General features: G+C 36.3%; 1 pseudogene; it reads left to right on the top strand.

The window, feature by feature from the left end:
• The first annotated feature begins 22,733 nt into the window (after positions 1-22,733).
• Positions 22,734-41,357, top strand: LOC149254317 (UDP-glycosyltransferase 85A3 pseudogene; annotated as a pseudogene).
• Positions 41,358-72,089: the final 30,732 nt, after the last annotated feature.

Below are 72,089 nucleotides of genomic sequence, written 5' to 3' on the forward strand. Positions count from 1 at the left end.
ATTAATATAAGAGCAAGCGCTAGACTTCGCTTCGAGTTACATAGTGCATCCATAATGGCCAGCCTTCATGGCATATCCCCTTAACAAGAGTTCTTCCCATGTCTTTGAGGGGATCATGCATTCATCCGTCAAATCTATGCAACTGTATCAATTTTCATTACACACATAGTTCCCGACATACACTATCTTACATTTTCGGGACATACACGATGTTACATCCCTCGAGCAAAGCTTCATCTAATGTGTTGCTCCATCTAATGTGTGGTTATTTGCATGGAGGAGGCCAATTGAAACGGTAAGTGATGGCTATATGAAATTGAAACTGTTAGTGATTGCCATGCTAAATCAATGTCTTACATCCCTCTGGCCACGTTTCGTATAGGAGAATTGAAATGGTGAGTGATGTCTAGGCGGAATTGAAACTGTTGGTGTTCCTAAGGTAATTGAAACGGATGGTGATGGCGATTAGTACGTTTCACAACTATTTTTAATCTTTCCACTTCATCTTAATCATAATAGGTGGCAATTAACAAATGGTATGGTAAAATTTTAATCATTCTTCGTAGAAAATTAATTTAAGTATGCTTTAAACATGTGATTTAGACATGCAAGTAAGTTAGTGGTGTGAATTCTATCCATTGATATAATGGCAACCACGAGAGTATACTGGCATCTTTCAATTTAGGCCATCCGATCAAAAAGATTAATTAAAAAAATGATTAAAGTGCCCAACTGCAATTAAAGAGACGCCTATCCACGTAATTAATGTTTACAACTTTCAGATTTATCATAACAAGATTATCTATAAGTGTCATTCGATGTAAAATTACATCGTTTAACGAGAGATCTACAAACCAGTAACGAAATATATTTAATTACTTGCGAGATAAAAACCTTTCCCGAAGTTCTCTAAGGCCCTGACTCACCTGGTAAATACGGAATGGAGCTTCCAAGTGAACGACAGATTGTTCATTCACATCGGAAGGAGTTGGTGAACAATGGGTTACATCTTTAATTTTTTAATTAATTTAATAATAATTTTTTAATTAATTAAATTTAATAGAAATTTTAATAGTTGATACCATTATAATTTAAATGGTATAAAATCATAAATAATAATAAAATTAAATATTTTTATTAACGGAATGAGATATTAATATTTTTAAATATTAAAAATATATTTTTTAATTAATATATAATTGTAAATTATAATTATGAGAACATATATTATATTTTTGACAATCTGATTAATATAATATTTTACTTATGTTGTATGAATTTCTTGAACCGGGAGATTGAGTACAGGAATGGTCAAAAGTTTCCCAAAATTTAGAAGAAACAATTAATCATGAGCGATAATATTATATAATAAATAAATAAATAAAAAATATATATTTCTTAATTATATAATTTATATAATAATAAAAATTAATATTGAATCTAAATATTTAAATATTAAAATCAATTTAAATATATAAATAATAAATATATTATTTTTTTTATATTTAAATAAAGAATATAAATATATTTTTTGGGTGTTTCTTTCCGTGAGTGTTTCTTTTTTACATATAAAATGTTTTATATATAAATATAAATATATTTTCTAGGTGTCATCCTCTTTGTGTTTTTTGATTTTATATATATATAATGTCAAGTTCATTAGGAGTTCTTTGATGCATGACTAGTTTTTGAAACAATCTGACTTAAAAATAAAATGGACCAATTTTACATATGTTTCTCTAGTTATTCTTAACAGAGAAAAAAACTCTAATGTTTAAGCATCCACTGCGACATACAATATGCACACACAATCTTCTGCGATATATATACATAAAAAACAAAAATAGACTCATGAGCATGACATCCCAAATATCACTCTTACGTCCATGTGCCACAAGACGCTTCCTTAACCCATCAAAGGATTGATCCAGTTTCTCAATCAAGAATATTGGTGTTAAGGATGTCTTTGACCTTTCTTCCTGCGAAGATTTCAACATAGGCTCATGTTTTGTGCACAGTTCAACATATTTCTCTACCCGATTTTTCTTTGCGAAAGTTTCAATATAGGCTCATGTTTTGTGCACAGTTCAACATATTTCTCTACAGGTTTTGTATTCCTCAACCTCAAGAACATCAGAGAATGTCAAAACTCCAAAAAAAAATTATTTTAAAAGCTCCAAAACTTTCCCTAACATAAATAACATTTCCATACAATTCCAAAGCTCCCAAAACACGAAAACGTACTTTTCATATTACTCTATTTTTCTAAACTAATTCAACTTCCGCTTTTCTAATAACTATTCAACATCGCATACTTTATTTTAAACGTTATTCGACATGGCATTAATCATATTGTAGATTCCCCAATGTGAATTGATTTTTTTTATTGACCTCGCCATGTCCACTGATTTGCAATGCAGAAGAACGAATTGACCTTCATCCACCTGTATATATAACAATTTACACCAAATTACACCAATAACCTAATCCAAGGGCAATTTACAGCCACTGGTCTAGTTCTAGAAACTAAAATCCCCCAAAAACAAATAGCACATTGCAACAATTTTCACCAAGACTATCTTGATCAAGGGGATTAATTGTTTGTCATTTCGACAAAAATAAAATAGGTGAATTATCATCAATTGTCATTGCAATTTGAACTAGAAATTATGGAATGCCCAACAATGGTGGAATATATTCTGCAAGAGTCCCATCTCTGCAAGCGCTTTCGCTTAAGACAATGTTCATAGCGAGAGAAAATGATTTTTGGCCCAATTTTGATGAAATCTGGTGAAAATAGCTATTAAGTTTCAGAATTTTATAATCTCAATTTCAGATTAAAAAAAAAAAAAAAGTCAGGATTCCCAAAAAATAAAGTTCCAAAAAAAATCACTATTTGAAACGTAATCATAACCTGCTGAGACAAATCCATCTCAATTTCAGATTTAAATTACAAAAATTTATTGACGAGGAAAAATTGTCACTTGCTTTGAGTCAGTCTTTCCATAAGTCCCAAAGGATAGCTCATTTGTTTAGGTTCCTGTGGTTAACTACCTTCCCTATCAGGGAGGTCACGGGTCAAATCTCCTCGATGCCTTTGGCCTTGCTAGTTTGGTCGACGGGATCCTTCAGGGTGATTTACCTAGATTTTCTAGTAGATATAGTGGCCACTAAGTGTCAGTGATGTTGATCTCCCTGGGTTTTCCCATGGATGTAGCCAGTGAGGTTGATCAACTTGGATTTTCCTGTGGATGTAGCGGCCAATGTTCCCTCCAAGTTAATCTACCTGGATTTTCCAGTGGATGTAGCGGTCACTCACTGTAAGTGAGGTTGATCTACCTAGATTTTCCCATGGATGTAGCATCCACTTAGTAGTTGCTCTACCTCGGCCACTAGGTTTTAGTGAGGTTGATCTGGCCACTCAATTTTAGTGAGGTTGATCTACCCATTCATTGTCAGTTGGGTTGATCTACCTTGATTTCCCTTAAGGTTGACCTACCTGGATTTTCCCGTGGATATAGCAGCCACTCAATGTAAGTGACGTTGATCTACCTGGATCTTCCCATGGAAGTAGCGGTCATTTAGTGTCAGTGAGGTTGATCTACCTAGATTTTCCCTTGGATGTAGCCGCCACTCAGCATCAGTGAGCTTGATCTACCCACTCAGTTTCAGTGAGGTTGTTCTACCTAGATTTCCCAGATTTTGATCAACCTAGATTTTCCCATAAGTGTCAATGAAGTTGATCTACTTGGATTTTCCCATAGATATAGTCGCCACTCAGAGTGTTAATGAGATTGAACTACCCACTCAGTGTCACCAAGACTGATCTCCCTGGATTTTCAAGCTCAGTAAGATTGAACTACTTAGATTTGTGTCAAGTGAACCACCCTAAAAAAAAAGAAGTAAGTCCCTCCATATTAAAATAGTCTCTTCTGCTGTAGGTTACCACTGCCATTGTAATCTATAAATCCTGTAGAAAATGCAATAAATTCCGCGAAAAACGTTGTGCTCAGAGGATCCCATGCAGGCCATACTCATCCTCTTTGCACCCATAGGGTCCTCCATATTTGTTTTTCTTTTGCCTTTCAACAACGCTACAGTGCCAACCTCACCTGTAATTCCAGTATATAAGCCTCATAGAGTAAATTGCATGCAATAATCACTAAGGGTGTCAGTGTGGCTTTTTCTATATTTGTTTTCTCCCTGCAATTAAGACCACCCCAGTGCCAGCCTACGCGTAATTCTAGTACGGTGTCAGTGCACTTTTTCTATATTTATTTTTGTTGCGGTTAACGCCGCCACAGTGCCCCATAGCACTCTCAATGTCACACCCCTACACCTGGGGTAGTCTTCCAACCGCTTGTAGCAAGGTGCGGCACCACCGCATGCTTTCTTTTCACCAATACTAACATTTGTGGACTACGCCTACTTTCACATTAACATACTTAGTTTGTGTTTTGCAACCAAGTAAAATGCATTTATCCTTTATACTTAATGAAGCCCATACTCATTCATTATCATCATGCAATTATACCAAGAACAACAACAATTGCAACAAGTATAAAGGGGAGGGGCAACTCCCCGTAACGTGAGTCTGCCCGACAACTTTATTAAGAATATCAGTTTACAATACAAGTGTGTCTTGGTCGAACCAAGTCTCACACTTAACCGAATAATACAAAGAGAGGCAAACCTGCCTTTACAACATCTTGTGCATCTCTTGCACGAAGGACGGTGCTCACCCGAGCCACCAAGAATCCTTGCCAAGTCTTACACCAAGAACCGCACCTTAGAAATCCATGCGGGCACACCTTGCCCAATCCACAACCGATTCCAAGAGAGTCTTCGAGTGCACCTTCTAAGATCTGCGCATGAGGTATGCACACTACCTCTTATTTCTGTGCACTTTTACCCTCTACCTTATGCGTACTTCTCCAAGTGCGAAGTTGTGTTCTCCAAATGACTTTAACGCATGTCACTTATATGCTCTTTAACTTGGTTTCATGTGTGGTCCCTTATGTGGGTGGTAGCCCCTTGGCCGACCCCCAAACTGCACTCACACATTCTTAAAATGCTCCTTGTACAGTCGGCTTTGCTCTCACGCAGCCTCCTTCAAGTCGCGATATAAATGTCGTTCAACACTTAGCCATTTATAAGTGTTTCACCTTTCGTCGCATTAATTGTCACATTTTCTCCGCAGCATCGTCGCACGCTCATGTCGCCGTGCCCACTCGTCTTGCAACCCTCGCTCGCCCATCGTGCAGCGCGCGCCCACTTCGTGCACCCGCGCCCGCCTGTGCACCCGCCCGCACGCTCGTCAACCGCCCGTGCACCCGCGCGCCCGTCGACTCGCCCGGCGCCCAACCGCGCCCGCGCTCGGGTAGAACTCGAGTACCTTACATCCTCCTCCACCTGAAATCGTTGTCGTCCTCGAAAACATACCATCCCGGTAGCCATCCACCAAGATCATCATCATCCAGGATGTGGATTCCTCTACACAAAGCAAACATCCTTGCAACATATGTAGAGCCTCGTCTCCATCATGCTTCGACTTAGTGACCAACTACCACCAAGCTCACCATACCAAGGTATGCAACTCAACGGTATGCTCTCCATCAGATGTCATATCGATCCATGATTACTAACCTCCTGTCTTCATCATGTGTCCCCATGTGAACTGCTGCCATGATACTCCAACATAATGCTAACACATCTCTGTACACTACTAGTCCCCATGTTTGAACTAGTCGGATGGCCAGTCCAACTGTCACGCTCAAACCATGAGAGTAAACATCCTCATGCCACCATCAGTCGTTTCTCAAAACATCCTGCCACATTCTTGACTCATCAAGAATCTATCTCCATAATCCATGCTCAGGTCCATGGAAACTCCATCCATCTCATTTGCAACATGCTGTCCATGATGTTTGGTGTCAATGTGCTACATGAAATCAGCCACATCTATCCCGACATCATCATGTGTGTGTGTCCTCCATATGAGGAGACCATCTCATCAAACCGACTCTCGATGTGCCACATCTAGGTCCATGAAGCAATCCTTCATTATATCTACAGTGTGCCATCCCTTAAGCCTGCCATCGAAACAAGTATGCACTTGCCTCACCTGTCCATGTGCTGCTCAATCAGCTCCCATGTGCCAAAAGTAGTTGAGTCTCGGCTCAACCCATGCCCAAGTCAAGGCATCATCATCATTGTAACTTCATCACTCCAAAGTGTCTCATATCGATCCTCTACATCAAGTCACTCTTCCAAGCCATGCCCATACATGTACTTTGAAAGTAAGCATCCCATACTGCATCAAAGTCTCCTGACCTCAACTCCTTAATGCATTAGATCCTCCAAGTCCACCATATATGATGTCCCTAAAAGTCACAACCTCATGTCATCATGAGCTCCATAATCAGCTCACAAATCCAACCAAGTCCATGGCCTTGTTGTACAAGAGTGCACAAACTCTCCATCAACTCATAAGTAATAAGTCTCCATGTCACACTAGCAAATCTATCCGCACAACATCCCTGCCTTGGAACTCTTCCTTGGATGTCCATGACACCTCTACAAGTGCTTCCACAAAATGTCCCTGCATAAGACTGCCATGCTCCATGCCTCCACCCTGATGTCCATGACTATGTTGCCCATGTAGTCCAACCAAGTAGACCCATCACAGCAATCGGTCATCCTCATCCAAGTCTACAATCTTCGGTTTAGTGAACTCGGTCACCCAACCATATCATCATCACATCATGAGTCGCTTCCATCATAGCTCCTCCACCAAAGTGTCCACCAAGACTATCTCTTGGTCTCGGTCATGAGAAGTCCACCCAAGAGTGTGCCCTCCAATCTATCCATGAGTCACATTGGGCACTTAGCCAAAGTGGCTAAAGCATGACCCAATCATCCACAATGATCATCATGTTACTCCCTTGTCAAGGGCCTTTGTACCTTCTACCATAAGGTCACAAGCAACCCCAACAAGTCCTGCAACAATCGACAATCCTTGCTCCTCCATACAGGGTCTCATCCTAGTCAACCATGGCAAGATCCTCCATAGCATTGGCAAACTGGCTTTGCCTCTCCCTGCATACGGTCCATCTACCAAATGCCCAAATGAAACACAAGTATCAATACTTACTTCATCTTCATGAGGCTCTTCCTCATTCATCCATGTCCACAAACTGCATGATCCTGGTCCAACTTGATCATCCTCAAGTTCATCCTCCATCATGGTCGTGTCTGCAACATCTTCAAACATCACGACTTCTCCTTCCTTGATAGCACAATCTGCAACTTCACCTTGCTTCATTGTCCATCTAAGTTGAAGAAGCTCGTCTTCAACATTCTTTTCCAAGACTGCATGCTTCTCTCGAATCCGGGGATTCTCTTCTTTCAACCGCTTCAACCTGTATAAGGTAAGCAAGAGCTTCCCTTTACCTTCTCCCAAACTTGCCATGCCTTGTCGTTCAACTTGGCCCAAGCACCAAGCTTCACCTCTGCTAAACCTGCTTCCACTGTCACGAGAAACCCTACTCAAACCGAGTCTTGAAACTACCTTCAAATGCTTCAACACCTGAACCTTGTTCAAGTCTCAATACCTATCATCAATTGTCATACACTTGCTTCACCCAGCTTCCTGCAAGACTTCTCCAAGCCTTCACACCTGCTCACCAGCTCTAGACCGAGCTCTGATACCACCTGCACGCCCCTACACCTGCGGTAGTCTTCCAACCGCTTGTAGCAAGGTGCGGCACCACCGAATGCTTTCTTTTCACCAATACTAACATTCGTGGACTACGCCTACTTTCACATTAACATACTTAGTTTGTGTTTCGAAACCAAGTAAAATGCATTTATCCTTTATACTTAATGAAGTCCATACTCATTCATTATCATCATGCAATTATACCAAGAACAGCAACAATTGCCACAAGTATAAAGGAGAGGGGCAACTCCCCGTAATGTGAGTCTGCCCGACAATTTTATTAAGAATATCAGTTTACAATATATGTGTGTCTTGGCCGAACCAAGTCTCACACTTAACCGAATAATACAAAGAGAGTCAAACCTACCTTTACAACATCTTGTGCATCTCTTGCACAAAGGACGGTGCTCACCCAAGCCACCAAGAATCCTTGCCAAGTCTTACACCAAGAACCGCACCTTAGAAATCCACCTAGGCACACCTTGCCCAATCCACAACCAGTTCCAAGAGAGACTTCGAGTGCACCTTCTAAGATCTGCGCATGAGGTATGCGCACTACCTCTTATTTCTGCGCACTTTTACCCTCTACCTTATGCGTACTTCTCCAAGTGCGAAGTTGTGTTCTCCAAATGACTTTAACGCATGTCACTTATATGCTCTTTAACTTGGTTTCATGTGTGGTCCCTTATGTGGGTGGTAGCCCTTAGTTGACCCCCAAACTACTCTCACACATTCTTAAAATGCTCCTTGTACAGTCAGCTTTGCTCTCACGCAGCCTCCTTCAAGTCGCCATATAAATGTCGTTCAACACTTGGCCATTTCTAAGTGTTTCACCTTTCGTCGCATTAATCGTCACATTTTCTCCACAGCATCGTCGCACGCCTGTGTCGCCGCGCCCACCGGTCGTGCAGCCTGCGCCCACTTCGTGCGCCCGTGCCCGCCCGTGCGCCCGCGTGCCCGTCGACCGCCCGTGCACCCGCGCGCCCGTCGACTCGCCAGGCGCCCAACCGCGCCCGTGCTCAGGTAGAACTCGAGGACCTTACACTCAGGGTCGTAGAAGATGCTACGTTGAAAAGGTAAATTACATGGAATAGTTGATGTCTGTGTGGCTTTTTCGTTATTAGCATCATCTTGTCTTGGAAGAAACTGTTTCAGAAATATTATGTCTAAATAATATAATTAACCAGAAGCTAAATATAAAAAATAATATATATATATAATATTTAATATTTTACTATTCAACATGTATTATTTTATTTTTCATATACCTTGATTTATATTTAATTTGTTTTTATCTCCGAGAAAAAGCTACTTGTTTTACTCAATATATAATATAAATTATAAGTTATTGTTTTTTTTTCAAATTCAACTTTACATTTTATTTTTATAGATATAATTTACAATGTGATTTATAATTGCTATTTTTATTTTTTAATTAATTTTATCTGATATAATATATTTATAAATTAATAAAAAATATAAATTTTAATAAAAAAATTATTTATTTAATAATTTAAAGTTAAAAATACAATAATATCATATAAATAAATAATCAAACTCTATCTTCATGTCTGTTGTTGTTAATGTATGCGGAGTATCCATAAAGGTAATCAATTAAATAATTACATCAATTTATTTATTTAAGTTATAATTGAAATTAGCTTACTGGACTAATTACTACCATTACACTGAAGCTGACTCTTGTTAAAAAAATGGAAAATTCTTTCTGATTATCTCTCATAATAAAGTTCCACTATGCCAATGAAACATTATTTTTTCCGCTGACCTAAAAAATATTGATTAAGGACTGTTCGAAATAATAATCCCAACCACGGCAATAAATAGCGCGAGAGCAGCCATTCATGTCAGACATTTTTGCAGGTTGCGTCTCTACTTGAAAACATTTTTGTAGGTTGCATCTCAGCGTGAAGATAGAAGGTCTGAAGTTAAACGCTAACCATTCAGAAACCCAATAAAGGCATTTAAAGAATTTATGTACTTAGGTAAACGTCTCAGCGTGAAGATAGAAGGTCTGAAGTTAAACTCTAACCATTCAGAAACCCAACAAAGGCATTTAAATAATTTATGTACTTAGGTAAACAGATATGGGCAAGCATTAATTCAACAACCTTGCCCACACTCCAGAAACACCTGCGCGACTCTATCACAGTCAACAACAACATCAAAATTAATTTCTCTCTGTCATGAATTAAATGTAAAATTGTATGTTGAGTTTTATATGAATGTTAAAAGTCATTTTGTATGAGTTACAGTGTGTAGAGAGGTTAGAGAGTAAGAAGTAAGAAAAGAGCGCAAGTATTTATGGAGAAAATAGTGGAGCAATTTTTGGTGGGCGCGTGAAAATATCAGTTACTCTGTTTTACTATGTGTTACTCTGCGTAAGTTTAAATCTCTGTAAAATTTTATTTTATTTTGTAAATGAGCTACAGTCTCATGTAGATGTATTTTCATGTTTAAGAAATGAATAGTAAATTTTAGTGTGTTTTTCCAAACCTATCTTGTTATTTTCGCTGTGAATATTCATTAAGTCTCTGAAATAGTTTCGAGGTGTGCAAATTAGCCTCACGATGTGCGGAGGTAGCTCCGCGAAATTTGCTTGGCAGTCTGCGAACCTAGTTTCGCCAAGTAGCTTTGCGAAAGTTATAACTCTCTACCTCTCCCCTCCCCAAAAACGAAAATTAAATTGGCCAAATATTCCTAACATGGTATCAGAGTAGGTTAAACTCTGTTAGTGTAAAAACAAGTTCTTTTACTAACAGTAAAAATTGTTTTTGAGCACACATTGTTTTTTAGCATATTTACGAGCAAGTAGAAAGTTTGTTTTTACGTTCAGAAATGGCAACATCAAGCACAAGCTTGACTAATCCTCAAATACCTCAGTTTAATGGAAAAAATTATGATTAATGGGCTATTACAATGAAGGCCCTATTTTCTTCTCAAGGCATTTGGGATTTGGTGGAGAATGGTTTTCAAGAATCAGCAGATGCAACAATATACAATGCCTTGTCTCAACCAGAAAGAGATGTGTTAAGGGACAACATGAAGAAGGATTCAAAAGACCTGTTTTATATCTTTCAAGCAGTTCATGAAAGTATTTTCCCAAGGGTTGCAACAACAATGAAGTCCAAGCAAGCATGGGATATCCTCGAGACAGCCTACCAAGGCATGGCAAAAGTCACGACAACAAAGCTAGAAATGTTGAGGAGAGATTTTGAAACACTTTGTATGAAAGAGTCTGATAATATAGACTCATTTTTTACACATGTAAGTGGGCTGGTTACTCAAATTAGATCTCATGGTGAGACACTTGAGGAAAGAAGAATAGTTGAGAAAGTTTTGAGAAATCTGCTAGCAGGGTTTGAGGCCATTGTTGTCGCCATAGAAGAGACAAAGGATCTCTCACAGTTCACATTGGATGAGCTTAATGCATCAATAATTTCTGATGAACATAGAATGAATAGAGCAGCTAGCTCCTCATTGGAGCATGCCTTCAAGACACAAGTATCATTTAGTCAAGGTCAAGGTAGAGGAACATCATATGTTAGAGGAAGAGGAAGAAGCCCACACAGAGGTGGAAGAAGCAGCCCTTCAAGCTCAAATGGAAGAGGCAGAAATCAAAATCCAAGTCAAGGCCCAAGCCAAAATCAAGCACAAGGTCAGAGGTATGATAAATCTCAAGTTCAATGTCATTACTGTAAAAAGTATGGTCATTATGAAAATGAATGTAGAAAGAAGCAATATGACATTAGTAGCAAACCAAGTGTAAATTTCACAAGAGAAAATTAGAACCATGATAGCATGTTTTTAGCTTGTAATGTACCACAAGAAAAACAGAGTGATATATGGTATCTAGACTCAGGGTGTAGCAATCGCATGTTAGGAAACATAGAAAAGTTTTCTGATCTAGATGAAGGTGTGAAATCTGAAGTGACATTAGGGACTGATAGCAAAGTCTTTGTCATGGGTAAAGGAAGAGTTAATATCCTAACAAAGAAGGGGGAGAAGAAATACATCTCTGATGTTTACTTTGTCCACGGTCTGAAACATAATCTCATGAGATTTGAACAGCTCATGTAGATAGGCTACAATGTCTTCTTCAAAAATGATGTGTGCACAATTTTGGATAGGACTCCAAGCAGAAAGTTGATTGCAAAGGTTCAGATGACAGACAATAGAATGTTTCCCCTGAAAATAATATCAGATTTGCAGAAAGAAGGTGCACAAGCACAACTATCTACAAACTCATAAGAAAATGAAAGAAAAGTGGCAGCTGTCACACAAGTAGACTTTCAAGCAGAGGTACAAGATGAAAACTGGTTATGGCACTTGAGATTTGGACATCTCAACTTTGGAGATTTGAATTCGCTGCATAGGAAAGGCATGGTGAAGGGTTTACCACTCATAGAAAAAGCAGACAACATATGTGAAGGATGTATCTTGGGAAAGCAACATAGAGAGACATTTTCAGTAGGAAAGTCAGTGAGGGCAAAGCCACGTTTGGAGATTGTCCACTCGGACTTATGTGGACCAATGCTGACACCATCAATTGGTGGCAGTCACTATGTACTGACCTTCATAGATGACTACACAAGGAAGACATGGGTCTTTCTCCTAAAACAGAAAGGTGAAGTGTTTGAGCGCTTTCGCCAATACAAGGCTCTTGTTGAAAATCAAAGCGGACATTTCATCAAAGTCCTTAGGACAGACAGAGGTGGAGAATACATCTGAAATGACTTCCTTGGCTTTTGCGAGGAACATGGAATTCATAAGAAATTTACAACAAGATATACAGTGCAGCAAAATGGTGTGGCAGAAAGGAAGAATAGGACCATTATGGAGATGGCAAGGAGTATGTTGAAGGTAAAACATTTGCCAAATGACTATGGGGCTGAAGCTGTCGCTTGTGCACCATATATCTTGAATAGATGTCCAGCCAAAAGTATCCAAAACATCGTTCTAGAAGAGGCATGGAGTGGAAGAAATCGAAATGTCACTCACATGAAAGTTTTTGGATGTGTGGCTTATGCACATGTCCTAGATGAGTTGAGAAAGAAGTTGGATAGCAAGGGGGAGAAATGCATATTTGTTGGATACAGTGATGAATCCAAGGCATAAAAACTTTATAATCCATTAACCAAGAAGGTCATAATCAGCAGAGATGTGCAGTTCATAGAAGAGGAAGCATGGGATGGAATTTTAGAAAAGACAATCAATGTCAAAGAATGCATACCAAATAAGGACAGAGAGGAATTAACAGTAGCAAGTAATTCCTCAACAGTGACTCCCTCTACTCCTATTCAAGCGCAGCAATGTAGGCAGCAAGCAACGCCATCAACAAATAATAGGACAGTTTCACGCAGCCAAGAATGTGCTTCTCCAAGCACACTGCGAAGCGTGACACCAAGTGACATATCAAGTCCATCTTCAGCAAGCACAAGAAGGCCAAAATTCAGAAGTTTAAATGAAATTTATGAGCAAGATTAAGTTGATGGTGGCGCATTTCTGAATTCCTTATTTGCATTATTTTGCCATGTAGATGACCCAATCCACTTTGAAGATGTAGTCAAAGAAGAAAAATGGGTTGCGACAATGGAGGATGAAATAGAAGCAATAGAAAGGAATGACACATGGGAGTTAGTGAGCCTTCCGAAAGGAAAACATGTCATTGGAGTGAAGTGGGTCTATAACACCAAAAGAAACATTGAGGGAAAGATTGAATGTCACAAAGCAAGGCTAGTTGTCAAAGGATACAAGTAGCAACATGGAAGAGATTACGTGGAGACTTTCACGCCAGTCGAACGGATGGAGACAGTGCACGCAGTTGTGGCGATTGTCACAGAACATAAATGGACAATATATTAGATGGACGTAAAGTTAGCGTTCTTGAATGAAGTGTTGAAAGAGGAAGTGTATGTCATGCAATTGCCTGGTTATGAGATTGAAGGACAAGAAGACAAAGTATATCGGTTGAAGAAAGCTCTTTATGGACTGAAGCAAGCACCGTGCGCATGGTACAGCAAGATAGATGCTTACTTGTGAGACAATGGTTTCAAAAAATGTGATGGTGAGCCTACTTTCTACATCAAAGAGAGCGAATGTAAGATTCTCATTGTCATCTTATATGTAGATGATTTGATCTTTACATGCAGTGATGATTTCCTCATCACTGATTTTAAACAGGTCATGAAGAGTGAGTTTGAAATGACTTACTTGGGATTGCTAAGATATTTTTTGGGCATAAAAGTGAAGCAAATAGAAAATGGCATTTTTATCTTTCAAGCAAAGTATGTGGCAAAAATTTTGCAAAGGTTTAAAATGCAAAATAGCAAGTCTACACCAACTCTAACTGTCATAGGGTTGAAGTTGAGCAAAGAAGATTGCAGCAGCAATGTCAATCCGACATTATACAAAAGCATGATAGGAAGCCTAATGTATTTGACCGCCACTAGGCCAGATATAATGTATGCAGTAAGTTTGGTGTCAAGGTTCATGGAGACACCCAAGGAGACACATTGGCAAGCAGCGAAAAGGATTCTGAGGTATGTCAATGGGACAAAATAGTATGGCGTTTTGTACACAACAACCAGTGATTTCAGGTTGGTTGGTTACACTAACAGTGATTGGGCAGGCAGTGTCGATGACAGAAAGAGCACGTCAAGATATGTTTTTCATTTGGGTTTTGGAGCCATTTCATGGGCCTCCAAGAAGCAGGCAATAGTGTCACTGTCAACAGAAGAAGCTAAATATGTTGTAGCAGCAGCAGTAGCGTGTCAGGTAGTTTGGATGAGAAGGATGTTGAGGGATCTTTGTCATGACCAAGAGGGCGCGAAAATTATTTTATGCGACAACACCTCAGCGATTGCATTGTCAAAGAATTTTGTCTTCCACAAAAGGACCAAGCATATTGATGCTAAATATCATTTTATTAGAGAGTTGATTAACAATGATGAAATTGTGTTGCAACACTGCAGGTCGCAAGAATAGCTTGCTGATATTTTCACAAAGCCATTCATAGGAGAAAATTTTGTTCATCTCAGGAACTGTTTGGGAATTGTCAATGGCGGCAGTTGTGATTAAGAGGGCGTGTTGGAAATAATAATCCCAACCACCGTAATAAATAGCCCGACAGCAGCCATACATGTCAGACACTTTTGCAGGTTGCGTCTCTGCTTGAAGACATTTTTGCAAGTTGCATCTCAACGTGAAGATAGAAAGTCTTAAGTCAAACACGAACCATTCAAAAACCCAGGAAAGGCATTTAAATAATTTATGTGCTTAAGTAAACAGATATGGGCAAGCATTAATTCAACAACCTTGCCCACAATCCAGAAACACCTTGCGACTCTGATTACACTCAACAACAACATCAAAATTAATTTGGCTCTGTCATAAATTAAATGTAAAATTGTATGTTGAGTTTTATATGAATGTAAAAAGTCACTTTGTAAGAGTTAGATTATGTAGAGAGGTTAGAGAGTAAGAATTAAGAAAAGAGCGCAAGTCTCTTTGGAGAAAATGGTGGAGCAATTTTTGGTGAGTGCGTGAAAACAACAATTACTCTGTTTTACTGTGTGTTACTCCGCATAAGTTTAATCTCTGTAAAATTTTATTTTATTTTGTAAATGAGCCACACGTAGATGTATTTTCATGTCTAAGAAATGAATACTAAGTTTTAGTGTGTTCCTCCAAACCTATCTTGTTATTTTTGCTGTGAGTATTCATTAAGTCTCTGAAATAGTTTCCAGATGTGCGAAATCCAAGTCTGGGAAATTAGCCTGCCGGTGCGCAAAGGTAGCTTCACCAAATTTGCTTGGTGGTGGGCGAACCTAGTTTCGCGAAAGTTATAACTCTCTGCCTCTCCCCTCAGTGAAAATGAAAATTAAATTTGCCAAATATTCTTAACAAAGACAAGAGTATTATCGTTTCGTTTTGCTTCCACTCTAAATTGGAAATGGTTTTAATTTAAAATGAAACTGTTTGATGGGATAAAAATTTCTGTAGTAACGGCAACAACAACAACAACAGAAACAGAAAAAATCTGATCATGCCAAAATAATTTTCTTCCATTTTCGATGAAGAGATACACCAACTCTGAAATATATACTTATGCTTTAGGCCTAATCCACGGGATTAAAATATTTCGACCTTTTAGTTCCTTCCATTTCCAAACAAAGAACTCACTTATTTTTTATCAGCGTCCCACCAAATTCCAAACATCGACTATAATCGAAGATACTTAGATATTACATTAAAAGTAACTCTTCCGTGTCATTCCATTAACCAAAAAAATATGAGGAGAGAACAAAATTAATTTGTACAATGACCCCATTACTCTTATGTTTCTATTTACAGGCCTGCAACTATAATGGGGAAGTAATTAATGTTGTGAAAAATCTCTATAAACAGTTCTACATCACCATGCGTCTTCCACAATTCAGATCCCTCCTTTTTTTTCTTTTGGTGACAAATGAATGCACACATGGAACCCACACAATCAGTCGATCAACGGTCCCTTCATGCCGTATTATTTCCGTTTCCGCTGCAGGGCCACATAAAACCATTCATGAATTTGGCCCAAGTTTTGTCCACCCGCGAGTTCTATATCACTTTCGTGGTTACAGAATTTGTCCAAAGGCATATGGCTGAATGTGGGGTGATTTTTTTTGAAATATAATTTCAACTGCAGCAAATCGTTTTTCTTTACCTTTGCGATGCGATGAGATCGCAGATCGCAAATCGCATCCTCAGCCTGATTTCCTTTGGTTACAACCCTTGATTTCCCCGATTGCGATAGTGCGATGCGATCCGATCGCATATCGCAGATCGCACTAATGTGTGTATGCTCCACTTTTGTGTTCCACCAAATGCGATTTCTGCGATGCGATCTAAATGAAGTCAACGGTTGAGTACAAGCCTGCACCAAATGAATTTAATGTTAAGTAAAATTTTCTTTACCGCCAGTAAATGTCAGTAAAACAGTAAATGCTATTTACTGTGGGTTGGTAAGTTTTGGTAAGGATTTTAATTTCATTTCAGCAGGAGTATGGACACAAGTAAAAGTTGGTAAAACCATTTAATTTTCATTATTTCTTTTACGGAAGCATGGAAAGTGAAAACGTGAAGTAAGTTCTCTTTGTTGTTATATATATTTGTAATATTTATTTTGTATTTGTGTGAGAAAAAAAAGAGGCACAACAGTGCGTATGAAAATATACATAGCAGTGTAAATTGTAATTGTAATGCACAACAGTGCGAAGTAAAAAAAATAGAACGCAACAGGGTGAGGAAGATTGATGTGTAATTTCCACACAACAGTGTGTTGATCTCTTTTGCAGAGACAAAAGTTTTTTTTGTAATGCAGTGTAAATCCTTTTAAAAAGAGAGTCAGTGAGTGTTTATTGAAAACTGGAACTAAAGTGTTCCTGGTGAATCCCTCTGAGAGAGAGGAAGAAGTTTGTAAACAACAGTTGCCTTTATTAATGAATAGAAATTTGTTGGTGTGTGAGAACTCTGTCAGCTGCAAATAATTTTTTTTTAAGTTTCCGCTGTGTTAAAGATCCTGTGTTTCAAACAGAGCATCCTTGTTCTCTGTTCTGTAATTTTGTTTTTGGAATTTTACCAGAAAAATTCCCAACAGTGGTATTAGAGCCAGTACAGGTTCTTTGAAGGGTTCAAAGAAGCTGAAGGAAGGATTCTTACTGCAGCAACTTCTCCAGCAGTGTGAAGACTCAGGCAAAAGAATCCAAGGTATTTCTCAAGATTTTTTTGTGTTGTTGTTGAAGACAGTTTGTTATTTTAAATACACAGTGAAGTATTTGAAGCATAGTCAAGTAGTGCAAGAATGGATGGCACCAGCACTAACAATAGCATGGGTATGCTGCTCTTATTATTTGATGGCAAAAACTATGACTATTGGGCAATAACAATGAAAGCCTTGTTTGCTTGCCAAGACTTATGGGAAATAGTTGAGGATGGTTTTGAACAAATAGCAGATGAAAATGAGTTTAATGCATTAACTCAGGGAGAGAAGGATCTATTAAAGAGCTACAAGAAGAAGGACTCAAAATCCCTCTTCTTCTTGTATCAAACAGTGCATGGAAGCATGTTTCCAAGGTTAGAAACAGCTAAGACATCCAAAGAAGCATGGCAAACTCTTAAAACAACCTATCAAGGCATGGAGAAAGTGAAGACAGCTAAACTGCAGTTGCTGAGGAAAGATTTTGAGAACCTGTGCATGAAGGAGTCAGACAATATTGACTCATTCTTCACTCAAGTAATTGGCCTAGTCACACAAATAAGATCTCATGGAGAGATACTTGAAGAAAGGAGGATTGTGGAGAAACTATTGAGGTGCCTACCCTCAAGGTTCCATGTGATTGTCACCACCATAGAAGAGACAAAGGATTTCACAAACTTTTCAGTTGATGAATTTCATGCATCACTGATTACACATGAGCAAAGGTTGAGTAGAAATGAAAACTCATCTCTAGAGCAAGTCTTCAAGACCCAGATGTCCTTTGGAAGAGGAAGAGGTCAAGGTAGAGGAAACAAGAGAGGAAGAGGCAGAAGCCAAAACAGAGGAGGAAGGAAGAGTCTTGCAAATGCTCAAGGAAGAAGCAGCAATCCAAATCATAAGCAAGGCTAAGGCAGCAACGAACAAAGTGGACAAAATCATGCTCAAGGACAAAGGTATGAAAAATCCAATGTCCAATTTTATTATTGTAAAAAATATGGGCATTATGCCAATGAATGTAGGAAGAAGCAGCATGATATGAATAATAGATCTAATGCAAATATTACTAGTGAAAATGTCAGCAAAGATAATGTGCTGTTAGCTTGTAATATGGCTGAAACAAACAGTGAAGACATATGGTTTTTAGACTCCGGTTGCTGCAACCATATGACAGGAAACATAGCTTTGTTTTCTGCTCTAGATCAAAGTGTGAAGTCATAAGTCACACTTGGGACTGATAGAAAAATTTCTGTTTTGGGAAAATGAGAAGTTAAGATATTTACAAAGCAAGGTGAAAGGAAAACCATAGCAGATGTCTATTATGTTCCTGGAATGAGATGTAACCTCTTAAGTATTGGACAACTTGTTCAAAAGGGTTACAATGTTTTATTTGAGAATGATGTATGCACCATCATGGATAGAGCACCCAGCAAAAGATGCATTGCTGAAGTGAGGATGACGAGGAACAGGATGTTCCCTCTCAGAATAAGAGCAGAATTGAAAAACAAAGAAGTAATTGCAGCAGTTTCCCAAGAGGCTTTCCAAAGCCAACCAAAAGATGAAAATTGGTTGTGGCACTTGAGATTTGGACATCTCAACTTTGGAGGTCTTAATCTGTTGAGTAGAAAAGGGATGGTAAGAGGATTACCATTGATAGAGAAACCGGACAGCTTTGTGAAGGTTGCATCTTTGGGAAACAACATAGAGAAATTTTTCCATCAGGGAAAAGCATCAGGGCAAAAGTAACCTTAGAAATTGTCCACTCAGATTTATGTGGACCAATGCAAACCCCATCGTTGGCTGGCAGCCAATATTTTCTAACCTTCATTGATAATTTTACAAGAAAGACTTGGGTTTATTTATTGAAGAACAAATCGGAGGTGTTTGAAAAATTCCGAAATTTCAAAGCACTTGTGGAAAATCAAAGTGGGTTGCGTATTAAAGTCTTGAGAACAGACAGAGGAGGTGAGTATATCTCCAAAGAATTTTTATGTTTTTGCAGAGAAAATGGAATTCACAAGCAATTTACAGCAAGGTACACTCCGCAGCAAAATGGAGTTGCTGAAAGGAAGAACAGGACCATTATGGATATGGCGAGAAGCATGTTGAAGGCAAAGCATTTTCCAAATGATTATTGGGCTGAAGCCATAAACTGTGCAGTATATATCTTGAATAGGTGTCCTACAAAAGTTGTGATGAACAAAGTGCCAAAAGAGGCATGGAGTGGGAGAAAGCAAGGAGTCACCCACATGAAAGTTTTTGGATGTGTGGCCTATGCACACATTCCTGGTCAGCTAAGGAGGAAGTTGGACAGCAAAGGGGAGAAATGTATCTTCATTGGATACAACGAGGAATCCAAAGATTACAGGTTGTATATCCCATCTACGAAGAAGTTTTTTGTGAGCAGAGATGTTCAATTTATTGAGGAAGAGGCTTGGGATGGAAGCATAGAGAAAACAGTTAATGTTAAAAGTTGTTTGTCTCATGATGAAGATGATGAGGAGATGGTAGAAATACATCCCCAAACAGCAGCGCCAACACAAGAACAGCAAGGAACACCTTTGAGGAGAAATGAGAGTGCTTCTCCAAGCACACCACAAGGAGGAAATTCAAGTGCATCTTCAAGCACTTGCACACCAAGTGAAAGAGGTAAGTAGTTCAGAAACTTGAGTGACATTTATAATGAAGGAATGAACTCTTTGTTTGCATTATATTGTCATGTTGATGGCCCTATTCATTTCGAAGATGCTATTAAAGATAAGAAATGGATAGAAGCTATGGATGAGGAGATGAAAGCCATAGAAAGAAACAAGACATGGGATTTGGTTCAGCTACCAAAAGGTAAAGAAGTCATAGGAGTCAAATGAGTCTATAAGACCAAGTGCAATGCTGAAGGCAAAATTGAAAGACACAAGGCAAGGCTGGTTGTCAAGGGATACAAGCAGCAATATGGGAGAGCCTATGAGGAAACTTTCGCACCGGTTGCAAGAATGGAAACCGTGAGAGCAGTGTTGTCCATAGCAGCACAAAACAAATGGAAAGTTTACCAAATGGATGTGAAGTCGACATTCCTAAATGGAGTGTTAAAGGAAGAGGTTTATATTGAACAGCCTCTAGGCTATGAGAAGAAATACCAAGAATACAAAGTTTGTAGATTGAAGAAAGCTCTTTATGGGCTGAAACAAGCGCCAAGAGCGTGGTACAATAGGATAGATTCCTATCTACTGGAAAATGAATTTGACAAATGTGAGGGAGAACCCACCGTCTACATCAAAGAAAATGATGGTAAGATTCTGATTGTTGTCTTGTATGTTGATGATGTAATTTTTACAGGTAATGATGACTACCTCATTGAAAACTTCAAATCAGTCATGAAAGAGGAATTTGAGATGACTGACATGGGTTTGCTGAGATACTTCTTAGGAATAGAAGTAGATCAAAATGAAAATGGAATTTTTATCTCTCAAGCAAGATATGTAAATGAAGTGTTGAGCAGATTTAATATGCAAGAATGCAAAGCAGCAAACACTCCCACAGTAATGGGATTAAAACTCAGCAAAGAGGACAACAGCAAGGATTTTGATCCTAGCTTATATAAGAGCATAGTTGGCAGCCTTATGTATTTAACTGCAACTAGGCCTGACATAATGTTTGCTATTAGTTTGATTTCCAGGTTCATTGAGAGGCCAAAGGAGGCACCTTGGTAGGCAGCAAAAGGAATTCTGAGGTGTGTCAAAGGTACAAAAAGATTTGGCATTTTGTATACTTTTTCAGAAAGTTCAGATTTAGTTGGATATACCGATAGCGATTGGGCTGGAAGTGTGGATGATCGGAAAAGCACATCCGGTTACGTTTTTCATATGGGTTCAGGAGCAATTTCATGGGCTTCTAAGAAACAACCCATTGTAGCGTTGTCTACAGCAGAAGCAGAGTACATGGCAGCTACAGCAGCAGCGTGTTAAGCGGTTTGGATGAGAAGGATGCTAAGGAGCCTATGCCAAGAGCAGGCAACAACAACGGTGATTTTTTGTGACAATAGCTCAGCTATTGCGTTGTCCAAGAATTCTGTGTTTCACAAACGAACGAAACACATTGATACAAAGTTCCATTACATCAGAGAATTGGTGAACAATGGAGAAATTGTTTTACAACATTGCAGCACTCAGGAACAGGTTGCAGACATTCTGACAAATCCATTGGACCAGAAAAGTTTTGAGTTTTTAAGGAAGCATCTGGGTATGATTGATAACCCAGCAGTTGAAATTAAAGGGAAGTGTTGAAATATAATTTCAACTGCAGCAAATTGTTTTTCCTTACCTTTGCGATGCGATGAGATCGCAGATCGCAAATCGCATCCTCAGCCTGATTGCCTTTGGTTACAACCCTTGATTTCCCCGATTGCGATGGTGCGATGCGATGCGATCGCATATCGCAGATCGCACTAATGTGTGTATGCTCCACTTTTGTGTTCCGCCAAATTTGATTTCTGCGATGCGATCTAAATGAAGTCAACGGTTGAGTACAAGCCTGCACCAAATGAATTTAACGTGAAGTAAAAGTTTCTTTACCGCCAGTAAATGTTAGTAAAACAGTAAATGCTATTTACTGTGGGTTGGTAAGTTTTGGTAAGGATTTTAATTTCATTTCAGGAGTATGGGCACAAGTAAAAGTTGGTAAAACCATTTAATTTTTATTATTTTTTTTACGGAAGCATGGCAAGTGAAAATTGAAGTAAGTTCTCTTTGTTGTTTTATATATTTGTAATATTTCTTTTGTGTTTGTGTGAGAAAAAAAAGAGGCACAACAGTGCGTATGAAAATATACACAGCAGTGTAAATTGTAATTGCAATGCACAACAGTGCGAAGTAAAAAAAATAGGACAGGGTGAGGAAGATTGATGTGTAATTTCCACACAGCAGTTTGTTGATCTCTTTTGCAGAGACAAAAGTTTTTTTTGTAATGCAGTGTAAATCCTTTTAAAAGGAGAGTCAGTAAGTGTTTATTGAAAACTGAAACTGAAGTGTTCCTGGTGAATCCCTCTGAGAGAGAGGAAGAAGTTTGTAAATAGTAGATGCCTTTATTAATGAATAGAAATTTGTTGGTGTGTGAGAACTTTGTCAGGTGCAAATAATTATTTTTTTAAGTTTCCGCTGTCCTGTGTTTCAAACAGAGCATCCTTGTTCTCTGTTCTATAATTTTGTTTTTGGAATTTTACCAGAAAAATTCCCAACAATTTTGACCCATGATGATGATTCCATTATGGGTAATAGGAATCATATGAATATACGATTCGAAACTCTGCACGGCCTGCCTCCCCGAAATGGGTCTACTCTCAATCAAAATGTTCCTGTCCTCTTCCAATCTATGACGGATAACGCTCGCTTTCACTTCTGTAAGCTGATGGAGAGGCTTCGACATCTTCCCAACGTTCCTCCAGTCACCTTTATAGCGTCGGATGGGCTTTTATCGAAGACGCAGGATGTTGTGAACGGTTATGGTATTCCGAGAGTTGCCTTCTGGCCGACCAATGCCTTCGGTTTCGCCGCTTACTTTTCCATTCCTCTGCTCATCGAGAAAGGATATCTTCCTCTCAAAGGTACGCAACAAATGTCAACATCATAGTTATTTGTTCTGGGAATTGTAAATAAGCTATGTCCTTTTTCCTTTTATTTAAATCCACGCATAAGCAATCACGCTGCATCCTGCAACCAAAGGGATGGTGATATATGGAACTTTTAAGTCTTGCGTAGGTTAAGAATCTAGTATTGATTGGCCGAACTGTTTTTCTTTATCCTCAAAATTTGGACCATTTGTAGATTTCTGCATGTCATTTTTGTGTGCAGGACATGTTAGTTTTCTGTGTATCAAAATCAATCACAATTTAAAATGTATCACCCAAAGATTTATATGTTGGTTTTACTTTGTGGGTTTTCCTAATTACTTCAAACCCTAACCAAGATCTACTCCTTTGTAAGAAATTAAAATTAATGCACAGCGGAACTTACTTTCCATCTTCAAAGGCTCCTGGTCTTGACTTGAGTTATTGGCTCTTGAATCCTTCCAAGAACTTGCAATCCTTTTCTCTGGCTATCCTAAATGACAGAGTATCTAGTCTTCAATGGAGCAAACAATTTTTCTGAGTTGATTGCAAGCCTTGGAGACTCAGCCCCTTTATAGCAGTGCAAAACCCCTATCCTAGGGCAGCCGAAATTTAGCTGAAACAAGTCTGTCAAGAAATCTGAAATTTCGGATCAGATTTTGAAATCGGGAACTTTCCAGAAAAAACTGAAATCAATCAGAATAGATTCTGATTTCCTTATTCAGCTCAAATTTATTACTGCAATTATTTTAATCAACTATAATCGGTCCATTAACAATTATAATTGTTTAACATTATTCTATATGTATTTGCATCCAAATCCTTATTTAAATACGTATAATGCCATGACTTAATTAATCACATTATTTTGGCATATTTTAATCATTACATAAATGTAATCTTGCTGACAGTATTTGATATCATAATCATAATGCACGTATGTCCAACTTAATTATTGTAATTAGACGTCTCTAAATCCAACAATCTCCCACATGGACAAGTGCAACCTTTTGATTATATATCCTTAACTTTATTGCATGCAACTTTTCTATCTTTACTTATCGTATTTCTTAAACAATTATGTCCATCAATTATGCTAACAAAGGACTTAAGCGGCATTTGTCACATTTATTCGCAACTAAACTGACATAAATCACGCTGCCAACATAACTGAATGACATGAATCTGATTTGGACATATAGTTTAGAAATTACACGCAAGTGTGATTAGACGTGCCTATTTCTAATTGAGTCACCTTTACTTTACTGTATGAGGCCAAAAATTTAAACTTTAAAGAAAGAAATAATGAAACTGAAACTGAATGCAACTTGTATATATCATCAAAATTGTTTACAATTGCATTACATAGAACATAAAAAAAAAAAAGAACTTAAAACATATTCAGACTCCCACATTTTCTAATTATCCTAAACAGATATTACACCCATACAAGCAACATGTTGGTGAAACTTCTTGGGTGGTAATCCTTTAGTAAGAGGATCCGCAATCATGGAGTCTGTACCTATGTGTTTTATACATAATTCATTATTCTGCACTCTCTCTTTTACAACCAAAAACTTAATGTCAATGTACTTCGACTTTGACGAACTTCGGTTGTTCGTTGCGTATAACACTGCTGAATTGTTGTCACATAATAATTTGAGTGGTTTCTGAATAGAATCCACAATTTTCAGACTTGTGACGAAGTTCTTCAGCCATACGCCATGATTAGATGCTTCAAAACATGCAACAAATTCAGCTGCCATAGTGGAGGAGGCTACCAATGACTGTTTAGCGCTCTTCCATGACACAGCACCACCTGCCATCATAAAGATGTATCCTGATGTTGACTTCATGCTGTCGACACATCCTCCAAAATCAGAATCGGTATATCCAATGACCTCGAGCTGTTCCGATATCCAATACGTGAGCATATAGTCCCTTGTTCTCTTTAGGTATCTCAACACTCGCTTGGCTGCCTTCCAGTGTTCCATACCTGGGTTACTCAAATATCTCCCTAGCATTCCGGTAATGAACGCAATATCCGGACGCGTGCATACTTGTGCATACATGATGCTACCCACGGCTGAGGCATAGGGAATATCTTTCATGAGGTTTTTATCTAAGTCAGTTTGGGGACATTGTTTTAGACTAAACTTATCTCCTTTTGATATAGGGGTATCTCCTGGTTTGCTGTTTTGCATGCCAAATATTGTTAGAATCTTATCGATATAGTTCCTCTAGGATAACCTCAGAATACCTTGAGATCTATCTCTAAGTATTTCAATCCCTAGAACAAATGATGCATCACCAAGATCTTTCATTTCAAAGTTCTTAAATAAAAAATTCTTAGTTTGATGCAACATGTCCTTATCGTTACTGGCAAGCAATATGTCATCTACATATAAAACCAAGAAAATAAATTTACTCCCACAGAACTTAAGGTATATACATTCATCTACTATGTTAGACTCAAAACCAAATGAGCTAATAACTTGGTGAAACTTATAATACCATTGTCGAGATGCTTGTTTTAGCCCATAGATAGATTTCTTAAGTCTGCAAACCATAGACCCTGCATCACCTGATACAAAGTTTTCTGGCTGCTTCATATAGATCGTTTCATCAATGTCACCATTGAGAAACGTCGTCTTTACATCCATCTGATGAAGTTCTAAATCATAATGTGCTACAAGCGCCAATATAATCCTTAAAGAGTCTTTCGATGAAACTGGAGAGAAAGTCTCTTTATAATCAATGCCTTCTTTCTGTGTGAAACCTTTCGCAACAAGACGTGCCTTGTATTTTTCAACATTGCCTTTAGAATCCCGCTTAGTCTTAAATATCCATTTGCAACCAACGGGTTTCTTGTCTTTAGGCAACGGAACGATATCCCAAACGTCATTGTCATACATAGATTTCATCTCTTCTTTCATGGCATTAATCCACATTTGAGAGTTAGAGCTTTCCGCAGCTTGTTTGATATTAACAGGATCATTTTCAAAAATGCCAATGTCAAACTCATGTTCTTGAAGATATGCATAATCCTTTGATTGTGTAGATCTTTTCTCTCTAGTAGATCTCCTAATTGGCACGGGCTCTAGATTTTCTTGAGGTTCATTTACAACTTGATCTTCAACGGGAGGAAGAACATCATTACCAACTTCTGAATCTCCCACAGGCCCTAGGCCATCAACATTTGTCATGTCAATGTGAGGGTTTGGGTTGGGTTCAGGTCCATTTGTGTTCTCTATTCCATGTTGAGTTTCTAACTGAGTTGTTTGGGATGATGAAGTTTGCACATTGTCAAAAGATGTATTTCTAAACGCAATCCGAATTTGAACAAAACTAGAACTTTGGTCCATAGTCTCATTCGCATTCGTCTCTTCTTCTTCAAAAATACTATCTTTTGTCATATCTCCCCCCACAAACTCATTATCCTCAAAAAAAATTTCACTTCCTGACTCGAAAACTGTATGTTCTGTTGGATTATAGAATTTGAACCCCCTAGATCGTTCAGAATAGCCTATAAAGTAACAACTAACGGTTCTTTCGTCCAGTTTCGTTTTGCTTGGCTTATAAGGCCTAGCTTCACATGGACATCCCCAAACTCTCAAATGATTCAAGCTAGGCTTGCGCGCAACCCATAACTCGTAAGGGGTCTTGTTAGCTGCTTTAGTAGGCACTCTATTAAGTATGTATGCTGCAGTCTTTAAGGCTTCTCCCCACAAATTCTCAGCTAGAGTTGTACGAGCAATCATACTTCTCACCATGTCTTTAAGGGTGCGATTTCGTCGCTCAGCAACACCATTCATTGTAGGCGAACCTGGCAACGTATACTGAGGCACAATTCCGCATTCCTCTAAGTATTTTGTAAAGGGACCTTGACGCTGTTCTCCTGATCCATCATAACGACTGTAGTATTCACCACCACGATCAGAACGAATGGACTTTATACGTTTGTTAAGTTGTAACTCAACTTCCATTTTGAACTTTATGAACACGTCTAATGCTTCCGCCTTTTCTTTTATTAAGTAAATATGACCATATCTTGAATAATCATCTATGAATGTGATAAAGTAACGGTCACCATTTCTTGTAGCCTTTGGAAAAGGACCACAGATATCCGTATGAATCAATTCTAAGACATCATTACATCTTTTTGCATCATACTTACGTTTATTAGTTTGTTTTCCCTTTATACAATTTACACAATCACTTAAGTTTGTAAAATCTAAAGGTTGGAGAATATCATTAGACACAAGACGTTCTATCCTTTTCATAGAGATATGTCCTAATCGCTTGTGCCATAATGTTGCAGATTTCTCACAAGTTAATTTACGTTTTCTATTATCTATATGTAGTGCCTCTGAATGTGAAGTGTCTATATCTAGAAAATAAAGATTATCATAAGAAGACAGGATACCAGAAGCAAGAAGCTTAGAATCTTGACACAAACTGAAATTTCCATTACCAAATGAACATACATAACCATTTTTGTCCAAATAAGATACAGAAATTAGGTTCCTTCTGAAAGATGGAACCACTAAAGCATCAAAACTTAAATAAAATCATGTCTTACATAATAATCTAAATTTTCCTATGCTTTCCACTTCTACTTTGTTGCCATTTCCTACGTAAACGTAGCGCTCTGCCTCACTTGGCTTGCGATGGCTTAGGCAACCCTGCATCGACATACTGATGTTAGTCGTTGCACCTGAATCTATCCACCAAGTATATCTAGATATAGAACTTAAATTAACTTCAGAACAAACTAAAGCAAGAGACATAGCTTTCTTTGCCAACCATGCATGATAGTTGGTGCAGAATTTCTTTGTATGTCCTGGCGCTTTGCAGAAAAAACAGTTCTTTTCTTCTGCTTTCGCAGAAGTATCTTCCTTCTTGCTTTTCTGCGCGGCATTGTTTGCAGCTACCTTGGTAGGTCCCTTTTCCTTGGCAGTAAACTTGCGCTTCTTGCCTTTACCCTTAGGATTAGATGTTACTACATGAGCACTTTCTCCCTTAGTCATTTTCTGTCTCTCTTCCTCCTGCACCAACTGAGCCTCAAACTCAGGTAGTGTCCACGTCTCTTTTTGACAATTATAAGTCATCTTGAATTGACTAAAGTTAGACGGGAGAGACAGAAAAATGAACTCAATGAGAACCTCATCAGAGATGTCATAATTATGTCCTTTCAAGGCACGTTGCAGTCTTGTCATCTCAATAACATGCTCTCTAACCCCTTCTTTTCCCTTGTATTTTATTGTTGCCAACTTCACAAAGAGTGTACTAACATCAGTCTTTTTACTCTTTGTGAATTTTTCTTCAAGGGCCTTAAGGTATTCAATAGCGCCTGTCTCTGTATCAGGTATGATGCCTCGAAAAGTCTCATGGATCGTTTGCTTCATCACCATTATGCACATGCGATCTGAATGCTCCCATCTAGAAATATCAGCCTTCTCTTGAGGAGTTACCTCACTCTCTTTATTAGGCTTGGGGCGATCAAATCTCAGTGTTGTGTCCAATTGCATGATCCCTAGGACTAATTTCAGCTTTTCCTCCCACTGTTTGAAATTGTTCCCCATGAGGGGCTTAATCTGACTTAGACTTGACATTATGTTTGGATCTGAAAAATTCAAGAACAAGGAAATAATTTAGATACGATGCGTCACGATTTGATCCTTAATCATAATTCTAAAATCTATCTAAAGGCATGTGTAAAACTATTTGCTCAATTAAAACTTTAGCCAAAACACCATTCAGTAATGAAACACCTTTGGGTGCAATCATTACCTTCAGGCACTTTGGTGTAGTGAATAAAGTACAAACATGTCAATCTACCTTTGGGTCAGACTAACATATCCATGAACTAACAACCAGGCCAGTCAACGGGGGGAGGGGGATCACATACGGATCACTTATGTTCCAAGCTCCCGATGCTTTTCTAGACATCGCTAGTCCATGTGTGTTGCAACTTATTTTTATACACTACCCTTATGCACCAAACAACTTAGCAGGCGCCAACCCTCCTTTGGGAAAGCTAACACCCACATCCATTGCCAGCACGTTATTTCAACTTGTCACGAGTCATCCTTGCAATCGTCTTACAGAGAGCGGTTCGTTTGCGAACATCAATGCTTGACTCATGCGAAAACAACACATGTATACTAAAAAAAAGGTCTTTAGTTAGATTCCAAAATTATGTCTAAAACCTAATCTAGGACGTACCTATAGAATCTACTCGTCCTATATAGAATACAGTATCTTATAACACTTTTAAATTTAATATGTGAACTATATTCATCAAAATAATTATTAGGTTTTAGTAAAACTTTAGCAGTTTCTACAATGATTACCTTTTAGAAATGCTTCAATAATTTATTTAGAGAATACTAAATAATTTTATGGTTGCCATGATTAGCATCATTGTGATAAAATCCGAATTTAGTATTATATCAATAATTAACGTTAATACAAATTTTATGCCATAATTAGCATTATTGTGATAAAATCCGAATTTGGTATTATATCAATAATTAACGTTAATACAAATTTTTATGCCATAATTAGCATTATTGCGATCAATTTAGAATTCAGTATTATACCCTTTAATTGGTGTTAATACCAATTTTAAATAATATCTAAATCCTAATAATTAGCCTAAATATACAACGTTTTGTTTTCAGTAATTGAAAAATGCGTAGTCAAACTATCAGACTATTCCAGTGGATTGAAAAATAGATAACAACTTATGCTGTTTTTTTTTTTTTTTTTTTTTAACGATGACTATAACTTCTTGTATATTCAGGTTAATGGAAGATCTCACAATTACAGCGCCATATAATTACTTATTACAGTACTTTATGTTCATTAACTAAAAAATAGAGAAATTTAAACCTGACGATCAACCGATTGTGAATTCGGATCATCGGCATGCTCAGCCTCAAAGCCGAGTAGTACAAACTTTCTCCAAAAACAATAGAGACTACCTCGCCCTTAGGTCCATCAGACCGGGTCAGATCTCGAATTGAGGAAAAAACAGAAATTTTAAGGATCGAAAAATATGACGGGAGAGACAGTTCTTACATAAGGGTGCTCTGATACCAATTGTTGGTTTTACTTTCAAACCCTAACCAAGATCTACTCCTTTGTAAGAAATTAAAATTAATGCACAGCGGAACTTACTTTCCATCTTCAAAGGCTCCTGGTCTTGACTTGAGTTATTGGCTCTTGAATCCTTCCAAGAACTTGCAATCCTTTTCTCTAGCTATCCTAAATGACAGAGTATCTAGTCTTAAATGGAGCAGACAATTTTTCTGAGTTGATTGCAAGCCTTGGAGACTCAGCCCCTTTATAGCAGTGCAAAACCCCAATCCTAGGGCAGCCGAAATTTAGCTGAAACAGGTCTGTCAAGAAATCTGAAATTTCGGATCAGATTTTGAAATCGGGAACTTTCCAGAAAAAAACTGAAATCAATCAGAATAGATTCTGATTTCCTTATTCAGCTCAAATTTATTACTGCAATTATTTTAATCAACTATAATCGGTCCATTAACAATTATAATTGTTTAACATTATTCTATATGTATTTGCATCCAAATCCTTATTTAAATACGTATAATGCCATGATTTAATTAATCACATTATTTTGGCATATTTTAATCATTACATAAATGTAATCTTGCTGACAGTATTTGATATCATAATCATAATGCACGTATGTCCAACTTAATTATTGTAATTAGACGTCTCTAAATCCAACATTATACTCCGATTTAAAATGTATCTGTAGATTTCTGCATGTCATTTTTGTGTGCAGGACATGTTAGTTTTCTGTGTATCAAAATCAATCACAATTTAAAATGTATCACCCAAAGATTTATACTCCGATTTAAAATGTATCTGTAAATTTAATGTAGAGTAAAATAGTTTTATTGATAAAAACTTTTCCGGTACTTTTAAGTAAAATCTAAAATTACAGATTCTAAGAATATTTCAAAATCTAATTTATAAAAAATATTCCAAAAATGATAATAAGGACAAGTTTTCTCCACCCACAAAACAGTAATATTACATGGGCTCTATGGATATAAACTATCTTGGTCTGTTTTCTAGTCGTGAAGAGAATCTTTCATTATCGGGTGGGATCCGGCCATCTTTATGATCAAAGGGTGATTCAATCTATTGACAACATGATCGGATTCAGAATCGTTAGCAATGCGATGGAGGGTATACCAAAATTTTCAGAAAAAGTTTTTATGAGGAGGTATCCGAAAAAGTAAGATTTTTAGATAAATTGGAACAAATAGGCCATTGGGGATGTTGAAGATTGGAACAAATAGGCCATTGGGGATGTTGAAGTGGGACAGAAAAACGACTAGGGTTACCCAAAATGTGTAAACCCCTCTGGTAGACTATGGAAGATGGATTTGAAAAACATAAAAGACAAAATGGATTTGGGAAGGATAAGGAGGGTGAAGACAAGCTTTGAGTTTCTAACTAAGGATAGCAGTAATGAAGCGATGGGTGTTCCTCAAATTGTGGAAGCCCTGCTGGTATTTTACCGACGAAGGGTTCCAGAAAATATGGATTTTAGAGGAAAGAATAAGATATATTTGAGAAGGATTGGGAGGAGCCAGACCAGCTTTGAATTTCTGTAAGGATCCCTGCAGGGATGGAATTTGCTGTTGAATAGATTTGGCGTATAAACGATATGTGCAATTACGATGGGGACATTTATGACCAAAGATATTAACTTTTTGAATTAGGATGATTGAAAAAAAATATATAATTATGTATATCAGTATTAACTATATCATATATAAGTAACAACCAAAAATGTGTATTTCTCTTTGATAAATTTGGCGTATAAACGATATGTGCAATTACGATGGGGACATTTGTGACCAAAGATATTAACTTTTTGAATTAGGATGATTGAAAAAAAATATATAATTATGTATATCAGTATTAACTATATCATATATAAGTAACAACCGAAAATGTGTATTTCTCTTTGATAAATTTATAAGTTTAAGAGAGAATATGATATGTATCTTTTTTAATTAAGAAGTTAGTGTATACAAGTAAAAATATGTATTTATCTTTTATAAATTTATAAGTTTAAGAGAGAATATGATATTTATCTTTGTAAATTAAGAAATTAATTTATATTTAAAAACCGTAATTTTTCCCATAAACAAAAAAAAATCTTATATATCAATGTCAATGTCATATTTTAGTAGACAAAGGCCTCATAGTTAAATGCCAATGCCTCTATTTTTCCAAGCTTTAATTTTTTCTTTAAATCTTTTAATTCTTCTTTTAAATCTTAGATATATTTTGCAACAAAGACCTGATAGTTAATGCCAATACCTCTATTTTTCCAAACTTTAATTTTTATTTTAAATCTTAGATGTATTTATACAAAGTAATCAGAACTCTCAATTGTAATTCTTCTATAATTTTATTTTATATTTATTTAGCAAAAGTCATTTTGATTTTAGATATGTAAATTATAGATGTATAAATTAACACGTGATTTTTTGGAAATAAGTTTTATAAGAATTTTTAAAATATTTATTTTTTTACTTAAACACTCTACTTATTATTATAATTAAATCAAACTCTCAAAATATAATATTCACCTAAAACATTAAACATTTTAATTTTAAAATATCATATACAGTTTATTTCCAAAAATTATATTTTATCATAATTAATTACGAAATAGATATAATTAAATTATAATTATAATTATATATATATGTTTTATCATACTTAATTGTAATCTTTGATATAATTAATTTAAAAATATATATAGTTAAAAATATTACTATATATAAGTTTTTAAATAATTAAAAATATAAATATAAACTAATATTCCAATATTAATAATATACAAATTAATATTACAATATCCTAAATTTTGAATATTTTAGTTTATAAATATATATTTTACACATCTCATTTCGATTGAACTTCTAATTTCTGGAGTTGCTCCTCTATTCTGAAATGTATGTTGCCTTTGTCGATGCGTCACGGAAAAGGAACGAAGAGATTTTAAAAGGAATTAAACTTCGCCCAATCTGTATATGGGTTATTGCTAATATTGTCCTAAGCATTTTCTGTACTTTATTCCTCCTATGATATGGGGGGTGTTTGATGTGAGTTACCCGCTTTATTATCATGTTTTTGGAAAATTAATAATAAATTTGTTTTAAACTTGATCTAAATGCCTAAGAATAAAGTTTTATAAACAAAGTTTACTTTAAGATATGGAATGTATACAATGGAAAGTTGGTGGAATGAATACAATGGGTTCAAAAATTGATTAACCTTAATTAGACTTTCATCTCTATGGATGGAAATGCGTAGCTTACACGATCCAAACGGTCACATATTATCTACTTACATTTTGAAAATGGATTATGTCGTGAGTGATGGTAGATTTCTATTGTTTTCAAATTTATATTTTGAAAATGGATTATGTTGCAATGGGAGATTTTTATAGTTTTTTATATTATTAGAGATTTTGAAATAACATGCTGTAAAATATATCATTTAAACTTATTTTTTAAAATAGATTAGTGATGGAGACTTTAAAACAGTTTTTCATATTATTAGAGATTTCAGAAATAACACTATGTAAAATATGATAAAATACGATATCTGTGCCACAGTTTTCCATATTATTAAAAATTTCCAAATAACACTATATAAAATATGTGATACATCCAACATGTCAGATAAGTAAAATTATGTTGTTTAAACAATTGTATACCTTTAATATCTTTTGTAGTTTCAATCTGGCCTTCGCACTTTGGATTCAATTGCCATTGTGCATTGTATTGTGATGAATACTGTTCGTCTTTGACAGATGAAAGTTGCCTCACCGAGGAATATCTTGATGAAGTGAGAATCAGTTGCATCCCAGGAATGCCCCTGCTGCGGTTGAGGGAGCTGCCCAACTTCCTCTTAGTCACAGACATTTCGGATCCTGGTTTTTAGAGTGGAATAATGGTAGGCCAAAGTACGTTATCAGCAGCTGCCCTAATAGTTAACACATTCGAAGAACTGGAACACCCAGTTTTGGACGCACTCTCAGTTAACTTCCGTGTATATGCCATCGGTCGTCTACTGCTATCTCAATCATTTCATTGTAAGAGTCAAGATGGACCCTCGGATGAATTAAGTATGTGGAATGAAGAAAGTTGTTGCCTCACATGGTTGGATACATAGAATCCATGTTCTGTGTGACGGGAATTTCTGGTTATTCCAAACAAAATACAGTGGAAAAATCCTCTGTTTCCACTGTTGAGAATTTTTTGATAAATTCCGAAACAACAAAAATATGAATAGAGAGTAATACTCTGTTCTCTGATAATTCAAAAACACAAGAACAGAGCATAAAATAATACTCTACTTTGCCTCAGGATCAAAAACTGATCAAAATAATACTCTGTTTCAATACAGCGAAAACAGAAAAAAATCGCTTTGCTGTAACTGGTGTTGCAGCAACGCTGTTCGTGGTGTTGCAGCAACGTAAATTTTTGACGTCAAGTATTTTTTGAGTTACGGTGTAACAACAACGGGGATTTTTGACGTCAAGTATTTTTCGACTTACGGTGTAACATCAACAAGCAAAAAGAAACTTCTATTTATGAACGATAAACTAACTGATAAAATAAGTCTTCCTCACGTAGAGGGACCTTCACAAAATATTATGCTAAAGAGCATCTTCCTCTTGACAGAGGGATTACAACAGGAATGCTTCAGTTCCACAAAACAACTATCTCAGAAAATTTCAGCATTGTTGTGCAATACAAAAAAAAACTTTCTTGTTCTACACTGCTGTGTGTTACAAAAGGACTTTCAATCTATGTTTTTCTACACTGTTGTGTCTACATTTTATAGTGCGGGAAAGGGTCTTCACCGCTTTAACTTGCTGATGAAGTCTCTGCTGCTCATGATTAACAGATTTGATCTTTTGCTGTATTTTTTGAGTCGGTGGTGATGAAATCTATGACTGATAAATGCTGTGTCGGCTTGAGGCTGGTTCTTTTCTCTTTCAGCCATTCTGCTCATTAATACGGTTGTTGAGAAGTAATGGTGTAGCGCTGGATCTGATCTTCTTCTTTCTGAAACTCAAAAATAATTAAAGAGTGAAAAGATAGTAATGGTGGTGATTTAAAAGATCGGGAAAAAATGTGGGGCGCCGATTACGGCAAATGAATAAAATAGCTGTTGTTGTTCTGTTCACTGCAGTTGAAATTATAATTTCAACACTCCCCTTTAATTTCAACTGCTGGGCTATCAGTCATACCCAGAAGTTTCCTTAAAAACTCAAAACTTTTCTGATCCAATGGCTTTGTCAGAATGTCCGCAACCTGTTCCTGAGTCCTGCAATGTTGTAAAATGATTTCTCCATTGTTCACCAATTCTCTGATGTAGTGAAACTTTGTGCCTATGTGTTTCATTCTCTTGTGGAATACAAAGTTCTTGGATAATGCAATAGCTGAGCTATTGTCACAAAAAATAATTGTTGCTGTTGTCTGCTCCTGGCATAGACTTCTCAACATTCTCCTCATCCAAACCGCTTGACATGCTGCTGGTGTAGCTGCCACATACTTTGCTTTTGCTGTAGACAATGCCACAATTGGTTGTTTTTTGGAAGCCCATGAAATGGCTCCTGAACCTATGTGAAAAATGTAACCAGATGTGCTTTTCCGGTCATCTACACTTCCAGCCCAATCACTATCTGTGTATCCAACTAAATCTAAACATTCTGAAACAGTATAAAATATGTCATACCTTTTTGTACCTTTAACATACCTCAGAATTCTCTTTGCTGCCTGCCAATGTGTTTCTTTTGGCTTCTCCATGAATCTGTTAAACTAACAGCTTACATTATGTCTCGCCTAGTTGCAGTCAAATACATGAGGCTGCCAACTATGCTCTTGTACATGCTAGGGTCAAAATCCTTGCTGCTGTCTTCTTTGCTGAGTTTTAATCCCATCACTGTGGGAGTGATTGCTGCCTTGCGTCTTTTTCTTTGATGTAAACAGTGGGTTCTCCCTCACATTTCTCAAATTCGTTCTCTAGTAGATAGGAATCTATCCTACTGTACCACGCTCTTGGTGCTTGCTTCAGCCCATAAAGAGCTTTCTTCAATCTGCAAACTTTGTGCTCTTGGCCTTTCTTTTCATAGCCTAGAGGTTGCTCGATGTAAACCTCTTCCATTAATACTCCATTCAAGAATGCTGACTTCACGTTCATTTGGTAAACTTTCCATTTGTTTTGTGCTGCTATGGACATCAGTGCTCTTACTCTTTCCATTCTTGCAACTGGTGCAAAATTCTCCTCATAATCTCTCCCATACTGCTGCTTGTATCCCTTGACAACAAGTCTTGCCTTATGCCTTTCTATCTTTCCTTCAGCATTACTCTTGGTCTTGTAGACCCATTTAACTCCAATGACTTCTTTACCTTTTGGTAGATCAACTAAATCCCATGTCTTATTTCTTTCTATGGCATTCATCTCCTCATCCATAGCTTCTATCCATTTCTTATCTTTAATTGCATCTTCGAAATGAACAGGGTCATCAACGTGACAATACAAAGCAAACAGGGAATTTATTCCTTCATCATAAATATCACTTAAATTTCTGAATTTCTTACCTCTTTCATTCGGTGTGCAAGTGCTTGTAGATGCACTTGAATTTCCTCCTTGTGGTGTGCTTGGAGAAGCACTCTCATTTCTCCTCAAGGGTGTCTCTTGTTGTTCTGTTGTTGGCGCTGCTGTTTGGGGATGTGTTTCAGCCAACTCATCATCATCATCATCATGAGACAAACAGCTTTTAACATTAATTGTTTTCTCTATGCTTCCATCCCAAGCTTCCTCCTCAATAAATTGAACATCTCTGCTCACAAAAGACTTCTTAGTGGATGGGATATACAACCTGTAAGCTTTGGATTCTTCACTGTATCCAATGAAAATACATTTCTCCCCTTTGCTGTCCAATTTCTTCCTTAGCTGATCTAGAATGTGTGCATAAGCCACACAACCAAAAACTTTCATGTGGGTGACTCCTTGCTTTCTCCTACTCCATGCTTCTTCTGGCACTTTGTTCATCACTGCTTTTGTAGGACATCTATTCAAAATATATACTGCACGGTGTACAGCTTCAACCCAATAATCATTTGGCAAATGCTTTGCCTTCAACATGCTCCTCACCATATCCATGATTGTTCTGTTTTTCCTTTCAGCAACTCCATTTTGCTGCGGGGTGTACCTTGCTGTAAATTGCTTATGAATTCCATTTTCTCTGCAAAAACGTAAAAATTCTTTGGAGATATACTCACCTCCTCTGTTAGTTCTCAAAACCTTGATACGCAACCCACTTTGATTTTCTACAAGTGCTTTGAAATTTTGAAAATTTTCAAACACTTCACTCTTATTCTTCAGAAAATAAACCCAAGTCTTTCTGGTAAAGTCATCAATAAATGTTATAAAATATTGGCTGCCTGCAAGTGATGGAGCTTGCATTGGTCCACATAAATCTGAGTGGACAATTTCTAAAGGTGTTTTTTCCCTTATGCTTTTCCCAGTTGGAAAACTTTCTCTGTGTTGTTTTCCCAATATACAACCTTCACAAAGGTTGTCTGGCCTTTCTATCAATGGTAATCCTCTTACCATTCCTCTTCTACTCAACAAATTAAGACCTCCAAAGTTGATATGTCCAAATCTCAAATGCCACAACCAATTTTCATCCTTTGGTACGCTTTTGAGAGCCTCTTGTGTCACTGCTGCAACTAATTCTTTATTTTTCAAATCTGCTTTTATTCTGAGAGGGAACATCTTGTTCCTTGTCATCTTCACTTCAGCAATACAACATTTGCTGGGTAATCTGTCCATGATGGTGCATACATCATTCTTAAAGAAAACATTGTAACCCTTTTGAACAAGTTGTCCAATACTCAAGAGATTACACTTCATTCTAGGAACATAATAGACATCTGCTATGGTTTTCTTTTCACCTTTCTTTGTAAATATTTTAACTTCTCCTTTTCCCATAACAGAAATTTTACTATCAGTCCCAAGTGTGACTGGTGACTGCACACTCTGATCTAAAACAGAAAACAAGGCTATGTTTCCTGTCATATGGTTGCTGCAACCAGAATCTAGAAACCATATATCCTCACTGTTTGTTTCAGCCATATTAAAAACTAACAACACATTGTCTTGACTGATATTTTCTCTAGTGATATTTGCACTAGATCTATTACTCATATCATGCTGCTTCTTCCTACATTCATTTGCATAGTGCCCATATTTTTTACAATAATAACATTGAACATTGGATTTTTCATACCTTTGTCCTTGAGCATGATGTTGTCCACTTTGTTGACTGCTGCCATGGCCTTGGTTCTGATTTGGATTGCTGCCTCTTCCTTGAACGTTTGCTGGACTGTTTCTTCCGCCTCTGTATTGGGTTCTGCCTCTTCCTCTCTTGTTTCCTCTGCCTTGACCTCTTCCTGTTCCAAATGACATCTGGATCTTGAAGTCTTGCTCTAGAGATGAGTTTTCATTTCTACTCAAACTCTGCTCATGTGTTATCAGTGATGCATGAAGTTCATCAACTGAAAAATTTGAGAGATCCTTTGTCTCTTCTATGGTGGTGACAATCACATCAAACTTTGAGGGTAGGCACCTCAACAGTTTCTCCACAATCCTCCTTTCTTCAAGAGTTTCTCCATGAGACCTTATCTGTGTGACCAAACCAATTGCTTGTGTGAAGAATGAGTCAATATTGTCTGACTCCTTCATACGCAGGTTCTCAAAATCTTTCCTCAGCAACTGTAGTTTTGTTGTCTTCACTTTCTCCATGCCTTCATAGGCTGTCTTGAGAGTTTGCCATGCTTCTTTTGATGTCTTGGCTGCTGCTATCCTCGGAAACACACTCTCATGCACTGCATGATATAAAAGTACAAAGGCTTTTGAGTCCTTCATCTTATTGCTCTTCAATAGCTCTTTCTCTGCCTGAGTTAATCCAATAAACTCTTCTTCGTTTGTTGGTTCTTCAAATCCATATTCAACAAGTTCCCATAAATCTTGTGAGGCAAACAGGGCTTTCATGGTTATTGCCTAGTAGTCATAATTTTTCCCATTGAACTGTGGGAGCTGGGTATTAAACATACCCACGGTGGTGCTGGCCATTCTTGCAATACTTGACTATAAAAAAAAATCACTTAATTGTCTTCAGCAGCTACACAAAAAACTAATATGAAAAATACCTTGACAGCGTTTTCGCTTTGCTGGATAATTTGCTGCAGCAACAAATCTTCTTTCAGCTTCTTTGATGTCTTCAAAGAGCCTAGACAAGCTCTGATACCATGATGGGAATTTCTGGTTATTCCAAACAAAATACAGTGGAAAAATCCTCTGTTTCCACTATTGAGAATTTTCTGATAAATTCCGAAACAACAAAAATATGAATAGAGAGTAATACTCTGTTTTCTGATAATTCAAAAACACAAGAACAGAGCATAAAATAATAATCTACTTTGCCTCAGGATCAAAAACTGATCAAAATAATACTCTGTTTCAATACAGCGAAAACAGAAAAAAATCGCTTTGTTGTAACTGGTGTTGCAGCAACATTGTTCGTGGTGTTGCAGCAACGTAAATTTTTTACGTCAAGTATTTTTTGAGTTACGGTGTAACAACAATGGGGATTTTTGACGTCAAGTATTTTTCGACTTACGGTGTAACATCAACAGGCAAAAAGAAACTTCTATTTATGAACGATAAACTAACTGATAAAATAAGTCTTCCTCACGTAGAGGGATCTTCACAAAATATTATGCTAAAGAGCATCTTCCTCTTGACATAGGGATTACAACAGGAACACTTCAGTTCCACAAAACAACTATCTCAGAAAATTTCAGCACTGTTGTGCAATACAAAAAAAAACTCTCTTGTTCTACACTGCTGTGTGTTACAAAAGGACTTTCAATCTATGTTTTTCTACACTGATGTGTCTGCATTTTATAGTGCGGGAAAGGGTCTTCACCGCTTTAACTTGCTGATGGTCTCTACTGCTCATGATTAACAGATTTGATCTTTTGCTGTATTTTTTGAGTCGGTGGTGATGAAATCTAAGACTGATAAATGTTGTGTCGGCTTGAGGCTGGTTCTTTTCTCTTTCAGCCGTTCTGCTCATTAATACGGTTGTTGAGAAGTAATGGTGTAGCACTGGATCTGATCTTCTTCTTTCTGAAACTCAAAAATAATTAAAGAGTGAAAAGATAGTAATGGCGGTGATTTAAAAGATCGGGAAAAAATGTGGGGCGCCGGATCACGACAAATGAATAAAGTAGCTGCTGTTGTTCTGTTCACTGCAGTTGAAATTATAATTTCAACACTGTCATGTATGTTTGTTTGGGAAGCATTGCAGTTTTGTCCAATGAACAACTACTGGAATTTGCATGGGGATTGGCCTCCAGTAACCACCACTTTTTGTGGGTTATCCGGCCAGATATAGTTCATGGTGAATCTGCCATATTGCCAAAGGAATTCATTGAGGAAACAAAGGATAGAGGTCTGTTGGTGGGGTGAGCGCCCCAGATAAAAGTACTCTCCCACCCTTCTTTGGGAGGGTTTCTCACTCATAGCGTGTGGAACTCCACGTTGGAAAGCATAAGCGCAGGAGTGCCGATGATATGCTGGCCCTTTTTGGATGATCAACATATAAATGCGAAATTCATTTGTGAAGAGTGGGGAATAGGAATGCATTTAAAAAAGACGGTGAAGAGGGAAGAGGTGGTAGTGTTGGTGAGGAATTTGATAGGAGGAGAGGAAGGAGTTAAAATGAGGAAAAGAGTTGGAAAACTGAAACAAGCTGCGAAGTGCGTTGTCCAGGATGGAGGATCTTCTAACAAAAACTTAGAGAAGTTACTCCACCAAATAATTCCTCAAAAGAATGCATCAAATTATAGCCCAGATGGTTGAGGCAGAAGTTTAAAGGCGAATGTTGGTAGGTTCAGGTATCTAGTTTTTAATTTCATTTCTCTTTAAAGCTACCTACGGTTCTCTAATTTGTGGACTTCAGGTCGCCCCAGGGACTTCTCTAACCTCTCACAAAAACAAGGTAGAATAGATATAAGTTACCGAAGAAACATGGTATGATAGATATTCGTGGTCAAGGTAGTTTAGGTGAAGTCAGTAATTGTTGGGTTTAGCGTAGAGCTCTGCAAAGCTCATTTCAGTGGCAAACTCTTTGGTTATATGGTCGACCGTTCATCACTGGATGGTGTAGTGAATGATAATTATATTGGGGCCATATATAGGTAATATTCTTGCTAACTGATAGTATGATTCCAAGATATCGCTCTAAGATGATCATGCAAGAGATTTAAGTCTTTTCAATGGGTATACATTGTCTTATATTATTTATTACTTCAAGTAGGGCTTGATGGATACATTATCCTTGGTTTTTTCAAGTGGGTATCTTGAGTGAATAAGTATCTTGCACATATAAATAAGACGCTGCGTTTATGTTAAATTGTGTATTTAAAGATATGAAATAGAAAAATACGATTAAGGATGTTTTCGTTTTGAAGTATTGAAAATAATTAAAATAATACGTTTAAAAATTAACCAATATGAATAAGTAGTTGATACAAATAAAGTGGGATTTAATTATTTTTAAACCTAGCACCACCAAATTTGATATTAACTTAAATAATTAAACACAGGTTAAAAGAATATAAATAAAGAATTAAAAGAAAAAAAAATCACTATAAAGTAATTATTTTCCAAATAAACAATAGATGAATAGTAATTATTTCCAAATAAACAATAAATGAATTGTAGATAGAGGAATGATTTTCATTTAATTTTTGAAGTTTTTCAAAATTTTAATAAAATCATGTAAAAAAAATTATAAGAAAAAGAAAAGGAGTATAAAGGAATTTTTCTTAGCATATAATATTGTATATAAGAATGGTTTCAAAGTCTTTTTTTCGGTTTCTTTAATAAATCTAGAGGGTTATATATAATTTGGTTTTTTACTCAAATTTTGAATTTCAATTGTTTTAAATACATTATGGAGTGCATGTATGGATTTAGCATCATGAAAAATTCCTATGGGGCTTTTATTCGGGAGTTCAGAACTAAATTTATGAAAAAATTGTATTGCACTTGGATTGTGGAGAGTTAATAACTCAAACCTGTGATTCTAACAAATCCTTACCAAATTTTGGACAAATTCGACTAGAAAATATGCCCATAAAAGCTTCTGAAACATACAATAGGTATAGTACCACAACCTTAAGTATAGCTCCATGGTGACAAAAATTTTGTCCTCTTTACAAACATGAAAAATAATTAATTGATTGTTGGAATAAAATTATTTGTCACTAATTTTAGAACATGTTCACATTAGAGAGTGGACCAAAGGCAACCATTAAAGGTACATTAAAGCTAATTATTCCAAAGTTCCTTTTGATTATAGGAATATTGAAAAGGTAAATTTGTGGTACACGAAACCATGCACATTTTCTGGGTTGAATAACCATTGTGTTACCAAGTGTTGGAAAAGAATGGCTTTGTACATGAAATTTGTCATCCGGGAAATGGACATGACATGAAGGCCCATCTCCACATTAGAATAAAGAGAAGGAAAATAAAGTGTGGATGTTAAAGAAACTTTTCACTTACTGCAAGAAAGGTGGACATCGAGAAGCTAAATGTCGGAAAATCTATCCAGAGCTTTGTCTAAGAAAGGACAAGAAGATTGATGTTGATTCCTCATTGGTGAAAACAAGATAATTGAAGAGGCTCTTGTATGCAAGCATACATTCTTCACTCGTGTCTACAAACGTGGAAAAAGAAATTTATCTGAAGCACGAAATATCAAAGAAGGTCACAAATTGTTTCACCGACCCTAGAGAAGGATGAATCCTAAACTTAAATACATAGTAAAAGAAGAATTGCATAAATTATTGGATGCAAGATTTATTAGTTATCCTATTTCATATAGTGAATGGGTATCACCTCCTTTTATTGTGCCCAAAAAATGGGCAAAAGAGAGTTTACATTGACTACATGGAACTTAACAAGACTACCAAGAAAGACCATTTTCCCCTACCTTTTATTGATCAAGTTTTGGATGGTTTTGCAAGGAAAACTTTATTTTCATTTATAGATGGTTTCAGGGGGTAAAATGAGATCCAAATTAGTACTGAAGACTAGTATAATACCACCTTCACATGTTCATGGGGGACGTTTTCCTATATGGTCCTTCCTTTCTGCTTTTGTGATGCCCTTGCTACCTTCTAGACGGCAGTATTGAGTATTTTTTTTAATCTTGTTCATGAGTCAATTGAAATTTATATGGATGAATTCACTCCTTATGGATATGCATTCCAGGAATCCCTCTATATCTTGTGTAAAGTTTTGAAAATATGAATTTAAATGAATCTCTCTTTTAAGTCCAGAAAAACGTGATTTTTTTTATGATTGCAAAGATTGTTCTAGGCCACTTCCTCTCTAAGGAAGGGATTCAAGTTGACCATGACAATATTTTCATTAACAGAAGAGTACATGTTCCTCAGAAAAAAAGGGATGTTAGGAGTTTCATAGGAATAGTTGGATATTATTGGATATTTATCAAGGATTTTAATAAGATGGAATCACCATTGTTTTTTTACTAACAAAAGATTCATATTTTTGTTGGAAAGACCAATGTCAATAAGCATGTGAAGAGCTCAAGGAGAAGTTGATAACTATACTAGTTCTCAAGGGCTCAAATTTGGCCTTTCCTTTTAATATCCACACAGATGCATCTTACAAATTTGTAAGGGAAACCTTGGGACAGTTGGAGGGTAAGTTTCCTTATGCTATCTATTTCATTAGTAAGAATTTATCGAAGGTTGAACTTAACTATACATTTACTGAAAAAGAGCTCTTGTTTATTGTACATTCCTTGAATAAGTTTAGACAATATATTACAGGGTACTAAGTTTTTGTGCACACTGATCATGAAACCATTAAGTATTTGATGAACAAACCGAATGTCAATTCTAATATTATTGGATGGTTATTTTTATTGCAATAGTTTTATCTAACCATTATTGACAAGCCAAGGAAAGAGAATGAGGTTGCATATTTCTTGTATAGACTAACCCTGCCTTTAGAGAATGAAGAGATGATAGATGATCAACTCACAGATGAGTAGCTCTTCACCATTTCATTTATGTCACCTTGGTTTGATGACATAGAAAAATTCTTGGTTGTTGGACAATTTCTCCCAATCTATCCTCCAAGGAAAAGAGAAAATTTTTCAAGAAGAGTACCCCTTACACATGGATTGGGGGGAACCTTTTTAGATTGGGCCCAAATCAGATTTTGATGAGATGTGTAAGGTAAGATGAAGCCTTTGATATCCTATTAGCATGCCATGATGGGCCTTGTGGGGGGCATTTCGTTACCAAGAAGATAACATTCAAAATTCTCCAAGCAGGATATTATTGACCTACCCTACATCAAGATTCTAGGAGGTACACTGATTGATGTGATGAGTGTCATAGGATGGATAAGACCTGAAATTCCACTACAAACTCAAGTGGTTCGTAGGCCATTTGAAAAGTGGGGTATGGATATCATTGGACTCGTTGACCCAACATTTTGACAAAAGAGGTATATTATTATATGTACATATTTTCTAACAAAGTGGGCTGAAGTGAAGGCAGTTAAAGAAACAACAAAATAAAAGGTGGAAAAATTACTAAGGGAGAAAATTTTCTACAAATTTGGTTTCCCAACGGAAGTACTCACTAAAAAAGGAACTCAATTCAATTCTAATTTGATAGAGGGGATAATAAAAAAAAAGTCACATGAGGCATAGGAAGTCCAACCCATATCACTCTCAAGCAAATGGGAAAGTGGAAGTGACCAACAAAGGATTGGAAGGCATATTTACTAAGGTTGTTGGCAGAAGCAAGATGGACTGGGAAGTTAGGCTTGTGGAGGCCACTTCGGCCTACAATACTACATGGATGAACACCACCAGATTCACCCCCTTCAAGTTGGTTTATGGTAAGAAAACACTATTGTCCATTGAAATTGAGTATACCACCTTGAGAATGATGACATGACTTGTGTTAGGATATTCCGACACATAGGAAATAGTTAAGTTCAACTTGGTCTAGTATAGAGTTAGGTAAAGTGTGTTTCTTTACCGTCGTACATTTTGTAACTTACAATCCGACGGTCACGATATGTAGTGATCCGACGGTTCACTCTCCTCGGTATTACCGACACTTGATCCGTGGCTTGACACCCGATTGGTCCATGAGTTCTATTTAAAGCGCATGGAGGGCCATTGTTCGGGTAATCCGTGCATGAGAGAAGCTTATGTAAATTTTCATTCTTTGATTAATAAATTGCCTGTAGTACCCACGTTGGGACAGGTCGTGGACGGTTTCCCTCTTTGAGGGTTTTAACCACGTCAAAAATATTGGTGTATTGATCTGTGATCTGGTTGTGAGCGGTGTCCTTTTGGTATTCTTTCTGAGGAACTTACCCTGTAAATTCCTACATGGTACCAGAGCAATTTGAGGGTCGCGTCCGTTGGTGATCCAAATCTGAAGCCGGTAGAACTGCATGCGGCTGTCGCTTCCTAGATCTAATGTTTCTGACTGCTTTCGGGCCGAGAGGACTGCTCTGTTGCGTTCGGAGCATCTGTTCCAGTGAGGAACCCCTTTCGTTTCACGCGAAAAGGTTTCTGGTAGCCCTAGCTGCGTCATTTTTCAGATCGGGAGGTATACAGTGTTTTTTGCAGTTTACTGTTATTTTCTCTCTGCTTATTTCGGTTTCGGTTTATTTAGCCTTTTTTTTAACCGGATCTATACCTTTCATTTCTGCGTATGCTCTTTGCCCTGCGACTCTGTGCGATCTGGGCAAATCAGAAACAGAAAGGAAGGATTTTTCTCATGCGTATGCTCTTTTCCCTGCACCTTAGTGTGATCTCGGAAAATCAGAAACATTGAGAAAAATATTTAGTTTTTCGGCTAAAGCTAACTTTGAGATTTTTTTTTTAAATTTCTAGTTTTTTGGCTAAAGCTAACTTTGAGCCGCAAGGTTCGTTTTTCTTTGCATATTCGTGTTGGGTTTTGTGTTTTGTGTTTTGTAGGGAAAAAGAGCTTTCTCAAGGCAAGCACGCAAACCAAGCCCCCCCCCCCCCCCCTCTCTCTCTCTCTCTCTCTCTCTCAAATTTTTTGTATAGATCAATTGGTTCAAAGCTATTTTAAGAGAGTAGAGGTCTTGGGTTCAAGTCTCCATTTTGTGGGGGCGGATTTTTTCATTCCCGCACATTCGCGCACTTTGCCGGCAACGTCAACAATTTTTTTTCAAAAAGCCATAACTTCTTCATCCGGAAGCCTTTTTCAGAGCCGTTTTTTTTTAAAACTGCCTATTTTTTCGAGATCTATCCATTGGAACACTTACTTTCAGCATCTTCAGCTTCAGTTTTAAAAAAAAAAATGGAAAGTCCATGCCAAGTCATTCTTGACAGCACTAACTACTTCCAATGGGTAGCCTACATGGAAGATTTACTTAGAAGTAAAGGTCTCTTCAGAATAGCCACAGACCAAGAGAAGAAACCAAAAGATGAAGACAAGGCTGCAAAATGGGAAAATAGACAAGATCAAGCACGTGGTTTGATAGGGATGTCTATTTCTCCTGATCTTAGATTCCACATTGCAGAACTTGAGACTCCTCATGAAGCATTAGAAAAACTCGCTAAAGTTTTTGGGATTAAAAATGAAATTAGAGCCCATCAACTTGAAAATGAGTTGCTTACTTTGGATCCTAATAATTTTTCTTGCATTGAAGATTTCTTGTCCAAATTCAAGACCCTTAGATATCTCTTGGAAGGTGTTAAAGTTAAGAAAGAAGATGGTAACCTTATTTATTCCATCCTTACTAAGTTGGGACCAGCCTACTCTGTATTTGTTTCCACTTTCCATTCTACAAGGGAAGCTTTCATTTGTCAAGGAAAAGACTACAAGGCCCCTTCCTTTGACTCCTTTTGTGATTCCTTAATAAGAGAACAAGAAAAACTCTTACACCTTGGTCTTCTTAATCTTGGAAACTCTTCCACGAAAGCGTTAGCCGCCCAGCAGCAACCAAATTCAAAGAATCCTAAGAAGTCATATCCTCAAAAGAATGGTCCTAAACCATCTCAGCCTCAAAATGAAAGATCATTTCAGCAAAATGATAAGACCAATAAAAACAAATGGAAGAAGACTGATAGACATTGTAACTTTTGTAATCGAGATGGCCACTTAGAATCTAAATGCTTTAAGAAGATGGAAGCCTTGGAAGCCGCAATGAAGAAACATAACATCCATGTGGAGCCTACTTCAACTTCAACTTCCGGAATGGCACTTTCTGCATGTCGTTGTCAATCATCTCAGTCTGGTTATGCATTAAATGTATCTTCTTCTTCTTCTCATTCTCATGAGTGGCTCATTGATTCTGGAGCCTCTTATCACATGGCCAAAAACCAAGCCATGTTTTCTTCTTTAAATGATTGTAACACCAAAAATATATATGTTGGTGATGATAGATCTCTTAATGTTGTAGGGACTGGAACTGTTCATCTAGACAATGGTCAGTTTAATGATGTATTATGTGTTCCAACCTTATCCTGCAACCTTCTATCTGTCTATCAGATAACTCATTCAGGTGAAGGTAAAATTGTTGAATTTTCACCTCATGATGTTGTAATCAAGGATCTAAAAGATCCTAAACAGATTCTAGCTACTGGTCTTGCTGATGATTCCACAAGGTTGTATAAGTTTCACAACTTTGGGTCATCAAATCTTCCCTCAGTATTTGTTGCTCATAATGATGAAGTGAGCAAACTTTGGCATGAGCGATTTGGTCACTTAAACTATCGCTCCCTTCAGCATCTATGTAAAGAAAATATGGTGACAGGTCTTCCTATGGTATCTTGCAGAGATGGTGTTTGTTCCGGATGTGTACTCGGAAAACATCATCGGGACAGTTTTGACAAACGTGCCTCTTGGCACGCCTCAGCCCCTTTACAGCTTGTGCACAGTGATTTATGTGGTCCTCTTCCTGTTGCTTCATTCTCTGGCTGCAAGTACTTCTTAACTTTCATTGATGATTTCTCCAGACGCACTTGGGTATACTTCTTAAAACTCAAGAGCGAAGTATTTAACACATTTTTGGCCTTCAAAGCCTTTTTTGAAAAACAATCTGGACATCAAATTCTTAAGCTAAGAACTGATAATGGTGGAGAATATGTTAAAAACACATTCATCAACTTTTGCACCGAAAATGGAATTCAAATGCAACATACTGTTCCATACACTCCACAACAAAATGGTGTAGCTGAAAAGAAAAATCGCACCTTAAAGGAAATGGCTAATTGTATGCTGCAATCTAAAGGACTCAGTCTTAGTTTTTGGGCCGAAGCAATTAATTGTGCAAATTATATAATCAATCGCACTCCTACTAAGGTTCTAGAGAATATCACTCCAGAAGAAGCTTGGAGTTCCATTAAACCAGATGTAAGTCACTTTCGTGTGTTTGGAAGTGAAGCATGGGCCCATATTCCAGATGAAAAGCATAAAGCTTTAGAACCTAAGAGTGAGAAATGTACTTTTGTTGGATATTCTGAAGATGTAAAAGGTTATAGACTTATTCCATTTAAGTCCAAAAATGTTATCATTAGAAGAGATGTAAAATTTGATGAAAATAAATCGGCCTGCGAGCCTAGTCCGGCGGATGTGCCACCTCTTCCTATCTCTTCTACTTTTGAAAACATTTCTTCTTCAGATGATGAAAGCGAGGATGATAATCCTCCCCCACCTTCTCAGGATCCTCAACTTCCAAGATGGGTCCGTGCTACTCGGGATGCAGCAGGTGATCTTGCCGGTGATCCTACAGATCAGCGACGTACACGTTCTCAGTTTGAAAGAGCCTCTTCTTTACTGGCTCAAGCTCCAGTAAATCATGATCCTGACACTTTTGCAGAAGCTTCAGGCCATCCACATTGGGAAGCAGCTATGAATGAAGAATATCATTCATTGATGACAAATGATACATGGGATCTTGTTCCTCTACCAAAGGGACGCAAACTTGTTAGATGTAAATGGGTTTACAGAACCAAGTATGGACCAGATGGGAAAGTTGATAAACATAAAGCTCGTCTCGTTGCTAAGGGCTTTTCACAGGTTGAAGGCATTGACTACACTGAAACCTTCTCCCCTGTTGCCAAAATGAACTCTATCCGCCTTGTTCTTTCCCTTGCTGCCTCTTTAAAATGGGAAGTCCATCAGATGGATGTTAAATCTGCCTTCTTGCATGGGGACTTGCAGGAAGAAATCTATATGGAAAAACCCATTGGCTTCATACAAACAGACTCCAGCCTTGTTTGTCGACTTAAGAAATCCCTTTATGGCCTCAAGCAAGCTCCTCGGGCTTGGTATGCCAAAATGGATAGCTTTCTTTTAGAATCTGGCTTTTCTAGGTGTCATTCTGACAATACTGTCTACACCAAGAAAGTGGGCAACTCTCTTATCATCCTTGTTCTTTATGTTGATGATCTTATTCTTACTGGTAGTGATCCCAACCTTATAAACCATGTGAAGTCCAGCCTTAAAAAGAAATTTGAAATGACAGACTTAGGACACTTACACTATTTTCTCGGTCTTCAAGTCTTGCAATCCAAGGAGGGTATTTTCCTTTCCAGTCCAAGTATGCTTGTGATATTCTTCGTCATTTTCACATGGAAGACTGTAAGCCAGCCCCTTCTCCCTTTCAGTCTGGAGTCAAACTTTCAGTCTCTTGTACTTCTCCTGAAGTTGATGCTACCTTATACCGTCAACTTGTAGGAAAACTCTTGTATTTAACCCATACTCGTCCCGATCTTTCCTTTGTTGTTGGCCTTGTTGCTCGTTTTATGCAAAACCCCCGTGAAAGTCATTGGAAAGCAGCTAAAAGAATACTTCGTTATGTTCGAGGTACAGTACAGTTTGGGATTCATTACAGTGCCAAAGCAGCTCCTCTGTTAGTTGGTTTCACTGATTCTGATTGGGCTAGTGACCCTGATGATCGGAAGTCTACTGCCGGTTATGTCTTCACTCTTGGTTCAGGACCTATTACATGGGCTTGTAAGAAACAGGCTGCCATTTCTCTTTCGTCAGCAGAAGCAGAGTATCGTGGTGCCGTGGAAGCTAGTAAGGAAGCCTTGTGGCTTCGTCAGATCCTATCAGAGTTTGGCTTTGAGCAGCAGCATCCAACCACACTTTGGTGTGATAATCAAAGTGCCATTCAGCTATGCAAAGATCCAGTCCAACATCAGCGCAGCAAACACATTGAACTACACATGTACTTCATCAGAAAGCTCATTCATGACCATGTTCTTGAAGTGCAATATTGTTCAACAGATGATCAGGTTGCAGACATCTTCACAAAGGCTCTCACAGAGGCGAAGTTCACTAAACTTCGATATATGCTTGGATTTCAGGAAGTTGTCACTAAGGGGGGATAGGCTCTAGTGCCTCCTTCCTTCTCCTATTGTGTCATATTTGTAAATCCTTCAATCCTATCCCAAGTTGTTCTTAAGGGGGGATGTTAGGATATTCCGACACATAGGAAATAGTTAAGTTCAACTTGGTCTAGTATAGAGTTAGGTATAGAGTTAGGTAAAGTGTGTTTCTTTACCATTGTACATTTTGTAACTTACAATCCGACGGTCACGATATGTAGTGATCTAACGGTTCATTCTCTCCTCGGTATTACCGACACTTGATCCGTGGCTTGACACCCGATTGGACCATGAGTTCTATTTAAAGCGCATGGAGGGTCATTGTTCGGGTAATCCGTGCATGAGAGAAGCTTATGTAAATTTTCATTCTTTGATTAATAAATTACCTGTAGTACCCACGTTGGGACAGGCCGTGGACTGTTTCCCTCTTTGAGGGTTTTAACCACGTCAAAAATACTGGTGTATTGATCTGTGATCTGGTTGTGAGCGGTGTCCTTTTGGTATTCTTTCTGAGGAACTTACCCTGTAAATTCCTACAACTTGATCTAGACATCATAATATCTGAGGGGACAAATTAATTCCCTTGATGAACTCAGATTGTAGGCTCTTATGGATACTGAAGTGGTTCAATTGACAAGAAAGGTTTGGCATGAGAAACAAATAAGGGAGAATACCTTCCAAAAAGGTCATTTGGCCCTCTTATATGAATCCAGATTCAAGGACTTCAAAGGGGAATTGATGACAACATGGCTAGATCCCTACCTGGTGGAAACATTCGATGACAATGGATTTATTCAGATCTAAACAATTGATGATGAGAAGATCCCACTTTTGGTTAATGTTTATAGGTTGAAACTCTATGAGAAGCCTCTGTAAAAGGAGGAATTTACCAATTCAATAACGAAATATTTGAATGTGATTAGGAGCCTCAAATATACTAATCCATTCAACCCTTGATAAGAAGAAAAGGAAGAAAATGAAACAAAACAAAACATCAGAGAAAAAAAAGGGCCCAGGTGAAAACCTCCATGAGGCACTTGAGGCAAGCTCTTGGGTTGAAAACGTCCATGAGGCACTTGAGGCAAGCTCTTGGGCTGAAAACGTCCATGAGGTGGGTAAAGAGTCTGAAAGAATAGGGAAGAAAAGGGGAATAAAAAGATCCCCAGGTGAAAACCTCCTTTAAGGCACCTGGGTAAGTCCTATAGGTTGAAAACCTCCCTTGAGGTAGTTACAATTCACAAAAAAGAATAAAAACGAAAAAGAAAAAGAAAGTGAAAAGGAGGCCTTACATTATTAATTCTAAAATTTCTGCATGCACAATAGGGTTCTAGTGACAATCATTGAATGTCGGCATAGTCAGAGAAGAAACATCAAAATTAATCGTCACACACTCTATGTGAGCACTCCATCCATACATTGACCTTTCCCAAGCTTTCCACATTATTTCATGGCCTCTCCCACATGATTCTATCAATGTCCTACATTACTATAGGATTTCTCTTGTACTGCTATAGGATATGATCAACATGAAAGGAAGAATAAAATTCAAAGTTTTTCACTTCAGAATGAGGGAGGGGGGCCATAAGAGTCCAATCATCCATCCATTCCATAATATTTCACCTTTCCACACAATATTCCACTCACCATCCCTCAATATCCTAATCCTTCATCTCCTTTCCACCCATCTCCGTCACAGAAAAACTCCTTAACTTGCATCAGCAGCCTTCTTATGAATTATGAAGATTTTTGAAAATAAATACTCATTGAAAATTGCGATCCTAAGGGGTCTATATGACTAGTATAGGAAGACACACAATCGTATAATAGTCTACATAAACCCTACAAGATCACATTTGATACACCAGGTTGAGAGTTATGGGTACTATAAAGTTTTAGGATGACCCAGCACTAGTCTTGAGAACTCCACAAAACCCTTGCAAGCTACTACAAGATCATCAGTATTCAAACACAACAAAATTTGGTCAATGGATGCACCTATTTTCTAATCACTAGTCATAGAAATTCATTCAACCATGATCATTAAAAAAAAATCAATGTAGTGAATGGACCGATGAAGAAAACAAATTGCACCTCAGAGGGAACTCAAACAGTCTCAATCATGTTCCAACAACCTCACTCAAGCATCAAATGGTCAAATCATTTTCCACAACACGTCAACACAAGCATTATCAAGTAAGCTTAAGTATGCAAATTCCAAACCCTTTCTTACAAGTACATCTCGGTTTAAAAAATGTTATCAATGCATGAAAAGAGAGATTTTATACGATAGGGATGGTTTAACAGCTTCTGCCAGCTTCAAAAGTTAATTAAAGTTGTCTCCTTCATCCATCACACATGAAAAAAACAAAAATGGGGTGATAACTATGAAGAGTGGACCAACGTGCATATGATATGTTTGCGAAGATGGTAGGTGGGGGCCAACCACACAATGCGTTGATCCCAACCACCTAACCACCAATAACATAAGTCAAGCCTGGGCCTCATTTGGCATAAAAATAATAGTTTAAAAGACAAGGAGGCATGCTACTAGAATTGGTAATCAGGAAAAATTTTAAGGCTGGAAAATTATCTTGACTTTTAAAAACATTGGCGAATCTCACTATTCCCTAATATGCAAACTATAAAATGTTTGTTGATGTATTTGTAAAATTATTCAAATTTATAATGATTTTATATATACTCTCTATATAATGTTGGCAATTCTTAAGCTAAAATAATTTTATATTGTAAAATTTGGGCCAACCATTTTTATAAAAAATGGAAATTGGGGAATTTTTTTTTGGAAAAATTATGGAAAATTAGCCCACCTATGAATATTAGCCCCTAAAATTTTCCATGTTGGTAATAGAGCTACCTATGCCATCATTTTCATAGACCACAACTAAAGAGGCTATAGGACTTGTAGGGTATTGCTACAAGATTGACATTGAGTGCTACAAGATCAGTGTTGAGTGTTAGTGGAAAGTCCAAAGAGATGAAAAGAGCCTAATTCTGAGAAACTTTGTCACCCAAACCCTAGAATTCAAGGAGTAGCATCAAAAGGGATGGTAAGTACATATTTTTCCTTGCCATATTTTGACTTAAAACTTTCAAAAAATTTCAATTTTTCAATACTACATTGTGTAGCAGTTCCTAGTAGATGTTTGGGAATGAGAAGAAGATGAAGTATGGATGTTTATTTTGAATTGAACATGATAACATTAATTTTGATTTTTTTTGAGTTAAACATGAAATCTTCCCTGTTTCGAAAAGTGTGAACAAATTGTTCCTTATACCTCTTTTCTAAAAACCCTAATTACACATACATCTTCAAAAATAGTAGTTGAGGGGAGAATTTCCATTCCAACTTTAGAAAATTTCTATTAAAGACAATTGGGGTTGATTCAACCATAGAGCCCACATATTCATCAACAATTCACCAGTATAATGTTGTCAAATATCTATTTTACAATCATCAATGGCTAGGGTTGTTTGAAAAGTTTAGAGGATTTGATGATGATATTACTCATGAGTTTGTTGTCAGCCTCCAGCCTCAAGGAAAAGATGATGCAATTACTATTGTAAGTGGAATCATCATCCATTTGAATGAAGAAGTTATCAATAGAGTAACACCACTCCCCCTAAGAGTAAGATGGAAGAAGGAAGAGAGGATAGAGGTTGTCATAACCAAGAAGAACATTTTCCTCTTAGAAGAGAATCCCATTGAAGACAAAAATGGAGTTACAAAAGAAATTTTACCCTATCCCTGGGATGAGGTAGCATACTATGTTTTTAAGTACATATCTTCTGACGAAATACTTAACATTATCTATTCCTATCAGTTTAGAATGCTCTTTTAGGTGAGGTTCCAAATGAATTTTACCATCCAAGACAGATTGGGCATTCCTCACTTTCTTTACCAGTCCATCACATAGATGAGACAATAAGTAATATGAGGGAAAATAAATACATGGCACACCATGGGCTCATCAGATTAATTCTCATAGATGCTGTGGAGGGTCTTTATAACCCTATAGCTTGGGTTGACTTTGTGGACATGGACAACGAGGCTTCTTTGAAACAAAAGCACAAGACCAATTACATTTTATATTAGAAGAAACAAAGAAGGGATATGTATAAGAATAATTTGAAGAAGAAGAGCAGGAAGAGGATAATGAAGAAGAAAAACATCCTAGAGCAGAAGAAAAACTAGAAAAGTAACTAAAGGAGGAAGAAGGATAAGCAGGGGCACAAACTGAACTATAAACAAAAATAAAAATGTGTAATAAAGACCCAATTAAGCGTATTGTAACAAAAATAGTAGAATAAAGGACTCCAAAGGCCATTGGGACATCTTCTATGCCACAAAAGGAGAGTACTTCAGAGGGGAATACATAAGAAGAAGTTGTTTCCACCCTGGCAGCCTTAAGTACCCCTACTAAACCAAAGGTGAAGAAACCAAGACAACCCCCTATGTACTTCAACATAAGGAGGAGTAATGGGATCAAGCAAGGGAAGCCTCAACCACCCTCATGAACCCCCATCACCATTGATGGATCATGCAACCATCAAGGGGGAGAATTAGAGAGGAAAGAGAAGTAATCCGAAGAGATAACCTCCTCCAAAACCATGGGAAAATTGATACAACCCTCACAATATAGACCAAGAACCAAGAAGACTAAGACTCCTAAGCAGACCCTCAAGCTACAAGAAGAATTTGCACTACTACAACAAGGAAAAACAATGATACATGAAGAAACAAGAGTGCTATCACTAATTCATCTTCCATACACAAACCTTGAATTGGCATTGCCACATACAATAGATCACTAGAAATCCTATTAACATTTGCAAAATGCCTTATGTTAAATGATATAAATTGACTAACAATATTTTTTTCTTCTCCATGCAGTTGTTTTAACCTCTCTTTTTTAACTTGGTACACACCTTTCATCTGGTTGTACACAAGTTCAAAATTGGCGAATACTACAATTCTGTTGGATCCATACTCCCTCATTGTTCCTAAGCCTTCCAAAAATGAAATATAATATGCTTAATTTGTTGTTGTTCTTCCAAGTAAATTCATTTTCCTTTGGAGGACTTTTTTCGTCACAATATTGCATAGCACATAAGTAATCACTCCTTGCCCAAGATTGGGATAAAAAGAAACTTTTGTGCATAATGTCCATTTTTCAACCATGTTTAATGGATATTCTGATCCCTGTAAAAAAAAAAAAAAAAAAAAAAAAATCATCGATAAAATTAATTTGATATATTTATACATGTATTGTTCGGTTGTGCAAAAGACCATTGTTTAGAAAAATCTATCGGAAGGCTAGGCAGCAAGAAAGGTTGTTTCTACTTGGTTGGATGGTTGGAGAATTGCAAGAAGAAAACACTAGAGAAATCTAATTCAACTCAACTACAAATATCTAATTCATTCAACTTAGCTTCAACTCAACTGAAGGTTGAAAGTATTTACTAATTTATTTTTATGTCCATTCCACCAATACAAATCTTTCTAATTGAACTTAGCTTCAAATCACCCAAGTTTGAAAGTATTTCTTAATTCATTTTTATTTTCATTCTTGGAAATTTAACACTTATTCTTCCTTGTTATAATTTTTTTTTATTATTATTAAAGCTATTATACATGTTTATTTATATGCCATACATGGGTCTATTTATATTATTCTTTAAAAACTATAGTTAATAAAGGAAAACAAAAATGAAAATGAAAAATGATAGACCAGTTTTATTTTAGTAAATTTAACACGTATATTACCTTGTTATAAAATGTTGTTACTAAAACTATAATACATGTTTACTTATATGGCCTAAATGGGACTATTTATATGTGCTTCTTTTAAAATATAGTTAAGAAAGAGGAAAACAAATTAAAATGAAAAATGATAGACCGAGTTTTATTCTATTAAATTTAATATCTTTGTTGCCTTCTTAAAAGTAAAACACTAACATTAAAATTAAATCACCAAAAATAGATGACAAAGGAATTTCAACACTCTAATTATATTCAATCTCATGCACCCAACAAAATAGAAATGAAAAAGATGTATTTCAAAAAGAAACTACTACTTGAAAAGAGCAAGTACAAGAACCTTCAATTTAGTGTATTCTATCTCAACTTAGGAAGCTAATAAGACCCATGTTCCAAGCAAATATGGAAGAAAAGTGAATCACACATAATGAAAAAGGAAACATAATGAACATATAACAACAAAATTAAGGAAAGTATGTTACCTAGAAGCAACAAGGTTGTTCTAAGAGATAAGCCAAGGTAGAACAAGTCAACCCAATAAAATTAAAATTAAAACACCAAAAATAGATGACAAAGAAATGCCTACACTATAATTAACAACCCAATAACATTAAAATTAAAACACCTAAAATAGATGACAAAGCAATTCCAACACTCTAATTAGCAACCTAATAATATTAAAATTAGAACACCAAAAATGTATGGCAAAGAAATGTCAACACACTAATTAGCTTCAATCTCATGCACCCAACAAAATAAAAATTAAAAAGATGTATCTCAAAAAGAAATTACTACTTGAAAATAGAAAGTACAAGAACCTTCAATTAACTGTATTCTGCCTCATCTTAGGAAGCTAATAAGACCCATGTTCCAATCAAATAGGGAAGCAAAGTGAATTACACATAATGAAAAAGGAAACATAAATGAACATGTAACAATAGAAGTGAGAAAAATATGTTACCAAGAAGCATCAAGGTTGTTCAATGGACATTATATCATCACATTCTTCATTGACATCCTCTTCGTTGATCATTTTTTTCATTTTGTCAATTAAAATGTTATGTGTTGAGAAGATGAGGATATGATACTCACATTAATGTTAGGTGCATCATTTCTAGTTCTTTGGCACTGCATCATATGCCCATATTCTCAGGATAGAACGTTTTTATCGAGTAGGGACTCCTGATAATCATAGGGCTTCTCTTCGGAGCGTTTTGGTGCATTTGGACCATAGTTAGACAAGATAAATCAAGGTAGAACAATTCAACCAAATAACATTAAAAAATAAAAGACCAAAAATATATGACAAAACAATGTCAACACTCTAATTAAAAACCCAATAACGTTAAAACTAGCAATTGCACCAAATGTTGCAATGGAAACGCTGTAAGGCAATAGCATATAACACTAATTAATGATTCTTTGACAATTTTTGAAAGGCAGAAAAATATCAAGAAAAGGCAAGGACCATGCTTCAGTGAAATCTTACATCTTGCTGCCTCCGAGTAGGACCAAGCTCTAATCCTTGAACTCTACTGGAAAAGTTCAGTGAGCACAGAGTTTCTCCCATGTCATTTTCATGGGGACTAATTTGTACAAACAAATTCTTCGAGTATCCTCTTGAGTGAACATGATTCATATTGGTGTTAGAGGCAAATGAATTAAACTTGATACAACTAAATTAAATTTGAACTTCTTGTTGTAACACTGTTTTAATAAAAGTCTCGCTTTGTCTCAAAATATGATGGCTGTCAAAATACTAAGGAAAGATATCAAATACAGAAGGGTGAAAATGTGGATGGACCAACAACAACAAAAAGACAACGTAGATTGAGGGATTGTAAGAAATTTGCATTAGTTGAAATTTTAGAAACATATGATCATTGATGGTAGAAGAATAGGATGATTTTGGAGATTAATTTTTTTTGGCAGGCTACAGTTTTTTTTTAATATTTGAAAAACATCTAAGCCAAATAAAATCTTACCAAGGAACATGACTGAGATGTTATCTATGAACAAGCCTTTTTAGTAACTAGTTGGATATGAGGGCAATATTATTATATGTTGTGACCAGCCCACAAAAGCATGCAATAATACAAATTATAAAAAATATGCACAAAAATTCACGAGTGCAAGAAAAAAAGACACGATATTGTACAACCACAAAATTGAAATAGCCATCTAAAAGAGTACCCAAGATGCCATATTTTATCTAAAACACAACACAAGATATTCTACCAACCTTTCCATTTTCAGTTATTTGAGAGAGAAATAGCCACTTGGGATGTTCTGAATCTTTCCAGCAGAGAATATCTTTAGATTGATTAGTGCCCAAGTAATGGTAAAAAACTTGATGACCAATATTGATATTTGATTCTGTCCCTGCATCTACCATTTCTCCTTCTCTGTCAGGGAAAAGCATAGGTAACTAAGCAGTCGTGATAAAGTAAATAAGTGAATCGAACAAAGTAAATAAGAAACTGCTATAAAGTACATAACCAATACTATATTCAAAAGAATAGTACAGACTTGGGCGCTGAATAACGACTGTAAAAGAAACATTTGTTGTCATGAGTCCAACTAATTGCTGAAAATTTCACCTGTTTTCCAAATGCAAAATTCGAAAATAGTTATATATAATCAATAATTAATGGTTTAAAAAACTTATCACCACATGATATAAAGAATTTGGGTTAAAGAAACATATAATCAAAGGTTGTAGTATTTTAGGTGAATTTGCTAGGCAATATTTTTATGTGAAAATTTTTTATTATGCGAAAATGCCGATAGCAGCTCACCACCAAATCTCAGTAATACAACAATTCTCATGCCTGTGTTGCAGTTAGCACAGAAATTTTATACTCTTTGATGATATTTTATAATGCAGCACAAGGGCAGTATTTTAGCTAACGTTTAGTCTGTCTTAATGTTGTAGCTCATCTCTTGAAATGAAACTATTGCTAATTAAGGTTATGTGGCACCCTCATCTTAGAGGCAGATCATTTCAATATCTAAATGAGATCATCTTTTGGTTGTCTCACTAACATAGTTTACTATGCTCTAACCTATCAACAACTAAAAATTCAAACATGTCATGGACTAGCTTAAGTAATTCCACTATGAGATGCAAATCCCTGTTCCCAAAATAGACATTCATAACAAGAGCGTTGAAAACATTAGCATTTTGTAGCCCATTTTACACAATAGGCACACTATCCTATCTTTGTTGCATTCTTCCCTTGAGGTCATCATGTTTTTTTATTCTAGTTGCCTTAAGCCTCACAAAATAGGCATCCATGACATTAACTATGAGAAACTGTCTGTGACCCTGTTTCCACATTAGGAACACCATCCTAACTCCATGGCATTCATCCCTTGATGTCACCATGCTTTTCTGACCTTTAACCTCACAAATATAATTGTGAATGCATACGTTTGTGAATAAACAACTACAAAAATTAATGCCAAAACACAACTAGGAAATTTCATTTGTTGAAGGAAGTCTACGTACTCTTGATGAAACCCAAGGATAAATACATGGAAATATGTGAACTGTAAAATTTAACAGCAGTAATGAATGACATGTAAATACATGATATTATCAAAAGATGTTGAGAACTGTCTCTATAGAATGTCAGCTTGACTTCGAAGCCATAGTTTTCATCCTTGAGGCTATTCAACAATAGTACATGTTGCCAAATTCTTCTCTCAATAGACTGAGAGTATGGAATATATTGTGGACTAACCATTCCAGTGGGATAATAATACCATTGAGGATCTATAACTGATTTTTGTAGTCTTCTGAAGCAGTCAAACATGGACTTGCTTCCACTGAACAATAGTTTTGAAATGTGCATGGGTACTTATAAAGTGTGTTTACTGAGGAAGGCAAAAGACCGAGGGAGGAATAATGATTAAGCAAAGAGTAGAAATATTTTTCTACTAAAATTGGGGTTCATTCTGGAATGATTTTGACCTCTTCCTTGCTAACAAAATAGGTTGGCATATTTTAATTTGCTTCTAAATATAGCCTTATAAATTGCTTGCTTAAGCTAACTTTCCACCTGGGGACTCGAATTAAATAAGAATTAGGATGTGATTATGCACAACTGTTCCTTCATGCTCTTTTTGTGACATCTTTCTTGACCTCAGTTACAATGCCGAGAAAGCTGAAACTTGGCCCAAGGATGTTAACATGGTTTTAGAGGATTGTTTGTCATATGCTAATGTTGTTGTTCAGATCTCTCAGAAAAATTGTTCTTGCTAGATATTTTCAATTTAGAAGTTACAACTGTTGTTCAAATTCATATGTTTGCTAGAATACCAACTTTTGACATTTTGGTTTCCCTTTAGGATGCTTACCAACATAAGCTATGACATCCCTGGATCTCAAGGTAAAATACTTTTCAGTGTAAGATGTAGAAATCGAAGGAATCGATGACAAATATCAGTCCATTGGAGACTTGTTTTATGTGCCATTGCACTCTTTTAGGTGGGATTGCTTCAAGGAACTTGTCAAAGAAGAGTCTCAGATGAAATATTTTCTGATGTCAAGTCCTTTAATAGTTTCAACTTTTGGTTTTAGCCCACATTTTGGAACAATGGGCACTTTTCAAATCTGTTGTAGTTTTGCATGTTTCCTTCTTTAACTCACACATTAGACAGCCTTTGTTTGCACATAGATAGAATACTAGCATTTGATGTTTGTTAGAAATATGGAATAGGTCATGACGTAAAAGGGCTAAGATATGTTCTTTTAAAAATCTATAAAACAACTACAACAAAAAGACAACGTAGATTGAGGGATTGTAAGAAATTTGCTTTAGGTGAAATTTCATAAGCATATGATCATTGATGGTAGAAGAATAGGATCATTTTGGAGATTAAATTCTTTTTGACAGGCTACACTTAAAAGGCTAGGAAGGTCAGTGTTGCAACAAAGATTTTGAAATTGAGATCTAATGTGGTTGTACCCTGGGCACTCTAAGAGGAATTGATTTTCATCCTCTATGTCCGTATTCTCACAGAGATGGCAGAACCTTTGCATCCATGGTGTTTTAGGAACTGCCCAATGACCTGTTTTACTATGGAGCTCATGAGAGTTCGTTCTAATCTTGCCTATATTAATTTTCTTCTTTGAACTAGATAAAACAGAGAGATAATTTTGATCTTTTAGGGTGGGGTATGACCTCCTTATAATATCTTAATTTTCTTGTAGCTGCTAAATCTTTCTCACACCACATTTTTTCTTTTATATAATTTTATTTTATATTTATTTAGCAAAATTCATTTTGATTTTAGATATATAAATTAATACATACTTTTTTTAATTTTATATAATCTTCTAAAATATTTATTCTTTTTCCTTAAACACTCCCCTCATTATTATAAATAAATTAAAACTCTAAAACAAATTAAAACGTAATATTCAATTAAAAGATTAAATATTTTAAGATACTATATAACTATGAAATAAATAAAAATATAATATTCACTTAAAACATTAAACTTTTAAACATTTCAAGATACTATATACCGTTTATTTCTAAAAATTATATTTTATCATAATTAATTACAAAATTGATATAATTATATATATATATATATATATATTTCAAATAATTAAAATTATAAATATAAACAAAAAATATTTTTTTATCATAATTAATTGTAAAATTGATATAACTAAAAAATATATATATATATTATATAGTTAAAAATATTACTATATATAAATTTTTAAATAATTAGAAATATAAATATAAATTTGTATTCCAATATTAATATTACAATGTCCTAAATTTTGAATATTTTAGTTTATAAACATATATTTTACACATCTCATTTCGATTGAACTTCTAATTTCTGGACTCGCTCCTATATTCTGCAATGTATGTGGCTTTTCTCGATGCGTCACCGAAAATGAACGAAGTGGTTTGATCTCTGGGTGGAAATGCGTAAATTACACGATCCAAACGGTCACATATTATCTACTTACATTTTGAAAATGGATTATGTTGTGAGTGATGGGAGATTTCTCTACTTTTTCAAATTTATATTTTGAAAATGGATTATGTAATGAGTGATAGGAAATTTTCATAGTTTTTCATATTGTTAGAGATTTTGGAAATAATATTGTGCAAAATATGTCATTTAAATTTATATTTTGAAAATGGATTATGTTGTGAGTAAAGGGAGACTTTCACAGTTTTTTATATTGTTAGAGATTTCCAAAATAGCGCTATGTAAAATATGTGATTCCTTCCACAGTTTTTCATATTGTTAAAGGTTTCCAAGAGATATGCAAATCCTCTTACAAATTGCAAATTAATCCATGACAAGATAGTCTCTCTTCTTCATCACAAACTAATTACTAATAGACAATTACATATATTCAAAATTACTATTTGATAGTTATAAGTAGAACTTCGGCGTAAATCACATAAAGAGAGACATTTGTCAACGCCTTTCGAACCAACCTGTAAGGCCTTCGGGAGAAGAGTGCGATGGGCACCGGCGAGTCGTGCACGAGAGCGGGCGCACGGGCAGGTGCGCGGACACGCGGAGGAAATGTGCGAAAGGCGCGACATTTTGTGCGAAGGAATGCGACAATATATGCGACGATGTATGAGACACTTATGCGACTAAGTGTTGGACTAACGCATATATATACAATGGTTAAAGAATGTGCAAAGCCGACTTGTAAACATAAACATGTGGGCATGCGTTGATAACTTTGGGGGTCGGCCATGGGGCTGCACACCCCTTGAAACCTACGCAAGGTTTGGTATATATGTGAGGAGCTTTAAGCTCATTTGAACAACAAGACTTCACATCTCTTCTACGCATAGATCAAGAAGGCAAGTGAAAAGTGCGCAGAAATAAGAGGAGTCTGTGCATATCTCATGCGCTCCTCTTGAGGGTGCACTTAAAGGTGTTCTTGTGGTGATCTTGAGTCGGTCGAAGAGTGGGCAAGGCGTGCCCGAGGTGTAGTGGTTGTGCAGATTTGTGCCGGACTTGGTGAGGAGGATTAAGTGACTCGGGTGAGTTCTACTCTTCGTGCAAGGGTGCACATGTATTGTAAAGGCGGGTTGCCTATGTTGTAAATTATTCTAAGTATTGGCTTGGAGCTTGCCAAGCATTACTTGTATTGTATTATTGAAGAAAGACTGAATATAATATATTGTCGGGCAGACTTGTTTGGGAGTTGCCCCTCCCCTTTATACTTGTTGCAATTGTTGATGTTCTTGTTATAATTGCTATGGATAATGAATGAGTATGGGCTTCATTAAGTATAAAGGATAATTGCATTTTACTTGGTTGCGAAACACAAACTAAGTAAGGACAAGTGAATTAGGCGTAGTCCACGAAGGTGAGTATTGGTGAAAAGAAAGCGTTCGGTGGTGCCGCACCTCGCTATAAGCGGTTGGAAGACTACCGCAAGTGTAGGGGCGTGACACAACCAGTGTGACTCATCGTCAGGACAAGTTGAAGAAACAGATCCAGCTTTGCATGCTAAATAGTCTGAGCAGAGCCTCCAACGGCTATTTTCATCAACGGCTAATTTTGACTTAGGGACAATAGTCAAAAAGTCAAAATGATAATTTAATGGGAATTAGTTATCATACGATAGATTATATAAAAGAAATAATTCTAGAAGTTGATTATGTTAATAGTTTATTAAAAAATGCGACTTACTATTTGATAATTATATACAACAATGTATTCAAAATAATTATAAGAAGAAAATATATATTTACAAACATTCAAAACAAATCAAAGAAATGTTGAAGGAGATGTGATACTTGTTTGGAGAACAAATAGTGTAAAGATTTTATAAATCTGGTCACCCATTAGAAAAAAAAAAATACATTATTTCTGACTTTGCAAAATAGACTATAGATAAAAAGATCATGAAAATATTTTTGAAGGAAATAAATTATTTCAAACATTAGGAAATAAACAAAATATTTCAAGAGTTATCTTGACTTAGTAAAATATTAAAACTACTCTTCATGATATATTTAATAATACTTGGAGGGACACTATTAAGAATTAATTAGTTGTCACAAGTTGTGATACCTAAAATTACTTGAAATAGATGTGCAGTATCAATCCTCCTGTAAAGTATTAACAAGGTTGTCTCACTTCTTCGTTACCCACTAATCACTAATATACAATTACATTCACAAATAAAAATATAACATCACAACTGTAACATCTCCAAACATTACTATCCAAATACAAACATATATAAACACACAAACTACTCAAAGCATCCAAAGACAGACGCAAAAACCATAAGGCAAGCAACACAGAGTAAATTAAAGGAGAAGGATATAGTCATGCCAAGCAAAGAATATATAATGTGAATTTTGAATTTTATCTCAAACATATACATAATATTGATAATATAAAAATGTAATATTATTGCCGTCAACTGTAACCAGCCAGACACGGACGTATGATGCCCTGAAGAACAAATCGACCTGCATCCACCCATATATATATAACAATTTACATCCATTAACCTAATTCAAGAGCAATTTACAGCCACTGGTCTAATTCAAGAAACTAAAATACACCAAAAACAAATAGAACATTGCAACAATTTTCACCAAGACCCCCAGGTCAAGGGGTTTAATTGTTTGTTATTTTGATAAAAATAAGAAAGGTGAATTACCATAAATTGTCATTGCAATTCGAACTAGAAATTACGGAATGGCCAGCAATGGTGGAATATATTCTGCAAGAGTCCCATCTCTGCAGAGGCTTTCGCTAAAATGGTTTTTCACCCCTATTTGGATGAAATTTCGTGGAAATTTAAGTTATAGCTCTTAGGTTTCAGAGTTTTGTATTTTCAATTGATAAAATTTCATGGAAATTTAAGTTATAGCTATTAAGTTTTAGAATTTTATATTTTCAATTTCACATTTAAAACAAAAAACAAAATTCAAGATTTCCCAAAAAATAAAGTTAAAAAAAAAATCATTATTTGAAGCATAATCATAACCGGTTGAGACAAATCTGTCTTAATTTCAGATTTAAAAAAAAAAAAAAATTCCAACGAAGAAAAATTATCCCCTATTTAGACAAGTCACTTCGTCCATAAGGCCCGAGGGATAGCTCATTTAGTCAAGTGCATGTTGTACCTTGCCTATGTGGAGGCCACGAGTCAAATATCCTGCACGCCCTTGGCCTTCCTAGTTTGGCAGAGGAGATCCCTTCAGGTTGATCTACATGTGAGTGAGGTTGATCTGGTAGATCTACGTGGATTTTCCTTCAGGTTGATCTACCTCGATTTTCCCATGGATATAGCGGCCACTCAGTGTCAGTGAGGTTGATCTACCTGGATTTTCCCATGGATATAGCAGTCACTCAGTGTTAGTGAGGTTGATCTACCTGGATTTTCCCATGGATGTAACGGCCACTCAGTGTCACTGAGGTTGATCTACCTAAGTTTTCCCATAGATGTAGCCGTCACTCAGTGTTACTAAGATTGATCTCCCTGGATTTCTCTTGAGGTTGATAGGTTGATCTACTTGGATTTTCCCGTGGATATAGTGACCACTCAGTGTCACTGAGATTGATCTACCTGGATTTTCCCATGGATGTAGAGGCCACTCAGTGTCAGTGAAGTTGATCTACCTGAATCTCCCTTTAGGTTGATCTACTTGGATTTTCTGGTAGATATAGTGGCCACTCAGTGTCAGTGAGGTTGATCTACCTAGATTTTCCCATGGACATAGCGGCCACTCAATGTCACTAAGGTTGATCAACCTGTATTTTCCCATACACTCAGTGTTAGTGAAATTGATCTACCTGGATTTCCCTTGAGGTTGATAGGTTGATCTACTTGGATTTTCCCGTGGATATAGCAGCCACTCAGTGTCACTAAGGTTGATCTCCCCCTACCGATGTAGCGGCCACTCAGTGTCAGTGAGGTTGATCTACCTGGATTTCCCTTCAGGTTGATCTACTTGGATTTTCCCGTGGATATAGCGGCCACTCAGTGTCAGTGACGTTGATATACCTAAAATTTCGCATGGATGTAGTGGCCACTTAGTGTCACTGAGGTTGATCTACTTGGATTTTCCAATAGATGTAGTGGCCACTCAGTGTCAGTGAGATTGGATTTTCCCATAGATGTACCAGCCACTCAATGTCACTGAGGTCGATCTATCCATTCACATTGATGTACCTGATTTTCCGGTGGATATAGCAATTCAGTGGTAGTGAGGTTGATCTACTTTGATTTTCTCATGGATGTAGCAGAGTGAGGTTGATCTACCTTGATTTTTCCATGGATGTAGTGGCCACTTAGTGTCACTAAGGTTGATCTACCCACTTAGTGTTAGTGAAGTAGATCTACCTAGATTTCCCTTGAGGTTGATCTACCAGGTTTCCGTGTATATAGTGGCCACTTAGTGTCATTGACGTTGATCTACCTAGATTTTCCCATGGATGGATGTAGTTGCCACTCAGTGAGGTCGATCTACCTAGACTTTCCCATAGATGTAACGGCCACCCAGTATGAGTGAAATTGATGTACCCTGATTTTCCAACTCAATGAGATAAATCTACCTAAATTTTCCCATGAATGTAGCAGCCACTCAATGTAAGTGAACCACCCTTCAAAAAAAATCAATCCATCCATTTTAAAATAATCTCTTTGCGATATGTCACCACGGCCATTGTAATCTATAAATCCAGTAGATAACGCTATAAATTCCGCGAGAAACGTTTCGCTCAGAGGATCCCATGCAGGCCATGCTCATCTTCTCTGCACTCATAGGGTCCTCCATCTTTGTTTTTCTGTTGCGTGTCAACACCGCTACAGTGCTAACCTCACCTGTAATTCCAATAGATAAGCCTCAGAGAGTAAATTAGTGTGGCTTTCTCTATATTTGTTTTCTCCCTGCAATTAAGACCACCCCAGCAGGGTTGGAATTTGACGGCCATTTTGCCCGTCAGAGGCCATTTTGCCCGTAAAAAACGTTGAAATTTTTTAAATGACCGTCGAGCATGACGTGTTTGGACGGGTGCAGAACGTATTTTTGACGGCCAAATTATTTTTGAAAACGTTATTAATATTTTATATAACAACTGACACCTTTCCACTTCAACCTGGAACAGACCCTCTAATAAGTCCATCATGATCTTATCAACCAATAAACTTTAATTTCGAATCTTGGCCTGGAGATTTCAAAATCTGAAAATATCTACTGCAAAACATTGGAATTCGAACCAAGTGCTACTACGACCGTTAATTTTGAAATACAAAAAGCTTTCCTTATCGGATGTGACTTGCACTGTAATTTTATCTTCTAAAGTATAGGAGCTCCTAGTTATTCAGTCTTGCCATTATGGAACAATAATATTTGTAGAGTTGTATAATGCAGACAGCCAGAGGACTCTTAGTATGGAAGACAACTCTGTGAGTTTCGGCATAAAACCATGGCAACTTCCCGATCCTCGAATGGATTATAAGTCTCGACCCTGAAAAAAACATTTATATAGGACTGTTTCTATACTTTGAGCAGAGTTGCGTTTTATCTTCACAGGATGTGATAATCTAACATTTGAATTTGAAGCCGAGCTTTTATGATAAATAAACTCTTCCAACGGTTTGAAGAGTAGACACCATTGTGACAAATTTCCATTTAAATCCATTAGTTTGCATTTTATGTAATTTAAACAATGCTTTTTATAATGTATTTTGACTAATATTTATTAAAATAATTATTTTTTTTATTAATTTAAAATTGGAAAAAGTGTTATTTTTTATATTAATTTTATAAAAAGTTTAGTTTTGGTTTTAGTTTATTAATAGATATAGTTATTATTATTTTGTTTGGAAAATTTAAATTTAGAAACGTGTTTATTATATATATATTATTAATTATTTTAGTTTTTTTTATTGGAATCAAGTATGGCATGTTTTAAAGAAATTGTAGTTTTGTATGGTTTAAATCATTATTTTGTTAATGTATAAACTAATTTGGTATGTTTAAAAATTTCTTCAACTTTAAATAATTAAAACCTAATAAATACAACCTTTTTAAAAAGTTTAGTGTTTTCTTTATGATGTTTTAGTTATTTACATTGGGGACAATTATCACTAGACGCTATCCATAATCCAGGGTGACTTATCATGGTTATTCAAGAAAAACTAAGCCTGAGTTTGGATTTCACTTTTACCAATTATGTCTTGGGCTATTAACCTATTTCCTTACATTCCATGAGATCAAACTCTTAGCCAAACAAAAGAAAGTTTAAGACATACTCTAAAACTAAAAAGAAAATTGTCAACAATTCCAATTTATAAACACAAGTATTTTATAAAATTTGTAAGAAATGTGTATATATTTAACTATTATTGTCGTTTATGTCTTAATCTATATATCACCAACCAGGTGTGTTACTTAAACACCTACTTGTAATAGTTTATGTGGCTTAAGCATTCAATAAACTGAAATCTAATTTGTTAATTGTACAATTTGACCATCAAAATGAAATATGTTTTACTCTATCTATCACCAACCAGGTGCGTTACTTAAACATATACTTGTAATAGTTTAACTGGCTTAAGCATTCAAGTAAACCAAAATCTAATTTGTTAATTGTATAATTTGGCCATCAAAGTGAAATGAATGTAAAACATTACTAGAAACTATTTATTAACTTACTAAAATTAATAAATGTAGAAATGGTGTTGAAGAACTCAATTGTAAACATGAAAATAATGTAGATATAGATACTTACAACTTGCACAAAAACACCTATAGCCTAAGGAAAAACAACCATGGAAAATGGATATGAGACCATTATACAAAGGTTATTACCTAGTTTCCTTAAATATATGTCTACAAAACTAAGTGATCAATAAACATCTATTCTATAGAGACTTTATATCAAATAATGTCATTCATATATATATATATATATATGATGATGATGATGATGATGATGGTTAACGTCCGCTGAGACCAAATAATGATCTATCGGACCTAAAAAAACAAATTATTTATTTTGATTTAAGATTTTATTCCTATGCTCAAAAATTTTGGAGAGAAGCCTCCCGAGTTCACTATAATTTTGGCATTGTAAAAGGCTAGGAAGGTCAGTATTGTAACAAAGGTTGTGAAATTGAGATCTAATGTGGTTTTATGTAGGGCACTCTAAGAGGAAGTGGTTTTCATCCTCGATGCTCCTATTCTCACAAATATGGCAAATCCTTTCTATCCATGGCGTTTTAGGAACTGCCCAGTGGCCAGTTTCACTATGGAGCTCATGAGAATTCGTTCTAATCTTTGCTATATTAATTTTCTTTTTTGAGCTAGTTAGAATAGAGAGATACCTTTGATCTTCAAGGGTGGGGTTGATGACCTTCTCATAATAACTTAATTTTCTTTTAGACGCTAAATCTTTCTCACACCACAATTTTTCTTTGAACTTAGAAGTAACAATATCTTTAATGTTATTTATGTTTTGCAAAGCATCATTCTCATTGATCTCCCAATAGTTTAACCAGGCCCTTGTGTCCTTATGCCATCCTCGGTCAAGCCTTAGGTGATTTTGGCTGGAATTTAAAGCTAGCTTAAGAAGTCTATGATTGTCTATGTTATTGAGCTTGTGCTTGTACATCAGAAACCTGAGCATAGCTAGGCTCTCAATAGAAGAAAGGCCTGCTTCTATAAGGAGAATAGGATAGGGTGTATTACTTTTAATTTTCAGGTTATAAGTTATAAAACGCTTCTGGATTTGCTCAATCTTCCTCCATGATTCTCTGGAGATGCTGCAGCCCCAAACTTCACAGCCATATAAGATAACAGGAGTGACTAAAGTTTCAAAGAGGAACTTCTTTTTATCCCACATTACGAGGTTTGCTGTTTTACAATTATTTTCAAGCCCAAAATAGGCTTTCCATCCCCCATTGATCCTTTTCTCAATGCTATGGTTCCAGTTGAGCTTGTGATGGATATCAATTCCTAGGTACTTGTAAGAATACACTTCCTCCATGTTATTATTGTCATACGTAAAATTAGCGCAAGTGTCCTTTTTAGATTTGATAATCATAACTTTTGTTTTGTCTGTGTTAACAGTCATACCCATGGTAGAGGAGAAATCCTTAAGAAGCTTGAGTTGCTTATCAAGATCAGAAGGGCACCTTGCCAAAAGAACAATATCGTCAGCATAGAGAAGAAGGATAATGACTATTCCAGCTAAGATTGTGCCACCACATACTGCTTCTTATAAATAACCTTCGAGCTTATCGATGTAAATGCCAAATAGAGTAGGGGAGAGGGGGCAACCTTGTTTAACTCCGATGTTACACTTAACATCTTTTGACCACCCCTCATTGTTCTTTAGCTTGGCAATTACATTCTCGTATAGCCTTATAGCAGCAGCTCTTAATTCAAGAGGAACCTTTAGCTCTTCTAACCTCTTCCAAAGGTTATATCTAGGAACCGTATCGAAAGCCTTTCTAAAGTCTACAAAGCAGCAAAATAAATTGGATTTATCATTACGACATTCCTCCGCAATGATCCTTAGCGTAACAAGGTGGTCTGTTGTTGAGTGATGCCTTCTGAAACCTGCTTGGCCTTTAGCCCACTTACCTTCACTTTCAAGCCATATGCTTAACTTTTTTTCCAGAATACTACCATATAATTTGGCTAAGAGAGGGCTGATCATAATTGTTCGATAATTAGAGGGGTTATTTGTATCTCCACTTTTAAAAATAGGGATAATGAGGCTCTCGGTCCAAGGTTTAGGGAACCCTTGCTTAACAGCTTGATTGAAAAGCTTGTGGATGTGGGGGATGAGGACAGGGCCTCCAATTTTTAGGATTTCTGCCTGGTAACCTTCAATGTCCTTAGCTTTCCCATTCGCAAGGCGATTAACCCCAAACTTAATGTCTTCTAAAGAGAAGACTTCTTTCGTTGTGAGCAGGGTTTCCAAATTATCCGTGACATTAGGAGATTCATAAAGCTTTTTAAGATAAGAATTCCAATCGTGAAGAGCAATTTTATTATTATCCTTAGTCTTCCTAGTCAGAATCTGCCTCCAAAATTTCTTAGGAGCTACCTTAGAGAGGTGTAAGAGATACTCCTGTCTTTGACGAATGTACTACCTCTTTTTCCTTTTAATTAGGGCTTTGTATATTCTTATCTTGTCCATTTTAAGAGAATCATCAGCAGCTTCCTTAATTTCTCTCCTCGCATTTTTACAATCTTTGTCATACCAAGGATTGGTTTTGCTATTTCTTTTATTATTTGAGACTTCAATTGAGAACTTTTTAATAGAATATGAGAGGGTTGTAGTAAAATTATGATATAGGTCTTCTATGTTATCTATACTAGATAAAGGAGGCAAATTAGTTTTTAATTCATTTAGAAAGAGGTCCTTTTTATTTTTATCATATATATATATATATATATATATATATATATATGTGTGTGTGTGTGCCCACAAAAAAAGAAATTTGGCTTGGTTTAAAATGTCTTGTTCATGATGAGATCTCATCAAATGCTTAATCTAGTATGATTGAATTCTCATAGGTGTCACTTAGAAGGGACAAGGGGCATAAAACATATCTATTTCATACTCCTTAAAAGGAATGTCATTCAATAACTCACAATTCGTTCA

This window comes from Pinus tabuliformis, chromosome 7 (assembly GCF_031772625.1).
Source record: "Pinus tabuliformis cultivar Carrire ecotype Pingquan chromosome 7, CPIR1, whole genome shotgun sequence".
Classification (NCBI taxonomy): domain Eukaryota; kingdom Viridiplantae; phylum Streptophyta; class Pinopsida; order Pinales; family Pinaceae; genus Pinus; species Pinus tabuliformis.